At 66.0% G+C, this 66,220-nt stretch overlaps 6 protein-coding genes and 10 non-coding genes across 17 annotated transcripts; 10 read left to right on the forward strand and 6 right to left on the reverse strand.

Annotated features, from left to right (window-relative positions):
* The first annotated feature begins 2,972 nt into the window (after nt 1–2,972).
* On the forward strand, nt 2,973–14,421 carry ASPDH (aspartate dehydrogenase domain containing). The gene is given in 10 exon segments (XM_075725497.1): nt 2,973–3,033; nt 4,783–4,924; nt 7,411–7,432; nt 7,434–7,496; nt 9,045–9,194; nt 12,450–12,626; nt 12,628–12,677; nt 12,798–12,841; nt 12,844–12,948; nt 14,384–14,421. Coding segments are annotated over 10 exon segments (852 nt in total).
* A 458-nt stretch (nt 14,422–14,879) lies between these two features.
* Nucleotides 14,880–17,201, forward strand: JOSD2 (Josephin domain containing 2). The gene is made up of 5 exons (XM_075725469.1): nt 14,880–14,913; nt 16,099–16,283; nt 16,390–16,517; nt 16,646–16,840; nt 16,928–17,201. The coding sequence occupies exons 1-5, from the start codon at nt 14,880–14,882 to the stop codon at nt 17,025–17,027; spliced, it is 642 nt and encodes a 213-aa protein (XP_075581584.1). The 3' UTR covers nt 17,028–17,201.
* Nucleotides 17,202–18,063: 862 nt separating this feature from the next.
* On the forward strand, nt 18,064–18,135 carry TRNAE-CUC (transfer RNA glutamic acid (anticodon CUC)). The gene has a single exon. It is a non-coding gene; the product is annotated as a tRNA-Glu (tRNA).
* Nucleotides 18,136–18,410: 275 nt separating this feature from the next.
* Nucleotides 18,411–18,484, reverse strand: TRNAT-AGU (transfer RNA threonine (anticodon AGU)). The gene has a single exon. It is a non-coding gene; the product is annotated as a tRNA-Thr (tRNA).
* A 96-nt stretch (nt 18,485–18,580) lies between these two features.
* On the forward strand, nt 18,581–18,652 carry TRNAD-GUC (transfer RNA aspartic acid (anticodon GUC)). Its single transcript has one exon. It is a non-coding gene; the product is annotated as a tRNA-Asp (tRNA).
* A 4,399-nt stretch (nt 18,653–23,051) lies between these two features.
* Nucleotides 23,052–23,123, reverse strand: TRNAM-CAU (transfer RNA methionine (anticodon CAU)). The gene has a single exon. It is a non-coding gene; the product is annotated as a tRNA-Met (tRNA).
* Nucleotides 23,124–24,563: 1,440 nt separating this feature from the next.
* Nucleotides 24,564–24,635, reverse strand: TRNAA-CGC (transfer RNA alanine (anticodon CGC)). Its single transcript has one exon. It is a non-coding gene; the product is annotated as a tRNA-Ala (tRNA).
* A 124-nt stretch (nt 24,636–24,759) lies between these two features.
* LOC142596365 (histone H2B 5-like) lies at nt 24,760–26,800 on the forward strand. 2 transcript variants are annotated; one of them, XM_075725494.1, is made up of 3 exons: nt 24,760–24,807; nt 26,178–26,195; nt 26,226–26,800. In XM_075725494.1, the coding sequence occupies exons 1-3, from the start codon at nt 24,760–24,762 to the stop codon at nt 26,520–26,522; spliced, it is 363 nt and encodes a 120-aa protein (XP_075581609.1). In that variant the 3' UTR covers nt 26,523–26,800. The 2 variants fall into 2 exon arrangements, with proteins under 2 accessions (XP_075581609.1, XP_075581608.1); XM_075725493.1 differs by lacking the exon at nt 24,760–24,807 and having other exon boundaries at nt 26,117–26,800.
* TRNAS-GCU (transfer RNA serine (anticodon GCU)) lies at nt 24,791–24,872 on the forward strand. The gene has a single exon. It is a non-coding gene; the product is annotated as a tRNA-Ser (tRNA).
* Nucleotides 25,247–25,320, forward strand: TRNAN-GUU (transfer RNA asparagine (anticodon GUU)). Its single transcript has one exon. It is a non-coding gene; the product is annotated as a tRNA-Asn (tRNA).
* TRNAG-GCC (transfer RNA glycine (anticodon GCC)) lies at nt 25,490–25,560 on the reverse strand. Its single transcript has one exon. It is a non-coding gene; the product is annotated as a tRNA-Gly (tRNA).
* A 1,636-nt stretch (nt 26,801–28,436) lies between the features above and the next one.
* LOC104024393 (histone H2A type 2-C) lies at nt 28,437–28,847 on the reverse strand. The gene has a single exon (XM_009483713.2). The coding sequence runs from the start codon at nt 28,845–28,847 to the stop codon at nt 28,458–28,460; it is 390 nt and encodes a 129-aa protein (XP_009481988.2). The 3' UTR covers nt 28,437–28,457.
* Nucleotides 28,848–29,786: 939 nt separating this feature from the next.
* On the forward strand, nt 29,787–29,859 carry TRNAK-UUU (transfer RNA lysine (anticodon UUU)). The gene has a single exon. It is a non-coding gene; the product is annotated as a tRNA-Lys (tRNA).
* Nucleotides 29,860–29,993: 134 nt separating this feature from the next.
* Nucleotides 29,994–30,065, forward strand: TRNAQ-CUG (transfer RNA glutamine (anticodon CUG)). The gene has a single exon. It is a non-coding gene; the product is annotated as a tRNA-Gln (tRNA).
* Nucleotides 30,066–34,648: 4,583 nt separating this feature from the next.
* Nucleotides 34,649–45,559, forward strand: LOC104027744 (long-chain fatty acid transport protein 2-like). The gene is made up of 10 exons (XM_075725495.1): nt 34,649–35,144; nt 40,235–40,444; nt 40,958–41,116; nt 41,920–42,044; nt 42,143–42,337; nt 43,035–43,125; nt 43,360–43,558; nt 43,653–43,750; nt 44,594–44,724; nt 45,383–45,559. Exons 1-10 carry the CDS (start codon nt 34,649–34,651, stop codon nt 45,557–45,559), a joined length of 1,881 nt encoding a protein of 626 aa, XP_075581610.1.
* Nucleotides 45,560–46,402: 843 nt separating this feature from the next.
* THAP7 (THAP domain containing 7) lies at nt 46,403–48,800 on the reverse strand. Its single transcript, XM_075725470.1, has 4 exons — nt 48,721–48,800; nt 47,972–48,127; nt 47,031–47,171; nt 46,403–46,943 (listed from the first exon to the last, which is right to left on the reverse strand). Exons 1-4 carry the CDS (start codon nt 48,798–48,800, stop codon nt 46,403–46,405), a joined length of 918 nt encoding a protein of 305 aa, XP_075581585.1.
* Between the last annotated feature and the right edge of the window lie 17,420 nt (nt 48,801–66,220).

The following is a 66,220-nucleotide window of genomic DNA, read 5'->3' on the forward strand; positions in this document are numbered from 1 at the left end:
GCATATGCGTGGTGTGTCCTTGGCGTGTGGCGTGGCATGTCCTTGGTGTGTGTGTGGCACGCGTGTGGCACAGGTTTGGTGTGGGCTTGGCGTGTGTGTGATGTGGGCTTGAAGTGGGGCTTGGCGTGTGCATGGCATGTCCTTGGCATGTGCATGGCGGTGTCCTTCACCTGTGCGTGGCCTGTCCTTGGCGTGTCCATGGCCTGTCCTTGGCCTGTGTGTGGCACAGGTTTGGTGTGGGCTTGGCATGTGTGTGACGTGGGGCTTGGCGTGTCCTTGGTGTGTCTGTGGCCTGTCCTTGGCCTGTGCATGGCATGGGTTTGATGTGGGCTTGGCGTGTGTGTGACGTGGGCTTGAAGCAAGGCTTGGCGTGTGCATGGTGTGTCCTTGGCGTGTGCATGGCATGTCCATGGCATGTGCATGGCATGTCCTCGGTGTGTGTGTGACACACATGTGGCACAGATTTGGTGTGGGCTTGGCGTGTGCGTGATGTGGGCTTGAAGTGGGGCTTGGTGTGTGCATGGGTCCTTCCCCTGTGCGTGGCGTGTCCTTGGCATGTGCGTGGCGTGTCTGTGGCCTGTCCTTGGCCTGTGCGTGGCATGGGTTTGGTGTGGGCTTGGCGTGTGTGTGACGTGGGCTTGAAGTGGGGCTTGGCATGTGCGTGGCGTGTCCTTGGCCTGTGTGTGGCGCAGGTTTGGTGTGGGCTTGGCGTGTGTGTGACATGGGCTTGTAGTGGGGCTTGGTGTGTGCGTGGCGTGTCCTTGGCGTGTGCGTGGCATGTCCTTGTTGTGTGTGTGGCGTGTCCTTGTGTGTGTGGCGTGTCCTTGGTGTGTGCGTGGCACGTGTGTGGCACAGGTTTGGTGTGGGCCTGGCGTGTGTGTGGCGTGGGCTTTGGGGGGTGTGTGTAGCGTGCCCTTGGCGTGTTCTTGGTGCGGGTTTGGTGTGTACTTGACGTGCCCTTGTCGTGTGCTTGCTGTGTATTTGGGTTGTGTGGCGTGGGCTTGGTGCGTCCTTGGCGTGTGTTTGGGTTGAGCTCGGCACGTGTTTGCTGTGTTCTTGGTGTGGGTTTGGCGTGTGCGTGGGGGTGTGCTGGGTGCGGGCCTGGCGTGGGCTTAGCATGTGCTGGGCGTGGGTTTTGTGTGGGCCTGGCGTGTGCTTGGCACACGCATGGTGTGTGATCGGTTTGGGCTTGGTGTGGGCTTGGTGTGCACATGGCATGTGCTTGGTGTGTAATCGGCGTGGGCTTGGTGTGTACTTGGCGTGTGTGTGGCATGGACTTGGCGCGTGCGTGGCGTGTACTTGGCGTGCAGCCGGTGTGTATGCAGTCTGCGCTTGGCGTGTCTGTGGCGTGTGTGTGGACGGGGCTGGGGTGGGGGGCGAGCTGTGCACGCTAAGGACACGCCAAGCCCACGCTAAGGACACGCGAAGCCCACGCTAAGGACACGCCAAGCCCAGGCTAAGGACACGCCAAGCCCACGCTAAGGACACGCCAAGCCCAGGCTAAGGACATGCCAAGCCCACGCTAAGGACACGCCAAGCCCACGCTAAGGACACGCCAAGCCCACACTAAGGGACACGCTAAAGACATGCCAAGTCCAGGCTAAGGACACGCCAAGCCCACACTAAGGACACGCTAAAGACATGCCAAGTCCAGGCTAAGGACACGCCAAGCCCACGCTAAGGACATGCCAAGCTCACGCCAAGCCCACGCTAAGGACATGCTAAGGACATGCTAAGGACACGCCACGGTCGGGGGGGGGAGGGGCCCCTCCCGCCGTTGCCATGGCAACGGGGGGCGCTGGGGGAGGGGTCCCCTCGTTGCGGGGGGGAGGTGCTGGTCGCCATGGCAACGGGCCGGTTGCCGCGGCAACACTGCGCGCGGGGGGGGGGGGGGAGGGTCGGTCGCCATGGCAACACTGCACGGGGGGGGGGGGTGGGGGGAGGGGAGCCCTCCCGGGTTGCCGTGGCAACGGTGCTGCGGAGCGGTCGCCATGGCAACGGGGGGTGCGGGGCCGTCGCCATGGCAACGGCGCCCGCTGATGGGACCCGGGCGTCCGGCCCCGCCCCCCACCCCCCAAAAAAAGGGACCCGGCCCCCCCCTTGCCCCTCCCCCCCCCCTCCCCCCCCCAGGGCCCCGGGCGTCCCGGCCCCTCCCCCAGCGCCCGGTTGAGCATTAACCAGCGCGGGGGGGAGGGGCGGGGGGAGGGGCAAAGGCCGGGCCGCGGGGCCGTGGGGCAGGTGGGGGCTGGGGGGGGCGTTGGGGGGAGGGGGAGACGGGGCAGTGGGGGGCGGGGGGGGGGGGCAGTGAGGGGGGTGGGGGGGCGGGGGGGGCAATTAGGGGCTAAGGGGGGCGATTAGGGGTCTGAGGGGGCAATTGGGGGGCACCCGTGGGGCTAAGGGGGCACTGGGGGGGCAGTTGGGGGCTGGGGGGGGCAGTTGGGGGGGCGGGGGGGGTCTCAGGCGTTGTTACAGACCGGGGGGGGCAATTAGGGGCTAAGGGGGGCAGTTGGGGGTCTGAGGGGGCAATTGGGGGGGGCACCCGTGGGGCTAAGGGGGCACTGGGGGGGCAGTTGGGGGCTGGGGGGGGCAGTTGGGGGGGCAGTTGGGGGGTGAGGGGGGGTTTAGGGGTCGGGGGGCAGTTGGGGGTCAGGGGGCAGCTATGGGGCTGGGGGGCAGTTGGGGGTGAGGGGGGGTTTAGGGGTCAGGGGGCAGTTGGGGGTCAGGGGGCAGCTATGGGGCTGGGGGGGGCAGTTGGGGGTGAGGGGGGGTTTAGGGGTCGGGGGGCAGTTGGGGGTCAGGGGGCAGCTATGGGGCTGGGGGGCAGTTGGGGGTGAGGGGGGGTTTAGGGGTCGGGGGGCAGTTGGGGGTCAGGGGGCAGCTATGGGGCTGGGGGGGGGCAGTTGGGGGTCAGAGTGTGGGGCAGCCCTCGGTGCCCCCTGACCCCTGACCCTTGACCCCGGCCCCCCCAGGCCATGGCGCAGGCGGAGGCCCCGCGGTGTCGCCGCGTGGGGATCCTGGGCTACGGCCGGCTGGGTACTGGGGGCACTGGGGGCAACTGGGGGCACTGGGGGGGCAACTGGGGGGTTAGTGAGGGTAATTGGGGGGTGGGGGGGGCTATGGGGCAATTGGGTTAATTGGGGGCAACTGGAGGGGCAATGGGGGCAACTGGGGGGGCAGCTGGGGGCAATTAAGGGGCAGTGAGGGTAATTGGGGGGCGAGGGGGGGCTATGGGGCAATTGGGGGGTTAATTGGGGGCAACTGGGGGGGCACTGGGGGCAATTAAGGGGGCAGTGAGGGTAATTGGGGGGGTGGGGGGGGCTATGGGGCAATTGGGGGGTTAATGGGGGCCAAAGGGGCAATTAGAGGGTAATTGGGGGTAATTGGGGGGCTAAGGGGGGGCTACGAGGGCAATTAAGGGGTAATTAGGGTAATTGGGGGGCGGGGGGGTAATCGGAGCGGTAAAGGGGGGGCTGTGGGCAATTGGGGGGGTAAAAGGGGGCTGGGGGTGAATTGGGGCAATTGGGGGTTAATTGGGGGTTAATTGGGGGGTTAATTGGGCTGCGGGGGCGGTTGGGGGGCGACGGGGCAAATCGGGGGGAGCGGGGGTCACTGGGGGGGAGCGGGAGCTGGGGGTCATTGGGGTCATTGGGGTCATTGGGGGGTCACTGGGGCTAAGGGGGCAACTGGGGGGGGGCTGGGGGGTGATTGGGGCAACTGGGGGGAATTGGGGGTGACGGGGCCGTGCCCCCCAGGGCGGTTTTGGGGGGCTGGGGGGTGATGGGGCAGTTTTGGGGGGTGGGGGGTGACGGGGCCGCGCCCCCAGGGTGGTTTTGGGGGGGTCGGGGGGTGACGGGGCGGTTTTGGGGTGGGGGGTGACAGGGCGGTTTTGGGGTGGGGGGTGACGGGGCTGCGCCCCCCAGGGTGGTTTTGGGGGGGTCGGGGGGTGACGGGGCGGTTTTGGGGTGGGGGGTGACGGGGCCGTGCCCCCAGGGCGGTTTTGGGGGGGGTCGGGGGTGACGGGGCGGTTTTGGGGGGGTCGGGGGGTGACGGGGCGGTTTTGGGGTGGGGGGTGACGGGGCCGTGCCCCCAGGGCGGTTTTGGGGGGGTCGGGGGGTGACGGGGCGGTTTTGGGGTGGGGGTGACGGGGCGGTTTTGGGGTGGGGGGTGACGGGGCCGCGCCCCCAGGGCGGTTTTGGGGGGGTCGGGGGGTGACGGGGCGGTTTTGGGGTGGGGGGTGACGGGGCGGTTTTGGGGTGGGGGGTGATGGGGCCGCGCCCCCAGGGCGGTTTTGGGGGGGTCGGGGGTGACGGGGCGGTTTTGGGGTGGGGGGTGACGGGGCCGCGCCCCCCAGGGTGGTTTTGGGGGGGTCGGGGGTGACGGGGCGGTTTTGGGGGGGTCGGGGGTGACAGGGCGGTTTTGGGGTGGGGGGTGACGGGGCCGTGCCCCCAGGGCGGTTTTGGGGGGGTCGGGGGTGACGGGGCGGTTTTGGGGTGGGGGGTGACGGGGCGGTTTTGGGGTGGGGGGTGACGGGGGCTGCGCCCCCCAGGGTGGTTTTGGGGGGGTCGGGGGGTGACGGGGCGGTTTTGGGGTGGGGGGTGACGGGGCCGCGCCCCCAGGGCGGTTTTGGGGGGGGTCGGGGGTGACGGGGCGGTTTTGGGGTGGGGGGTGACGGGGCCGCGCCCCCAGGGCGGTTTTGGGGGGGTCGGGGGGTGACGGGGCGGTTTTGGGGTGGGGGGTGACGGGGCGGTTTTGGGGTGGGGGGTGACGGGGCCGCGCCCCCAGGGCGGTTCCTGGCGGGGCAGCTGCTGGCGCGGGGCCCCCCCCTGGGCCTGGCCTTGGCCTTCGTGTGGGCGCGGGACGGGGGGCGGCTGGAGGGGCTGCCCCCCCCCCTGCGCCTGCCGGACCTGCGCCTGCTCCCCCAGACGTGAGTGGCCCCCGGGGCACCCCCCGACCCCAAGGGCACCCCCCGGGACCCCAGTGCCACCCCCCGGGACCCCAATGGCACCCTGGGACCCCAATGGCACCCCGGGACCCCCAGGTCACCCCCAGGACCAATGTCACCCTGGGACCCCCAGGTCACCCCTGGGACCCCAGTGCCACCTCCTGGGCACGCCGGGACCCCCAGGTCACCCCCAGGACCCAATGTCACCCTGGGACCCCAATGTCACCCCCCAGGACCCCAGTGCCACCCCCAGGCACCCAGGGACCCCCAGGTCACCCCCCAGGACCCCAGTGTCACCCTGGGACCCCCAGGTCATCCCCGGGACCCCAGTGACACCCCCCAGGTCACCCCGGGACCCCCAGGTCACCCTGGGATCCAGTGCCACCCCCGGGACCCCAGTGCCACCCCCTGGGCACGCCGGGACCCTCAGGTCACCCCCAGGACCCCAGTGCCACCCCCCCAGGGCCCCCATGTCACCCCCGGGATTCCAATGTCACCCCGGGACCCCCTTGTCACCCCCAGGACCCCAGTGTCACTCTGGGACCCCAGTGCCACCCCCAGGACCCCATGTCACCCCCCAGGACCCCAGTGCCACCCCCAGGTCCCCAACGTCACCCTGGGACCCCCATGTCACCCCCCAGGACCCCATTGTCACCCCCCAGGACCCCAGTGCCACCCCCAGGACCCCAGTGCCACCCCCAGGTCCCCAACATCACCCTGGGACCCCCATGTCACCCCCCAGGACCCCCATGTCACCCCCAGGACCCCAGTGTCACCCCCCAGGACCTCAGTGTCACCCTCAGCCTCACCTGCCACCCCAGTGTCGCCATCAGGACCCCCCCTGTCACCCCGGGCCCAATGTCACCCCCAGGGGTCCCCCATGTCACCCCCAGAGCTCCCGTGTCACCTTGGACCCCAATGTCACCCCCAGGGTCCCCCGGGACCCCCATGTCACCCCCAGAGCTCCTGTGTCACCTTGGACCCCAATGTCACCCCCAGGGTCCCCCGGGACCCCCATGTCACCCCCAGAGCTCCTGTGTCACCTTGGACCCCAGTGCCACCCCGTGTCACCCCCAGGACCCCAGTGCCACCCCCCAGGTCCCAAACATCACCCTGGGACCCCCATGTCACCCCCCAGGACCCCCATGTCACCCCCAGGACCCCAGTGTCACCCTCAGCCTCACCTGCCACCCCAGTGTCGCCATCAGGACCCCCCTGTCACCCCGGGCCCAATGTCACCCCCAGGGTCCCCCATGTCACCCCCAGAGCTCCCGTGTCACCTTGGACCCCAATGTCACCCCCAGGGTCCCCCGGGACCCCCATGTCACCCCCAGAGCTCCCGTGTCACCTTGGACCCCAGTGCCACCCCGTGTCACCCCCTCAGGACCCCCGTGTCACCCCTTTGTTGTCCACCGCCCTCACGTCACCCCTCAGGTCCCCAGTGTCACCCCCACATCACCCCCAAGGACTCCCCCATGTCACCCCCCCTCCCCTCCCCCACGCCCCCCCCGTCACCTCCCCAGACCCCAGGGTCCCCTGGTGTCCCCCCCATGTCCTGGTGCCACCCCAGGGTCCCCCCACCCCCCAGTGCCACCCCGTGTCCCCAGTGTCCCCCCATGTCCCGGTGCCACCCCGTGTCCCTGGGGTCCCCATGTGCTGGTGCCACCCCGTGTCCCCAGTGTCCCCCCACGCCCCGGTGCCACCCCGTGTCCCCCCATGTCCCGGTGCCACCCCATGTCCCACGTGCCAGTGCCACCCCGTGTCCCCAGTGTCCCCCCCATGTCCTGGTGCCACCCCGTGTCCCTGGGGTCCCCATGTGCCGGTGCCACCCCGTGTCCCATGTGTCGGTGCCACCCCGTGTCCCCAGTGTCCCCCCATCCTGGTGCCACCCCGTGTCCCATGTGTCGGTGCCACCCCCGTGTCCCCAGTGTCCCCCCACCCCCCAGTGCCACCCAGTGTCCCCCCATGTCCTGGTGCCACCCCGTGTCCCCAGTGTCCCCCCATCCCGGTGCCACCCCGTGTCCCCCATGTCCCCCCATCCCGGTGCCACCCCGTGTCCCTGGGGTCCCCATGTCCCGGTGCCACCCCGTGTCCCCAGTGTCCCCCCACACCCCAGTGCCACCCAGTGTCCCCCCATCCCGGTGCCACCCCGTGTCCCCCATGTCCCCCCATCCCGGTGCCACCCCGTGTCCCTGGGGTCCCCATGTCCCGGTGCCACCCCGTGTCCCCAGTGTCCCCCCACACCCCAGTGCCACCCCGTGTCCCCGGTGTCCCACGTGCTGGTGCCACCCCGTGTCCCCCCCATGTCCCGGTGCCACCCCGTGTCCCCGGTGTCCCCCCACCCCCCAGTGCCACCCAGTGTCCCCCCATGTCCCGGTGCCACCCCGTGTCCCCAGTGTCCCCCCATCCCGGTGCCACCCCGTGTCCCCGGTGCCCCCCCACGTGCCGGTGCCACCCCGTGTCCCCAGGGCGGTGGACCTGGTGGTGGAGGGTGGCCCACCCCTGCGTGGCCCAGGAGCACGGCGAGGCCATCCTGGCCCACGCTGACTTCATGGTGGGGACACGGGGACGGGGGGGGACATGGGGACGGGGGGAGGTTGGGGACGGTGGGGATGGGGTGGTGGGGACGGGGGGACATGGGGACAGTGGGGATGGGGTGGTGGGGATGGGGGCCATGGGGATGTTGGGGACACGGGGGACTTTGGGGACTCTGGGGATGGGGTGGTGGGGACAGGGGGACAATGGGGGGTTGGGGACAGAGGGGGTGGGGTGGTGGGGACAGGGGGAGGTTGGGGACAGTGGGGATGGTGGCAGTGGGGATGGGGGCCATGGGGAGGTTGGGGACACGGGGGACTTTGGGGACTCTGGGGATGGGGTGGTGGGGACAGGGGGAGAGCTGGGAGGCTGGGGACAGAGGGGGTGGCATCCTGGGGACAATGGGGGCACCAGGGAGAGCAGGGAGGTTGGGGACAGCCAGGGACAGGGTGGCGGGGACACTGGGGATGACAAGGGGTTTGGGGACAGCGGGGATGGGGTGGTGGGGACAGGGGGGACAGCGGGGAGGCTGGGGACAGAGGGGATGGTGGCAGTGGGGATGGGGGCCATGGGAGGTTGGGGACACGGGGGACTTTGGGGACAGTGGGGATGGGGTGGTGGGGACATGGGGACGGGGGGAGGTTGGGGACAGTGGGGATGGGGTGGTGGGGACAGGGGGGACATGGGGACAGTGGGGACAGAGGGGACGGTGGCAGTGGGGATGGGGGCCATGGGGAGGTTGGGGACACGGGGGACTTTGGGGACAGTGGGGATGGGGTGGTGGGGACAGGGGGGACAATGGGGGGTTGGGGACAGAGGTGATGGGGTGGTGGGGACGGGGGGGGACAATGGGGGGTTGGGGACAGTGGGGATGGGGTGGTGGGGACAGGGGGAGGCTGGGGACAGAGGGGACGGTGGCAGTGGGGATGGGGGCCATGGGGAGGTTGGGGACACGGGGGACTTTGGGGACAGTGGGGATGGGGTGGTGGGGACATGGGGACGGGGGGAGGTTGGGGACAGTGGGGATGGGGTGGTGGGGACGGGGGGGACATGGGGACAGTGGGGACAGAGGGGACGGTGGCAGTGGGGATGGGGGCCATGGGGAGGTTGGGGACACGGGGGACTTTGGGGACAGTGGGGATGGGGTGGTGGGGACGGGGGGACAATGGGGGGTTGGGGACAGTGGGGATGGGGTGGTGGGGACAGGGGGAGGTTGGGGACAGTGGGGATGGTGGCAGTGGGGATGGGGGCCATGGGGAGGTTGGGGACAGTGGGGGTGGGATGTTGGGGACATGGGGACAAGGGGAGGTTGGGGACAGTGGGGGTGGGATGTTGGGGACACGGGGGAGGTTGGGGACAGCAGGGGTGGGGTGGTGGGGACAGGGGGACAGCGGGGAGGCTGGGGACAGGATGGTGGGGACAGGGCAGTGGGGACACGGGGGACAGCAGGGAGGTCGGGACAGGAGGGTGGGGACATCGGGGCTGCGGGGACATCGGGGCTGGGGCGCGGGGGCCGTGGGGGACAGGGGGCCGTGGGGGCCGTGGTGGCCCGAGCCGCTGTCCCCAGCTGGGGTCCCCCACGGCGCTGGCCGACCCCGAGACGGAGCGGCGGCTGCGGGGGGCGGCGGCGCGGGGGGGCCACACGCTCTACGTCCCCCGCGGCGCCCTGTGGGGCTGCGAGGACATCCGGCGCATGGACGAGGCCGGCACGCTGGCCGTGAGCCACCCGCGGGGACACGGGGGCGGGGGGACACGGGGGGGACACGGCGGGGACGCGGGGGGAGGGGGATGCTGGGGGGTTTGCACACCACGGGGTTGGGACACCACGGGGCTTGGGGACACCACGGGGCTTGGGGACACCATGGGGTTCAGGACACCACAGGGTTGGGGACACCATGGGAGTTGGGGACACCATGGGGTTGGGGACACCATGGGAGTTGGGGACACCATGGGGTTGGGGACACCACGGGGTTGGGGACACCATGGGAGTTGGGGGACACCATGGGGTTGGGGACACCATGGGGTTGGGGACACCATGGAGTTGGGGACACCACGGGGGTTGGGGACACCATGGGAGTTGGGGACACCATGGGGTTGGGGACACCATGGGGTTGGGGACACCATGGAGTTGGGGACACCACGGGGTTGGGGACACCATGGGAGTTGGGGACACCATGGGGTTGGGGACACCACGGGGTTGGGACACATGGGAGTTGGGGACACCATGGGGTTGGGGACACCATGGGGTTGGGGACACCACGGGGTTGGGGACACCACGGGGTTGGGGACACCATGGGGTTGAGGACACCATGGGGTTGGGGACACCATGGGAGTTGGGGACACCATGGGGTTGAGGACACCATGGGGTTGGGGACACCATGGGGTTGAGGACACCACGGGGCTTGGGGACACCATGGGAGTTGGGGACACCACAGGGCTTGGGGTGCCATGGGGTTGGGGTCACCAGGGGCTTGGGGACATCATGGGGCTTCAGATGCCATGGGGCAGGGGACACCATGGGGCTTGGGATGCCATGGGGCTTGGGGACACCATAGGGCTTGGGGTGCCGTGGGGTTGGGGACACCAAGCAGTTGGGGACACCATGGGGCTTGGGGTGCCATGGGGTTGGGGACACCAAGGGTTGGGGACACCATGGGGCTTGGGGTGCCATGGGGTTGGGGACACCAAGGGGTTGGGGACACCAAGGGGTTGGGGACATCACGTGCTTGGGATGCCATGGGGTTGGGGACACCATGGGGATTGGGCTGGGGACACCAAGGAGTTGGGATGATGTGGGGTTGGGGACATCATGGGGCTTGGGATGCCACAGGGTTGGGGTCACCAGGGGGTTTGGGACACCATGAGCTTGGACGCCATGGGGCTGGGGACACTGTGGGGTTGGGGACACCATGGCCTTGGGACACCATGGCCTTGGGATGCCATGGAGCTGGGGACACTGTGGGGTTGGGGACACCATGGCCTTGGGACACCATGGCCTTGGGATGCCATGGAGCTGGGGACACTGTGGGGTTGGGGGACATCATGGGGCTTGGGGACACCATGGGGTTGAGGTCACCAGGGGGTTGGGGACACCATGGGGCTTGGGATGCCACAGGGTTGGGGTCACCATGGGGTTGGGGACACCAGGGATTGGGGACATCATGGGGCTTGGGATGCCATGGGGCTGGGACACTGTGGGTTGGGGACACCATGGGGCTGGGGACACTGTGGGGTTGGGGGACATCATGGGGCTTGGGGACACCATGGGGTTGGGGACACCATGGGGCTTGGGATGCCATGGGGTTGGGGTCACCAGTGGGTTGGGGACACCAAGGGGTGTGACACTGTGGGGTTGGGGACACCATAAGGTGTGCGATGCTGTGGGGTTGGGGGTCACCGGGCGTTGGGGACACCATGGGGCTTGGGGACATCACGTGCTTGGGGTGCCATGGGGTTGGGGACACCAAGGGGTTGGGGACATCATGGGGCTTGGGATGCCATGGGGCTGGGGACACTGTGGGGTTGGGGACACCAAGGGGTGGGACACTCTGGGGTTGGGGACACCATGGGGCTGGGGACACTGTGGGGTTGGGGACACCAAGGGGTGGGACACTCTGGGGTTGGGGACACCATAAGGTGTGGAGTGCTGGGGGCTTGGGGTCACTGGGGGGTTGGGGACATGAAAGGGTGGGACACTGTGGGGTCGGGGACAGTGTCTGGGTTGGGGGCCACATCCGGGGCTGGGGGCCACATCTGAGGTTGGGGACGACAGCGGGGTTTGGGGACAGTGTCCAAGGTTGGTGCCACATTGGGGCTGGGGACAGCAGCCTAGTTTGGGGGCCAGGTTGGGTTTTGGGGACAGTGTCTGGGGTTGGGGACGGTGTCCGAGGCTGGTGACCACGCTGGGGTTTGGAGACAGTGTCCAAAGTTGGGGACCACATCCGGGTTTGGGGACAGTGCCCAAGGTTGGGGACCACAGCTGGGGCTTGGGGACAATGTCCAAGGCTGGTGGCCACAATGGGTTTGGGGACAGTGCCCAAGGTTGGGGACCACGCTGGGGTTGGGGACAGTGTCCAAGGTTGGGGACCGCATTCAGATTTGGGGACAATGTCCAAGGCTGGTGACCACAATGGGGTTTGGGAACAGTGTCCAAGGTTGGGGACCACAGCTGGGTTTGGGGACAATGTCCAAGGCTGGTGACCATGCTGGGGTTTGGGGATGGTGGCTGAGGTTGGGGACCACAGCTGGGTTGGGGACAGCATCCGAGGCTGGTGACCATGCTGGGTTTGGGGACAATGTCCAAGGTTGGGGACCACAGCTGGGGGTTGGGGACAATGTCCAAGGTTGAGGACCACATTTGGGTTTGGGGACAGCGTCCGAGGCTGTGACCACGCTGGGGTTCGGGGACAGTGCTCAAGGTTGGGGACCACGCTGGGGTTCGGGGATGGTGGCTGAGATTGGGGATCACATCCAGATTTGGGGACAATGTCCAAGGTTGAGGAGCACAGCTGGGTTCAGGGACAGTGTCCAAGGTTGGGGACCACAGCTGGGATTGGGGACAATGTCCAAGGTTGGGGACCATGCTGGGGCTGGGGACAGTGCCCAAGGTTGGGATCACATCCAGATTTGGGGACAATGTCCAAGGTTGGGGACCACATTTGGGTTTGGGGACAGCATCCGAGGCTGGGGACCACGCTGGGATTGGGGACAGTGTCCAAGGTTGGGGATCACATCCAGATTTGGGGACAATGTCAAGGTTGGGGACCGCATTTGGGTTTGGGGACAACGTCTGAGGCTGGGGACCACGCTGGGATTGGGGACAGTGCCCAAGGTTGGGGATCACATCCAGATTTGGGGACAATGTCCAAGGTTGGGGACCACATTTGGGTTCGGGGACAGCATCCGAGGCTGGGGACCACGCTGGGGTTTGGGGACAGCGCCGGGGGCGTTGGTGACAGCGTCGCCCCCCCAGGCGCTGACGGTGACGATGACGAAGGCCCCGCAGAGCTTCCGCCTGGAGGGGCGGCTGCGGGAGCGGCTGGCGGCGGCGGCGGGGGGGCGGGTGGTGCTCTACGAGGGTCCCCTGCGTCCCCTCTGTCCCCTCGCCCCCAACAACGTCAACACCATGGCGGCCGCCGCCGTGGCCGCCCCCCCGCCTGGGCTTCGACGGCGTCCGCGCCTGCCTGGTGGCCGACCCCAGGTGGGTGACGGGGCCACCGGCCCCCCCCGCGTCCCCTCCCGCGTCCCCCGCCGGCGCGCGGTGGCGGGGGGCTGCTCCCAACCCCGCGGCGCCCGTCCGTGCCCCCCCGGTCCCCCGCAGCGTCCCCGACTGGCACGTGGTGGAGGTGGAGGTGACGAGCGTGGGGCCGAGGGCCGGGCGCTGCGTGTCACCAGCACCCGCCGCAACCCCGCGGCGCCGGGGGCCGTCACCGGCGATGCCACCCGCGACGCCTTCTGGAGCAGCCTGCTGGGTGGGCGCCCCGCACCCCGGCCCCCCCCGTCCCCCGTGTCCCTCCATGTCCTCCCGGTGTCCCTCCATGTCCTCCCGTGTCCCTCCATGTCCTCCCGTGTCCTCCCATGTCCATGTCCCCCCCGTGTCCCTCCATGTCCTCCCGTGTCACCCCGTGTCCCTCCATGTCCCCCCCGTGTCCCTCCATGTCCTCCCATGTCCCTCCATGTCCTCCCGTGTCCATGTCCTCCCGCGTCCCCTGTGTCCCTCCATGTCCCCCCGTGTCCCTCCATGTCCTCCCATGTCCCGCCGTGTCCCTCCATGTCCTCCTGTGTCCCTCCATGTCCTCCTGTGTCCGTGTCCTCCCGTGTCCCTCCATGTCCTCTCGTGTCACCCCCGTGTCCTCCTGTGTCACCCTGTGTCCTCCCGTGTCACCCCGTGTCCCTCCCGTGTCACCCCGTGTCCATGTCCTCCCGTGTCCCTCCATGTCCTCCCATGTCCCCCCTGTGTCCCTCCATGTCCCCCCGTGTCCCTCCATGTCCTCCCGTGTCCCTCCATGTCCCCCCGTGTCCCTCCATGTCCTCCTGTGTCACCCCGTGTCCCTCCATGTCCCTCCATGTCCCCCCGTCCCTGTGTCATGACCCTCCACGTCCCCCCACACGTGTCCTCTGCCCCCCTGCCCTCTGCCCATGTCCCTTGTCCCATGTCCCCTGTCCCCCTGTCCCCCATACTGGTGCCCCCCCCCCAAGTCCCTTCGTGTCCCCCCATGCCTGTGTCCGTGTCCCCCCATGTCCCCCCCCCACGTCCCTGTGTCCCTCCATACCCTGTGCCCTGTGAGCCCTGTCCCCCCAAGTCCCCAGTGTCCCCCCATGTCCCCAGTGCCCCCCCATGTGCCCCCATGTCCCCCACACCCCGTGTCCCTGCCCCCCACATATCACTTTGTCCCCCCATACCTCGAGCCCCCCACAGCTCTCTCCGTGTCCCGTGTCCCCCCCCATCTCCAGTGTCCCCCCTGTCCCCCCATGTCCCGTGTCCTCCCATTTCCCCCCATGTCCCCAGTGTCCCCCCATGTTCCCTGTCCCATGTCCCCTTCCCCCCATGTCCCCCATGTCCCCAGTGTCCCCCCATGCCCTCCCCATGTCCCCAGTGTCCCCCCATGTTCCCTGTCCCCCCATGCCCCCCATGCCCCCAGTGTCCCCCCATGTCGTCCCCTGTCCCCCCATGCTCCCATGCCCGTGTCCCCCCATGCCCCCAGTGTCCCCCCATGTTCCCTGTCCCCCCATGTCCTCCATGTCCCCAGTGTCCCCCCATGTCGTCCCCTGTCCCCCCATGCCCCCAGTGTCCCCCCAGTGTCCCCCCATGTCCCCAGTGTCCCCCCATGGTCCCTGTCCCCCCATGCCCCCAATGTCCCCCCTCGAGCCCCCCCGTCACCCCCCCTCTGTCCCCCCCCCCCCCAGCCTGCCACGGACACGGCGGATGCGTCCGGCTCTGCTGAGGCCGCGGGGCCGGGGACAGAGCGGACAGAGCGGGACAGAGCGGGGACAGACCGGGACAGTCGGGGGACAAAGGGGGACAGAGCGGGGACATTAAAAGCGGCGACACCGGCACCGCGGCGGCTGCGCCCCGTCATGGCGGCGGGGGGCGCGCGGGCATCATGGGAGGGAGGGCAAGGGCCGGGGGGGCGCGGGGCATCATGGGAGGGAGGGCAGGCCAATGCCGTGCCGGGGCTGGGGCCGCGGGGCATCATGGGAAGGAGGGCAGGCCTATGCCGTGCCGGGGCTGGGTCGCGGGGCATCATGGGAGGGAGGGCAGGCCTATGCCGTGCCGGGGCTGGGTCGCGGGGCATCATGGGAAGGAGGTCGGCGGTGCCGGGCCGCGGGGCACGCCGGGAGCCGCGGGGCACGCCGGGAGTCGTAGTCCCGGCCGGGGGCGGTGGCCGGAGCCGGGGGGGGGATGCGGCCGCCGTCGGCCCCGGAGGAGCCGCGGGGTGCGCTGGGCCGGGGCCGGAGGATCCTGGGGGGGCCCTGGGCAGCCGCAGGGGAGCGGGAGGCGCCGGGGAGGGCCCGGAGGCCCCGCGGGGCCCGGAGGAGCGGCCCGGTCACCCTCAGGAAGGGCCTGGCCGGGCGGCGGAGCGGGCTGGAGGGCGCCGGGGGGGGCCTGCAGGGCGTTTGGGGCCCTGGGGGGTGCTTTTTGGGGGGGCAGGGCCTGTCCCGAGGGGCTGAGGGGGGGCTGGGAGCATCTGAGGGGTGCGCGGGGGCCCGGGGGGGTCTGGGGGTGTCCGAGGGGTGCTGGGGGGTGCAGGGAGGGGCTGGGGGGGGATGAGAAGAGTCTTGGGGTGCTGAGGGGTGTCTGGAGGGCCCCGGGGGACATAGGGGTGTTGTGGGGTGCCCGGGGCGGTTTGGGGGTGCATGGGGGGGAGGGGGGGCCTAGAGGGGCTGCAAAGGCCTGGACGGCTTTGGGGGGGTCTTAAGGGTGCTGGGGGGGGTCCCCTGGGGGGCGTGGAGAGGGGGCTGGAGCTGCGGGGGGGTGTTTTGGGGGAATTTGGGGTGCAGGGGCCTTGGAGGACCCAGGGGGGTCAGGAGGTGTCTTTGGGGGGGGGGCTGGGGGGCTCTAGTGGGCTGTTTGGGGGGCCTGGGGGATCCTGGGGGGCCTCGGGGTTTGGGGGGTGTCTGGAAGGTCTTTGGGGTGGGCTGATGGGCGCAGGGGGGGCCTGGGAGGTCTGTGGGTGCAGTGGGGGGGGTGTCTCTGGAGGGTTTTTTGGGGGGTCCAGGAGGGCGTCTGGAAGAGCTGGGGGGCACGGGGAGGTGCCTGGGGGCATTTTAGGGGGGCGTGGGGGGGCATCAGGAAGGTCTGAGGGCTCCTTGGGGGGGGTCTCGGGGGGTTTGGGGGTGCAGGGTGGGTCTGGGGGGTGCCTGGGGGTGGCAGGGGGATCTTGGGGGACTCTGGGGGAAGCAGGGGGGTGTCAGGAAGGTCTTGGGGGGGGGCTGTGGGGTGCAGGGGGGCGGCTGGAAGGGGTGGGGTGGGGTTGGGGGCTGCGTGAGGGGGTTTTGGGGAGCCTGAGGGCTATCTGAAAGATTTGGGGGTGCCACCGGCCGTTCCTATGGGAATTTCCGGGGCACCCACCGGAGCTGACCCCCCCCACCCCAGGCAGCCGGGCCGCCCCCGACCTGAGGGCCATGTCGGGGTCCCCCCTCCCGGCGGCGGCGGCGGCGGGGGGCCCGGCGGGGGGGGGGCCCGGCGGGGGGGCTGTACCACGAGCGGCAGCGCCTGGAGCTCTGCGCCCTGCACGCGCTCAACAACGTCCTGCAGCGACCCTGCTTCACCCAGGAGGCCGCCGACGAGATCTGCAAGAGGCGCGTGGCACCCCGTACCCAACACCCCCCCCCCAATTTTCCGTTATTTCGGCTATTTTGCTTATTTCTCTATTTTTTTTTAATTTTTTTTTTCCCCCCCCCCGCCCCAGGTTGGCCCCCCGACGCCCCGCCTCAACCCGCACCGCAGCCTCCTGGGCACCGGCAACTACGACGTGAACGTCATCATGGCCGCGCTGCAGAGCCTGGAGCTGGCGGCCGTTTGGTGGGACAAACGCCGGTGCGGCCCCAGCCCGAGCACCCCCCATCGCCCTGTTTTTTTTTTTTTTTAAAAACTTGTTTTGGGGGGGTCCCCTTGCTCCCCGCGCCCCCTCCTCACCCTGTCGTCCCCCCGTCCCCCCCCGGCAGGTCGCTGGAGCGGCTGGCGCTGGGACAAATCCTGGGTTTCATCCTCAACGTCCCCTCCCAGGTCTCGCTGGGGTTCGTGGCCTTGCCGCTGCGCCGCAAGCACTGGCTGGCCGTCCGGCAGCTCCGCGGCACCTACTACAACCTCGACTCCAAACTCCGGGCGCCCGTCCCCATCGGCGGCGAGGCCGAGCTCAGGTAGGCGCCCGCCCGGGGCGGGGGTGACGCCGGTTGGGGACACGGACGCGAGGACGCGGGCGTCACCTCCGCCTCTCCCCGCGGCAGGGCTTTCCTGCGGGATTTCCTCTCCCAAGGGCTCTGCGAGGTTTTCCTCGTCGTGCCGCGCGCCGTGGAGGAGGCCGGCGCCTGGCTGAACCCCGAGTGACTCCACGCACGCCGACGGGCGACGCCGGCACCGCCCAGCCCTCTGCTTCGGGATGAAACCGCGACGTTTTGGGACTTTTTCCAAGCGCTGCTCATCTGGCGCGGGTGGGGGTCGTATGACATGAACCCGGATGGTTTTGGGGACCCCGGAGCGCGCGCCCGCCATCACCGTGCCGCTGCGGCGGCGCTTCCCTGATTTTGCCCCAATTTTGCGCACCGGTTTTGCCGCCGTCAGCGGGATTCCTCTGCGGGTGCGCGACGGGGCGCGGGCGTCGTGGCGGGGTGTCGGTGGGGAGGGCGCCTCGCGTGCCGCGCGCTCGTGACCCCGTGGCCTCGCACCGCCGGCCCCGCCGTCGCGCACCGGTCGCTCCGCTTGTGCACGTCAACCTCCCGCCGGCCGCGCACATCGCCCGCTGCTTGCACGCCTTTCCCGGCTCTGCAGGGTCGCGTTCCCCGTGCCGCGGCCGCATCCGGAGCTGGGTTATTCCCAGCCCTTCCCGGTGCTGGGTTTCAGCCCGCGGTGTCGCGTCCCCCGGATCGACGGCGCCCGAACGGGCTCAGTTACCCACAAAAGAGTGATTAAAACTGCTGGTTTGCAGCTTTGCGTCTCTGCCGCGGTCCTCGGGCTCGTCCGGTCGCCACTCTTTGGGGTGCGCATCGCTCCCCGGGCTCCGTGCGGGAATCTGGGGGTGAATGATCCCCCCCAAAATCCCCGAACCTGGCCCCAAATCACCAGCCCGGCCCTGGCAGCCCAGCTCGGCCGGGCTTCCCCGGCTGCAGGGAGCGATAACGGGGCTGAAGCTTCAGTGGAGGAACCGGGGCTGGGCCCTGGGGTGAAGCGGGGGGGTTGTGGCGGGGGGGGCCGGGGAAGGGCGGCGGGGCCGCAGCGCCCGCCTCTCCCGCTCCGCTGGGGCGGCTCCAAAACGCGCGCGCTGATTGGCCCGCTCCCTCGAGGCGCTCAGCCAATGGCTGCGCACCGTTTGGATCCAGCCCACAGAGCCGGTGGAGGGGGAAGGCGGCGGCGCTGCTGCCTGCGCTCCCTGGTGGTCTAGTGGTTAGGATTCGGCGCTCTCACCGCCGCGGCCCGGGTTCGATTCCCGGTCAGGGAAGAAAAACTTTTTTTTTTTTTTAAATTTCTTTTTTTTCACCCATTTTCGCTTTTATTTTCCACCCACCCGCGATCGTCCGCACCCCGCCACGACCCCGGGGGCTCCGCCACGACCCCGGGGGCTCCGCCACGACCCCGGGGGCTCCGCCACGGCGCCTCCTCCCTTCTTGGGCGTGCGGGGAGCCGCCTGTTTGGAACAACAACAAAAAAAAAAGAGGGTGTGGAATAATCCAAAACGTCACGCGGCACTGTCGCGATAAAGGCGCGGCAGGGCGGAGGCACCGCTGGGATTCGAACCCAGGATCTCCTGTTTACTAGACAGGCGCTTTAACCAACTAAGCCACGGCGCCCCGCGCTGCGCCCGCCGCCCCCGGCCCCCTCGGCGCCCCCCGCCTGGCCCCGGCGCGGCGCGGGCTGAGGGAGCGGCGGCCGCAGCCCCGCCGCGCTCCTCGTTAGTATAGTGGTGAGTATCCCCGCCTGTCACGCGGGAGACCGGGGTTCGATTCCCCGACGGGGAGGCACCTGCGCTGCTTTTTTTTTTTTTTTCCCCTCCCCCTTTTTCAACCCTAAAACATGTTTCCGGCCGCTCTATCCCCGCCCGCTCCGGGACGGCCTTGCCGGGGAGGACGAACCCGTTCGGGCCGCATAGGGAGCGGATTGCGGCGCTGCAAAGCCCCCCCCCCCCCCCCCCCCGCTCAAGGGTCGATGCGAGCCCCGCAGAACCCGCGGGCTACTGGAGACCACCGCTAAGGCAGCGATAAGGGGCGCAATGAGCCCCGAGGGCAGCGCGCAGCGCCACCCCCGCCCGCCCCCGCCCGGTGCAGCCCCGCTCCCCACTCACCCCGCCGCGGACTGAGCGCGGCGGCGCCTCCGCGGGGTTTATATAGGGCGTGGGGGGGTGCGGACCTGAGGGGGAGCTGCGAGCGGCGCGCTGGCGCCCCGCCCACCACCGCTTGCCCCGGCGCCCACCGACCAATCGCGCCGCTCCTCTCAGCCAACCAATCAGAGGGCGGCTCTGGAGTTTAAAACCGAGGGTTTTGGCGGCAAATGGTGAGTCTTGCCCGCTGCGGCCCGGGGGCGCCCGGCCTGGCGCGACGGCGGGTCCCGGGGGCTCATTTTCCCGATTTTCCCGTTTTTCCCTCTGGATGCTGGATCAGCCCGGGTACAGCGTTGCCGTACACAGCGGCTTTCCCCTTCCAGCGCTGAGCTCCGGCTAAGCGCCCACCGAGCGCGGTCCGGCTGGGGAGCACCGTGCAGGGAGGGTTCGTGGTGCATCTCCCCCCACCCCCCCTTTTTTTTTTTCTCTTTTCAACTGCTTTGCAACCTCAGGGATTCCTGCTGGACCGTGGCCTTGTGTAGCGAGCTGGTCGCTTGGCTGACCCTTAATTGTACCAGAAACTCCTACGCGGTCAAAGCGGAGAGCGGCCCTGTCCTCAGAAAGTCTTACACGGCTGAAGCGGGGAGTGAGAGCAATCAGTTACCCCTGACAGCTTTGAAACAGAGCAGTAATTACCGGCCCGGATCGTGGCTCGGATGGAGATTCACAATGACTCAAGTCAATCATGTCACGACCCGGATCGTGGCTCGGATGGAGATTCACAATGACTAAAGTCAATCATCTCACGATCCTATAAACAGCGGTCCGAAGGGAGGCCCTTGGAGCTCTCCGGGACCGCAGCGGCCGCACCAGCGTCTCCTCTGAGCGGGACGCCTCTCACAGCCAGCAAACTCTTAGTTTGCTAAAATCGGAGCTCCATTGCTGACTGACAGCGGAGCCTGGGCTGAAACCCTTCACTCCCTGAGGCTCAACCCTCGCCCGCTGAGAAACGCCGAGACATTAGACCCGACTATTTCACTGAACTCGAGGGGAATCTTTAAACTGGTATATCAATGCTTTTTATATATGTATATATGCATTCATGTCTGTGGGTATGCGTGCGTGAATCAGTTTGAGTAGTCTGTAGATGTGCAGTTTAATTTCAAAGTGAGTCTTATACTGCTGCCTTATCCTTATTCCTATAAACCATTGACCAAGTCTGAGACTGAGAGTGGGCCCAGCCGCAGCTCGGCTGCTCTCTGAGAAGGAGTTCAGAAAGCAAGGGGGTCCATTCTGAACCTCGGGACTCAACGGGAGGGCCCCCCTTATCCCCTACATACGCGATCCCTTTATGAATCATTCCAACTCAGTGTAATTCAATTTTCCTTTATGCGCTTCCACGTAGTAATAGAGTGAACCTTGCCATCTTCGAATCTGTAACTAAGTCACTGTTTTGATCAATTTTGTCTGAGCACTTTGTTAATCACTGATGACTGAGCGCTATTAAAACATTACAATCAAATCCTGCGATTTGCTACAAGTAAATGCTGAACCGCTCCTAAACCAGACTGCGTGTAGCCACTCATTCACAATAAATGGACATAACCAGCAGGCTCCACAAGCCTGCGCTGGTGACGGGGTGGTTCCTCTCCCCGCTCTTGCGGATTCCTCGGGTCGGAGCCCGGAGCGGTCCTGGTTGAGCTGCCTCCGCCGGCTGCGGGCAGGAGCTCGGGCTGGGCTCTTCTGGTTCCCCTTCCAGCCTGGGCGACCTTGCGAGGATGAGGAGGCAGCCACAGCGCCGCGGGAGCCTTGGGTGCTTGTGCAAAAAAATTCATGATACGCGGGAGGGGGAGGCGTTCAGTAAATTGGCGGGGGGGTGTTGAGAGCAAATACAGAAGAGGTGTGGTGGGCCGAGCCCGGCTGGATGCCGAGTGCCCACCAGAGCCGCGCTGTCGCTCCTCAGCCGGACGGGGGAGAGAAAATGGAACGAAAATAGAACAAAAATAGAACGAAAAGCTGGTGGGTCGAGATAAGGACAGGGAGATCACGCAGCAATTACCGTCACAGGCAACGCAGACTCGACTCGGGGGAAATCAGGGTAATTAATTAATTAATTAAATTAATTACCAGTCAAATCAGCGTAGGAAAATGAGAAATAAAAACTAAATTTTAAAGCACCTTCCCCCCGCCCCTCCCTTCTTCCCCGGCTCAGCGTCACTCGATTTTCTCTCCCTCCTCCCCCCGAGCACGCAGGGGGACGGGGAATGGGGGCTGGGGTCTCTGCCGCTCCTTCCTCCCCAGGGGAGGGCTCCTCACCCTCCTCCCTGCCCCAGCGTGGGGCCCTCCGTCACCAGTGCGGGTTTGTGAATCCCGCTGATTATGTCAGTTCACTATGAATGAGTGACTTTACAGTGTGATTTAGTAACAGTCAGAATTTACTTGTAGCAAATCGCAGAATTTGATTGTAATGTTTTTAATAGCACTCAGTCATCAATGATTAATAAATATAGGGGCTAAGGGGGGGCCCTCCCGTTGAGTCCCGAGGTTCAGAACGGACCCCCTTGCTTTCTGAACTCCTGCTCAGAGAGGAGCCCAGCTGCGGCTGGGCCCACTCTCAGTCTCAGACTTGGTCAGTGGTTTATAAGAGTAATGCTATAAGAATAATGCAGCAGTATAAGACTCCTTTTAAAATTAAATCATACATCTACAAACTACTTAAATTGGTTCATGCATGCACACTCACAACTACAAATGCATGTATGAAAATAGTATACCTGTTAAAAATTCCCCTCGAGTTTAGTGAAATACTCACGTCTAATGCCTTGGCATTTCTCAGCGGGCGAGAGCAGAGTCTCGAGGAGTGAAGGATATCAGCAGCCCAGGCTCCGTTGTCGATCTCTGGCAATGGAGTTCTGGTGGCAGCAGACTTTTGGAATCTGCTGGTTTTTGCTGACTCTGAGAGACATCTTGATCAGAGGGAGATGCTGGTGCAGCCGCGGCAGTCCAGGAGAGCTCAAAGGGCCTCCCTTAGGACTGCTGTTCATAGGATTGTGAGATGATTGACTTTAATCACCAGTAAATTTCCATCCGAGCCACAGTTCGGGTTGACTTGTTGTTAGAATTCCAGCAGCGATGATACCACCCTGTTTCAAGGCTGTCTGGGGTAGCTGTTTGTTCTCATTCTCCTCGTTAGCCATAATATGAATGTTGATAAGAACAGAGCCGCTCTCTGCTCCAGCCATGTAGGAGTTTCTGGCACAATTAAGGGGCGCTTAACTGACCAACTCGCTACACAAAAGCTGCGGCCTGGAATTCCTGAGATTGTAAAGCGGCTGAAGAGGAAAAAAAAAATGGAAAAAGAGAGAGGGGGGGATGCACCACCACACCCTCCCACCGGCAGACAGCCCTCCACGGACTGCTCCAGCGTGGGTCCCTTCCATGGGTGCAGCCCCCCAGGAGCCCCCTGCTCCAGCGTGGGTCCCCCGTGGGGTCCCAATTCCTGCCACCAACCCTGCCTCCAGCCTGGGCTCCTCTCCCCCACGGGGCCACAGCTCCCACCAGGAGCCTGCTCCAGCGCGGGCTTCCCATGGGATTACAGCCTCCTCCGGGCACATCCCCTGCTCTGGTTGGGCTCCTCCCTGGGTGCAGGGGGATCCCTGCTCCCCGGGGGCCCCCATGGGTGCAGGGGCACGGCCTGGGTGCCATGGGCTGCACCCGGGGTGCGGGGGAATCTGCTCCGTGCCTGGAGCCCCTCCTGCCCTGCCCTGCCCTGGGGGCTGCAGTCCTTCCTCTCACAAGTTCTCACTCCTCTCCCCGGCTGCACTTCTGTGTTCCTTCATTTTTTTTCTTTCCCCTTCTTTACGTTATCCCAGAGGCGCTACCGCCGTCGCCGCCGGGCTCGGCCTTGGCCAGCGGTGGGTCCGTCCTGCAGCTGGCTGGTGTTGGCGCCATCGGGCACGGGGGAAGCTTCCAGCAGCTGCTCACAGCAGCCCCCCCCTGCAGACCCCCCGCTGACCAAAACGGTGCCACGCACAAACCGAATGCACGGGGGGGGGAAAAAAAAAGAGATAAAATACGGAGTGGGGGTGAAAAATGGGAACTAGCAGAGGATGGTTTCGATCCATCGACCTCTGGGTTATGGGCCCAGCACGCTTCCGCTGCGCCACTCTGCTGCTTGGGGCAAGGCTGCTCCGCGCACATAAAAGGTGATGGCGCCAGCGCCCCGAGCAGGGGCCGGGGGGGCCCCAAAACCGGGGTGCGGCCCCCCCCCCTCCCCCCCCCCCCCCCGCGGGGCGTTCAGGCGTGGTCACAGAATCCTCAAATCCTCGAATTGTTCCGGCTGGAAAAGCCCTTTGGGATCGGCCAGTGCAACCATTCACCTCATACAGAATCATGGAATCGTTTGGGTGGGAAAAGACCCTTAAGATCACCCGTCCAACCATTAACCTGCACTGCCAAGGCCACACTAAACCAGTCAAGGGTAGACTGGACTAAACCATGTCCCCCAGTGCCACCTCTGCCCGGTTTTTGAACACTTCCAGGGATGGGGACTCCACCACCTCTCTGGGCAGCCTGGTCCAATTCTTGACCACCCTTTCCGTGAAGAAATTTTTCCTAATTTCCAACCTAAACCTCCCCTGGCGCAGCTTGAGCCCATTCCCTCTCGTCCTATCGCTAACTAATTGGGAGCAGAGCCCAGCACCCCCTCCCCTGCCCCCTCCTGCCAGGAGCTGCAGAGCGATGAGGTCTCCCCTCAGCCTCCTCTTCTCCAGGCTGAACACCCCCAGCTCCCTCAGCCGCTCCCCACCAGCCCTGTGCTCCAGACCCTGCCCCAGCTCCGTTGCCCTTCTCTGGACACGCCCCAGCACCCCAATGTCCTTGTGCTGGGGGGCCCAAAACTGGGCACAGCATTCCAGGTGCAGCCATTACCAAGCCCACCACTAAACCCGTTAAGGGCAGAGCAGCAATTTCATGTTTCCTGGCTTGGTGGCTGGATCATTTATAATGAAAGTGAAAACTGGGAATCATTAAGGTTGGAAAGGAGCTCTAAGATCATCAGCCCAACCGTCACCCCAACACCCCCATGCCCACTAAACCATGGCCCCCAGTGCCACCTCCGCCCGTTTTTGCACCCCTCCAGGGCTGGGGACTCCCCCACCTCTCCAGGCAGCCTGTTCCAGTGCCTGGCCACCCTTTCCATGAAGGAATTTCTCCCAGTACCCAACCTAGCCCTGCCCTGGCGCATTTGTCCCGAGGCGGCCGGCGGATGTTCACGATCGCATTTCGGTCCTTCCCGCGCCGGTGCTGTATCCGCCCCGGCCTCGCTTGCTGCGGGACTCGCCGCGCGTGCTCCCCACGGGGGGCGGGGGGGCCCCCCAAGGTCTTTGGGGCCTAAACTGGGGTGCTGGCCTCGACCCCCCGCCCCCGCTTTCGCCTTTCCGTGGTCCGGCAATCGCGTGGTTTTCTGGCGCCTTTCTGAGGCGGGATGTTGGCTTTTACCGGTGTCTCGGTCCTTCAGGGTTACAGCGGGAGGAAAAATAGGGGGTGAAGGGGCCTCCCCCACGCTCTCGGCACCCCAAAAAGAAGGCGGGGGGCGGGTGCCGCGCCCGCGCTGGAGATGCCGGGGATTGAACCCGGGGCCTCATACATGCGAAGCATGCGCTCTACCGCTGAGCTACATCCCCTGCGCGCGCCCCGCGCCCGCCGCCGCCCTTGGCGCCGCCTTCCCGCGGCGGAGCCCCGCCCCCCGGCGCTAAGCCCCGCCCCAACCACGCCCCGACCACGCCCCGCCGCGGCCTAGCGCGCCCCATGGCGGCGCGGCGGCGCAGCGAGCGCGGCGGACGAGGTGGCCGAGTGGTTAAGGCGATGGACTGCTAATCCATTGTGCTCTGCACGCGTGGGTTCGAATCCCATCCTCGTCGGCGCGTGAAGCTTTTGCCCCCCTCCCCCCTCATTTTTGGGCTTCGCACCCCCCCGCCTTCCGCCAATTGTTGGGGGCTCCCCCTTTGCGCCTTCCCTTTTGTTCCCGGGGGTTCTGCGGGCGGGCACACCCCCCCGCCGTGCGCGCTGCCGGCGGTTTCTACCTGCGCCCCCCCCCCCCCTTGCAGGCGCGCGCGTGGTCCCCGCCATTTCCACAGCGGCCTCCCCCGTGCAATCTTCCAAGCACCCCCCCGCCCCAATTTTTGCAGGAATTTGGGGGGCGCGCAGCTGGCCGGGGTCCCCCCTCTGTCGCAGCCCCCCCCCCGGTCCCCCCCCCGTTTCGCACCGGGCGGCGCAGGCCGGGCCCGGCAGCGCGGTCTCTGTGGCGCAATCGGTTAGCGCGTTCGGCTGTTAACCGAAAGGCTGGTGGTTCGAGCCCACCCAGGGACGTGCGGTTGAAGCCTTTTTTTCCACGCCAGTTGAAATTCCTTTTTTTTTTTTAAATTTTCGGGTGGGAGCGGCAAGTTGTGGCGCGGTCACTTAGTGCGCGGCAGGTGGAAAAGGGGGCTGGAAAAGGGGAGGGGAAAAAAGTGAGGTGGGGAAAAGGAAAACATTGCGTTGCATTGGCCGGGAATCGAACCCGGGCCTCCCGCGTGGCAGGCGAGAATTCTACCACTGAACCACCAATGCGGCTGCAAGAAAAGTCTCCTCAAGAGCCCGAAAAGTGAGGGGATTCACCCCAAAACCGCCCCATGACGCATGAAGCGTGGCGGTGGGCGCGGCCGCGAGGGGAGCCCCGGGCCCGAGGGGGGAGCGGGCCCAGGCGGCTCCGGCACCGCCTCCTCCCCCGGGGGGCCCGGCCGGCGGCCGCCCCAGAGCCCGGGCCCGGCCAGCGGGGCCCGCAGCGCCGCGTTTGCTCCGCTCCGGGGCGGCACCGGGCGGGCGCAGGGACCCGCGCGGCTCCCCCCGCCCCGCCCCGCGCTGGTGCCGGCTGCGCTCCCTCGGATCCGAACGGCGTGATGTGATTGGCTGACGCCCTTCCGCCGCGCCGACGCTTCGCGTCCAATCAGAGCCCGTCTTCTGGAGCCGGCACATTTGCATGCGCGGGGGTCCCTGCGCAGGGGGCGCAGCGCGCTGCCTCAGCCAATGGGCGTGCGCAGCGTTTGAAGCCCTCATTTGCATAACGCCGCTATAAAGGCGCCGCCGCCCGCTCGGCGGCCGCACTGCGTTGCTGTGTTTGCGGCGGCTGCGGGGAGCGGAGCGGGAGCGCGATGCCTGAACCGGCCAAGTCGGCGCCTGCCCCCAAGAAGGGCTCCAAGAAGGCGGTGACCAAGACCCAGAAGAAGGGTGACAAGAAGCGGCGCCGCAGCCGCAAGGAGAGCTACTCCATCTACGTGTACAAGGTGCTGAAGCAGGTGCACCCCGACACCGGCATCTCCTCCAAGGCCATGGGCATCATGAACTCCTTCGTCAACGACATCTTCGAGCGCATCGCGGGCGAAGCTTCGCGCCTGGCGCACTACAACAAGCGCTCCACCATCACCTCGCGGGAGATCCAGACGGCCGTGCGGCTGCTGCTGCCCGGCGAGCTGGCCAAGCACGCCGTGTCCGAGGGCACCAAGGCCGTCACCAAGTACACCAGCTCCAAGTAACGCGGCCGGGCCCGGCCCACCTCCACCCAACGGCTCTTTTCAGAGCCCCCCACTTCCCAAAGAGCTGATGTTGCTGCTGAAATGCCCCTTCTTTGGGTCTGGCTGAGGGCCGCACCGGTTTGTAGATGGGGTGGGGGTTTGGGGTAGCTACCGGGCGTTTTAAAAGCTCTTTTTAAAATTATTCTTCTCCTGTATTTAGCAAAGCGCGGTTGCCGGGCTGCAGTGAAGGTTTTTCCCTCCCTCGGGCGCCCGCAGCCGTCCCTGCGGTGCCGCTTTCCCCTTCAAACCCTCGCTCCGCTCTGATTGGTGCGGGCGGGCGCGACCGGCGCGGCGGGGCGGGGCTCGCAGGGAGGTGCAGCGCGGGTTTCCCTCTGGTCCGCTCGTGGGCTATATAAGGGCTGTGGGCGGGGCCGCAGCGCGCTCCGCGGGTGCGGGGGAGGGCGGGCGGGCGGGCGGCGGGGGCGCGTCCGGGCCCCCCAAGGCGCGGAGCGGCTCCTGGGGGCGGGTGCTGCATTTCACACACGCACCGGTGCGGGGGTTGCGCTCTGCTTTGGGGTTTTACCGCTCAACAGCCGGTTTCGGCAACTGCCTGCCGCTGCTGGTCTCTCTCCTTTTTTTTTTGCCTGGGGGTAGAAGTGCGGCCTTTCTGGACTGTTAAAACGCAGTAGCGCTGTAAAAAAAAAAAAAAAGTTGAATTTGATGACTGTGAAAAAGCTTCGTTAGTGGGTACTTAACACCACTGGGGGGGTGGGTGGGGAATCGCACCCCCACCCCATTTTCTACCCTTCCCTCAATGTCTGCCTAGAGCAGAGGTGAGCTGGGACCCGTCCTTCCCGGCTGTGGATGGTGTGAATAGCGTTCCGTTATATCCACTCCTATTTCCAGCGGCTCCGGGCGAGCTTTGCCCGCGGTGCCCGGCGCGGTCCCCGCCGCGGCTGCCGGCAGCGCCGCGCTCTGCACCGCGCGGAAGGGAGGGGGGGAATCCAAACGGCGCGCAGTCATTGGCTGAGTGAATTCAGTAGCGGACCAGTCAGCGTGCGGGTTTTGGAGCTGCTTTAGTGGCGTGTCGGTGGCGCTCCGCAGGGGGCTGCCCTGCGCCGTCTCAGCCAATGGGCTGGCGCGGATTGGAGGCTTCATTTGCATGAGTGCAAGCGGAGCCGGCGCCGCTCCCCCCCGGCCCCGGGGTGCCCGCGCCGGCCGGGTCAGCGCCTGCCCCGAGCAGGGTCCGGGGGCGGTGACAAAGCCCCCGAAGGGCGACAAGAAGCGGCGGCGCAGCCGCGAGGAGCGTTACTCATCCGCGTGTGCCAGGGGCCGAGCAGCTGCACCCCGAGCTCCTCCCTCACCCGCTTCCCCTGGGAAGAACTGCATGGCTTTGAAATAGCTTTAAGCGCTACCAAGAAAAAAAAAATAAAAAGCCTGTCCTGGAAATATTTTTCCCCTAGAATCTACCATAATCGCCGTCTGTCCTCCAAAGGTCGATTTTGAGAGATTTATAACCAAGCTACCCGCTCTTGAATCATTCAGAACTACGGAAGGTGACTTTATTGGTAGAAATTTGCGTTGGTTTGTTCATTTTGCAAGCTGCGCTCGCTCGGGGTGTTACCAGAGCCCCGATACCCATCTCCCTTTTCCCGATTGTCACAATGCTTTTGGTTTCATTCAGCGGGTGCTCCCCCAGCTGCTTTTGGGGCTGTTTAATGAGTTTTGGGGTGACAGTGCTTTACCCGGGGGGGGTTACCCCCTCTTTGAGGGCAGACGCTCCCACCGTGGAAGGATCGAGGCCTGGGTAACAATTTATTAACGCTTGTTAGCGCCAGGCCCCCCTCACCACGCTCCTCCAGCCCTTTTCCTGACGCAGTGGGTGGCTCTGAAAAGAGCCTTTGGGTTGAAAATAGGGAAACAAAAGCACCTCAGGCCGACGGCAGCCCTGCGGCCTCACTTGCCCTTGGCCTTATGGCTCTCGCTCTTCTTGGGCAGCAGCACAGCCTGGATGTTGGGCAGCACCCCACCCTGCGCGATGGTCACGCCGCCCAGCAGCTTGTTGAGCTCCTCGTCGTTTCGCACGGCCAGCTGCAGGTGCCGGGGGATGATCCGCGTCTTCTTGTTGTCGCGGGCGGCGTTCCCCGCCAGCTCCAGGATCTCAGCCGTCAGGTACTCCATGACGGCAGCCAGGTAGACGGGAGCGCCGGCGCCCACCCGCTCGGCGTAGTTCCCCTTGCGAAGGAGCCGGTGGACGCGGCCCACGGGGAACTGGAGGCCGGCGCGGGACGAGCGCGACTTGGCCTTGGCGCGGGCCTTGCCGCCCTGCTTCCCGCGGCCCGACATGGCCGCCCGCTCCGCCACAGGGATGCGAGCGCCGCGCCGCCGCCCTGCCTTTTATACCCTGCCGGGGATCGGAACGACGCCTTCTGATTGGTCACAATAGCGCTCGGCGGAGGACCAATAGCACAGCACCGACTGCTGGCCAATAGCAGGCCGAGCTCTGGAGCCGGCTCATTTCCCTGCGGAGCGTGGCCAATCAGCGAGCGGGAGTGCGGCCCCGCCGAGGCTATAAGGGGAGGCTGGCGCCGCCGCGGCGGGGCCGGGGCCGGGGCCGGGGCCAGCGGTGGTCGCGGGTGGCTGGGGGCCGGGGCAGCGGTGGTCGCGGGGAGCAGCCAAAGCCGCCGCTCGCCCCTTTCAAGCCCTAGGTGAGTATTTAGGGTCTGGCAGGCGAGCTGGTGTATCTATTAAAGCTCTTTTTTGCCTATCGCTAGCTCAGTGCGAGTGTGCTGTGGGGCTGCGGGCAGGCCGCTGGCTGCCCTCTCCCGCGCGCAGTTTTCAGGCTTTGGGAGCGTATGCGGCGATGCGGGGCGCAGAGCCCCGGTTTAGGCCTCCCGGCGCGGCGGGGGCGCGGTGCCGCCGCTCGCACACCGAAGGGCGGCCCCGCCGCTGGGCGCTGATTGGCCGCGCAGCGAGCCGCCGGCTTTCCCATTGGCCCGCAGGGGAGCGGGGGGGGGCGGGTCTCACTCAGGTCCGCCCTGCCCCTTCATAAGGGAGCCCCGGCGCGGCGGCCGCAGCGCGGGTTCCCGCAGCGCCCGTGCTGCCGCTCGGCGCCTTTTGCAGCCGAAGAGTCCCGCGCGCTCCCGCTCTTGCCCCCGAAGCCCTCCGGGAACCCGGCGGCGCCCCCGCCCCGGGTGCCCGAGCCCCCCGGCCGCTCCCGGCGCCCCGCGGGCCCCGCCCGGCAGCAGCGGCCCAAGGGGCGGCGCCGGGGCGCTGCGCGCAGGAGCCCGGATAGCTCAGTCGGCAGAGCATCAGACTTTTAATCTGAGGGTCCAGGGTTCAAGTCCCTGTTCGGGCGAACGCCGCTTCCCTTTTCCCTTCCCCCCATTTCCCGGCCCGCCGCCTTTATTTTATTTTTTTTTCCTTTTTTTTTTTTGTTTTCCGGGGAGGCGGCGCAGCGTGTGGCGCGCGGCGGGGCGGGCCGCGCGGGCCGGTCCCATGGTGTAATGGTTAGCACTCTGGACTCTGAATCCAGCGATCCGAGTTCAAATCTCGGTGGGACCTTCCCCGCCTTTTTGCGACCATTCAGCCCCCCCCGCTCACCCCTGTGTCCCCCCCCGCCATTTGGGGACACTTGGGGACCGCGAGCCCCAAACCTGTGACCCCGCCCGGGTGCGGGGTTGCGCCAGACACCCCGCGTGTGACACCGCGCCGGCGACCTTGTGAAATCGCCCTCCTCCCCGCCCTGGGGCACCGCGGGTGGCATCTGCGTGACGCCCCATGGGGACCCCGGGTGACATCCCGTGTTTGACACCCCATGGGGGACCCCGTGTGACATCCCGTGTTTGAGATCCCATGGGGACCCCGGGTGACATCCCGTGTTTGACACTGCGTTGGGGACCCCGTGTGACATCCCGTGTTTGACCCCCCCATGGGGATCCCGTGTGACATCCTGTGTTTGACACTGAGTTGGGGACCCCGTGTGACATCCCGTGTTTGAGATCCCATGGGGACCCCGTGTGACATCCCGTGTTTGACACCCCATGGGGATCCCGTGTGACATCCCATGTTTGACATCCCATGTTTGACACCCCATGGGGGATCCCGTGTGACATCCCATGTTTGACACTGCGTTGGGGACCCCGTGTGACATCCCGTGTTTGACATCCCATGTTTGACACCCCATGGGGACCCCGTGTGACATCCCCCCCTCTTTGGGGACTGCGTGTGACAGCCCACGTGTGCCACCCCCGGGGCCACGTGTGCCACCCCATCGTGGCCGCTGTCGCCCCGTGCGTGCCGCCCCGTGCGATGCCCCGTGCGTGCCACCCCGTCACAGAGCACCGATGAAGCCCCCTGTGCCTGCCACCCCCCTTGGGGACCACAAGTGACCTCCTGTCATCCCGTCCCCGAGGGGAACGCAAACCTGCGCCACCGCCGCTTCTCCTCCTCTCGCACCTCCAGCCGTGAGGCCAGGAAACCGTCCCGCCGGAGCCCGGGCTCTCCCAGTGCCTCCCAGTGCTCCGAGTGCCCCCCAGAGCTCCCAGTGCCTCCCAGTGCTCCCAGTGCCCCCCAGAGCTCCCAGTCCCTCCCAGTGCTCCCAGTGCCCCCCAGTGCTCCCAGTGCCCCCCAGAGCTCCCAGTGCCTCCCAGTCCCTCCCAGTGCCTCCCAGCCCCGCAGCCCCCACGGCAGGACCTGGCTTCTCCTGCCCCATGTCCCCAGCGCTGGTGACCGTCGTCCCCAGTGACCGACCGGGGGTGACGGGGACGGGGTGCCCAGGGGCTTGGTGGCCCCGGGCGGGGGGCCAGGACCCCCAGCAGCACCCCCCAGCCGGCCCCGTTGTCCCTTGCGGGCCGGTGGCGGGGAGCGGGGCACGGGGATGTGACGATGGGGACAGGGCGGGGGGCACGCGCCGTTTCGGGGCGTCTCACGCGCCCCAGCCGAGCCTCGACCTGCCTTCCCGTGTGCTCGTGGCTCTTTCGGCCGCCTTCTCCCCGCTCAGGCTCGGCCCTCGCCGTCCCCGAGGCAGCGCCGTCGACGCCACGCAGCCGGGGGGATTTATTGGCGCCGTCGACGCCCCGGCACCGCGGGCTGGGCGCCTCCGGAGGGGGACCCGGGCCAAAGAAACCCGCGGGGCAATTACACCCTCGCCATTTAACTCCCGCTCCCCACGCGCCGGTTCTGTGCACGAGCGGTATTTGGGGCTGGGGGCTCCTTGCTCTTCGTCGGATCCTTTCTCTCCGGGCGGGACGTTCCCGCTCTGACGCGAGCGGGTGCAGCCGGTGCCGGCGCTCGTGGCCGCCGGCGCTCTCTGGCTTGCCGCGGTCGCGGGGCGGTTTCGGCGAGGGCAGGCGGGAGCTCGGCGCGCAGCCAGCGTACGGCGGTGAAAGGGCAGTCTGCCGCCAACGCCGCAGGCTCTGGGCTAGGTAGCGCCCTCCCCAACGCCGCCTTCGCCCCCCGCCCCAAAATCATCTCCTTGAGGACCCCCCCGAGGCAGGACCTCGCCGGGCACGGCTCCGCCCCGGCACCCGCCGCCTCACCCCGGGCCAATGTCCCCTCGCCGCGGTGGCACTTTGACTCCGGTGACACCAACCCCAATAAACCGATGACCCGAAAATTGCAAAACCTTCTTGAGCAAAGGGCGACGCCCGGTGTGTTTCACCCTCAGTTTTGCAGCAGCTGCCAAAAAAACCCCATTTAATCCTTGTGATAATTTTATAGCCCGTGAACACGCAGGGCTGCAAATGGGAGGCAAAGGTGAGCGGCAGGGCGGTGAGGCCCCACTGAACCCGTGGTTTTTTTTTTTTTTTTTTTAATTAGCAGAAAGGTTAATTACCGCCTCACGCAGCGGCTTGCCAGGTGCTCACACCCAGGCTGGGGATTTAAACGGCAAGCTTTGTTTTTTCTGCTGGCGAGCAGGGAAAAACCTATTTGTGTGACCGTTTGCATGGGCGTGGGACGGGCAAAACGCTTCAGCATTAGGTGGGCCCTGCTTGGAAGGGGCTGCGGATGCGGCCGGTTCCCGAGAAAACGGAGGGGAAAGGAGCAAGTTTTGTTGGGGTGGGCTTTCCACATGGGAGCACCAATACTGTAAACGCCAGATAGGCTGAATCCCCCGGTTTTACAATGAAAAGAGAAATGCTGGAGATGTTTGGGGTCAGTTGGAGACGTTTGGGGTCAGCTGGAGATGTTTGGGGTCAGCTGGAGATGTTGGAGATGTTTGGGGTCAGTTGGAGATGTTTGGGGTTAGCTGGAGATGTTGCAGATATTTGGGGTCAGCTGGAGATGTTTGGGGTCAGCTGGAGATGTTCGAGATGTTTGGGGTCAGCTGGAGATGTTGGAGATGTTTGGGGTCAGCTGGAGATGTTTGGGGTCAGCTGGAGATGTTGGAGATATTTGGGGTCAGTTGGAGATGTTTGGGGTCAGCTGGAGATATCTGGGGTCGGTTGGAGATGTTGGAGATGTTTGGGGTCAGTTGGAGATGTTTGGGGTCAGCTGGAGATGTTGGAGATATTTGGGGTCAGCTGGAGATGTTTGGGGTCAGCTGGAGATGTTGGAGATGTTTGGGGTCAGCTGGAGATATCTGGGGTCGGTCGGAGATGTTTGGGCGGCTGGATAGAGATGTCGGGGTTTGGAGTTTGGATGGAGACAGTGGATGGATGATGTTGGGGCTGGATGGAGACAGGGTTGGATGGAGATATTGGGGTTGGATGGAGACATAAGTTGGATGGAGACATGGAGATGTTGGGGCTGGATGGAGATGTTGGGGTTGGATGGAGACACAGGTTAGATGGAGACAAGGAGATGTTGGGGTTGGATGGAGACACAGGTTGGATGGAGACACAGTTTGGATGGAGACAGGGAGATGTTGGGGTTGGATGGAGATGTTGGGGTTGGATGGAGACACAGTTTGGATGGAGACAGGGAGATGTTGGGGTTGGATGGAGACACAGGTCTGATGGAGATGTGGAGATGTTGGGGTTGGATGGAGATGTTGGGGTTGGATGGAGACACAGGTCTGATGGAGATGTGGAGAGGTTGGGTTGCATGGAGGGGTTGGGGTTGGATGGAGACACGGGTCAGATGGAGACATGGAGATGTTGGGGTTGGATGGAGATGTTGTGGTTGGATGGAGACACGGGTTGGATGGAGACATGGAGATGTTGGGGTTGGATGGAGAGGTTGGCCTTGGGTGGAGACATGGAGATGTTGGGGTTGGATGGAGACACGGGTCTGATAGGGACATGGAGATGTTGGGGCTGGATGGAGGGGTTGGGGTTGGATGGAGACATTAAGGGTTGCACACGGGGGGCTGCACAGGGACCCCCACCCCTCCCCCGGGGTCCCAGGCGTGCCCGCGCTCTCCCCGCGGCGCTGTCGGCGCTGTCGGCGCTGTCGGCGCTGTCAAGCACCCGATGAGGGGGGACTGCTCACAGAGGTGCCTCCGCGTAGACCCCAGCCCTTAACCCAGCGCCACGGGCGGGCGGATGGCAGGCTGGGGACGGACAGACGGACGGATGGCAGGCCGGGGACGGACGGACAGATGGATGAATGGATGGATGGACGGCTGGCCAGGTCGCTGGAGGGGTGGCTGCTTGGCTAGGCGGGTGGGCGGATGAACAGCTCTGGGAGATGGCTGGGTGGGTGGGACGGCAGACGGACAGACGGACAGGCTAGCCGCGCTGGCGGACAGCGTTTCCGCGCCGGTCGGCTCGGCGGCTGCGGGCCCGCGAGCGGGTGCCGGCGAAGCCCGGCTGGGTGGCCACCGGCCAGTGCCGGCGAAGCCCGGCTGGGTGGCCACTGGCCAGTGCCGGCGAGCGGCCAGGGGGATCTGAAGGGCAGCGGGATGGACGGACAGACGGCGGCCGGAGCGGCCGAGGCGGGGGGCCGGGCAGGCAGCGGCCGGGCGGGCGCGGTGCGAGCCGCCCCCGCAGCGCGGCTCCATGCCCCGAAGCGGGGCTCCTACCGCGGGGAAAAGGAAAGGGAGGGGGAAAATAAAAAAAAATAAAAGCCGAAAAGAAAACAAAGCGCCGTCATCCCGGCAAGACCGGCAAGCGCGGCGAAGCCCCGCCGGGCGCCGGCGGCGAGGGCAAGGTGCACCGGGGTGGACCTTGGTCAGCGGCAGCCAGCGCGCGCCAGCCGTGGCCATGGCGGTGCCGGCGGCCGTCACGGCGGCGGTGGCCGGGCTGGTCGTGCTGCTGCTGCTGGTGCCGGCGGCGGCCTCGCGCCTGGCGCCCTTCCTCTGGGCTGACCTGGTGGCCTTCGCTGCCTTGGCGCGCTCCTCGCTGCGGTGCCGGCGGCGCCTGGACCGCCGCCCCGCCGTCACCCTCCTCGACGTCTTCCAGGAGCACGCTCGCCGCCGGCCCCGCCAGCCGCTGCTCCGCTTCCAGGATGAGATTTACACCTACGAGGACGTGGAGCGCCGGAGCAACCGGGCTGCCCGGGCGTTCTCCCGGCGCCTGGCGCTGCAGCCGGGCCAGGCCGTCGCCGTCTTCCTCCCCAACGAGCCCACCTACGTGTGGACGTGGCTAGCGTTGGCCAAGCTGGGCTGCCTCATGGCCTGCCTCAACTGCAACGCGCGGGGCCAGGCGCTGCGGCACGCGCTCGCCGCCGCCCAGGCCACCCTGCTCCTGGCCAGCCCCGGTGAGTGGCCCCCGCCCGCGCCGCGGGACTCGGGGCACCCAGGGGACCCCGGGCGCGGCCCCTCCGGCCCCTCCGGCCCCGCCGCCCCTTCCCCTTGCGGGCGCGCGGCGGGCGCGCGGGCGTGGGACTGGGGGCGCGTGGGGGGCGAGGGAGGGCAGCGTGGGCACGTGGCGGGGCTGGGGCGCGTGTTCGCACGGGGGCCAGCGGCGGCACGCGTGGCGGCACGCGTGTCAGTGCCTGTGCGTGCATCTGCACTCATGTCAGCAGCAGCACGTGTGTCTGCACGCATGTCAGTGCCTGTGCGTGCATCTGCGTTCATGCCAGTGTCTGTGCATGTCTGCATGCGTGTCAGTGCCTGTGCACGCATCCGCGTTCATGCCAGTGTCTGTGTGTCTGCACGTGTGTCAGTGCCTGTGCGTGCATCTGCGTTCATGCCAGTGTCTGTGCGTGTCTGCATGCGTGTCAGTGCCTGTGCGTGCATCTGCGTTCATGCCAGTGTCTGTGTGTCTGCACGTGTGTCAGTGCCTGTGCGTGCATCTGCATTCGTGTCAGTGTCTGTGCGTGTGTCTGCACGCATGTCAGTGCCTGTGTGTGCATCTGCGTTCGTGTCAGTGTCTGTGCGCGTGCCTGCATGTGTGTCAGTGCCCGTGCACGCGTGTCAGTGCCTGTGCGTGCATCTGCGTCTGTGCGTGTCTGCACGCGTGTCAGTGCCTGTGCACGCGTGTCAGTGCCTGTGCGTGCATCTGCGTCCGTGTGCGTGTCTGCACGCGTGTCAGTGCCTGTGCACGCGTGTCAGTGCCTGTGCGTGCATCTGCGTCTGTGTGCGTGTCTGCACGCGTGTCAGTGCCTGTGCATGCATCTGCACTCATGTCAGCGGCAGCACGTGTGTCTGCACGCGTGTCAGTGCCTGTGCGTGCATCCGCGTTCATGCCAGTGTCTGTGCGTGTCTGCATGCGTGTCAGTGCCTGTGCGTGCATCCGCGTTCATGCCAGTGTCTGTGTGTCTGCACGTGTGTCAGTGCCTGTGCGTGCATCCGCATTCGTGTCAGTGTCTGTGCATGTGTCTGCACGTGTGTCAGTGCCTGTGCGTGCATCTGCATTCGTGTCAGTGTCTGTGCGTGTGTCTGCACGCATGTCAGTGCCTGTGTGTGCATCTGCGTTCGTGTCAGCGTCTGTGCGCATGCCTGCATGTGTGTCAGTGCCCGTGCACGCGTGTCAGTGCCTGTGCGTGCATCTGCGTCTGTGCGCGTCTGCACGCGTGTCAGTGCCTGTGCGTGCATCTGTGTCTGTGTGCGTGTCTGCACGCGTGTCAGTGCCTGTGCACGCGTGTCAGTGCCTGTGCGTGCATCTGCGTCTGTGTGCGTGTCTGCACGCGTGTCAGTGCCTGCGCATGCATCTGCATTCATGTCAGTGGCAGCACGTGTGTCTGCACGTGTGTCAGTGCCTGTGCGTGCATCTGCATTCATGCCAGTGTCTGTGCGTGTCTGCACGCGTGTCAGTGCCTGTGCGTGCATCTGCGTTCATGCCAGTGTCTGTGTGCGTGTCTGCACGTGTGTCAGTGCCTGTGCGTGCATCCACGTTCGTGTCAGCGTCTGTGCGTGTGTCTGCACGTGTGTCAGTGCCTGTGCATGCATCTGCGTCTGTGCGCGTGTCTGCACACATGTCAGTGCCTGTGTGTGCATCTGTGTTCGTGTCAGTGTCTGTGCGCGTGTCTGCACGCGTGTCAGTGCCTGTGCACGCGTGTCAGTGCCTGTGCGTGCATCTGCGTCTGTGTGCATGTCTGCACGCGTGTCAGTGCCTGTGCGTGCATCTGCGTCTGTGTGCGTGTCTGCACGCGTGTCAGTGCCTGCGCGTGCATCTGCATTCATGTCAGTGGCAGCACGTGTGTCTGCACGCGTGTCAGTGCCTGTGCGTGCATCTGCATTCATGCCAGTGTCTGTGTGTGTCTGCATGCGTGTCAGTGCCTGTGCGTGCATCTGCGTTCATGCCAGTGTCTGTGTGCGTGTCTGCACGTGTGTCAGTGCCTGTACGTGCATCCGCGTTCGTGTCAGCATCTGTGCGTGTGTCTGCACGCGTGTCAGTGCCTGTGCATGCATCTGCGTCTGTGCGCGTGTCTGCACACATGTCAGTGCCTGTGTGTGCATCTGTGTTCGTGTCAGTGTCTGTGCGTGTGTCTGCACGCGTGTCAGTGCCTGTGCATGCGTGTCAGTGCCTGTGCGTGCATCTGCACTCATGTCAGCGTCTGTGCATGTGTCTGCACGCGTGTCAGTGTCTGTGCGCGTGTCTGCACGCGTGTCAGTGCCTGTGCATGCATCTGTGTTCATGTTAGCGTCTGTGCATGTGTCTGCATGCGTGTCAGTGCCTGTGCATGCATGTCAGTGCCTGTGCATGCATCTGCGTTCATGTCAGCAGCAGCACGTGTGTCTGCATGTGTGTCAGTGCCTGTGCGTGCATCTGCACTCATGTCAGCGGCAGCACGTGTCTGCATGTGTCTGTGTGCATGTCAATGCCTGTCTATGTGTCTGCATGTGTGTCTGTGCATGGATTTTCATACGTGTTAGTGCCCGTGCATGGATTTGCGTGGGTGTCAGCATCTGTACATGTGTCTGCACGTGTGTCAGTGCCTGTGCGTGCATCTGTGTTCATGTCAGCGTCTGTGCATGTGTCTGCACGCGTGTCAGTGCCTGTGCGTGCATCTGCGCTCATGTCAGTGTCTGTACGTGTGTCTGCACATGTGTCAGTGCCTGTGCGTGTGTCTGCACGTGTGTCAGTGCCTGTGCGTGCATTTGCGTTCATGTCAGTGTCTGTGTGTGTGTGTCTGCACGCGTGTCAGTGCCTGTGCATGCATGTGTCTTCGTGTCAGCGTCTGTGTGCGTCTGCATGCATGTCAGTGCCTGTGTGTGCATCTGCGTTCATGTCAGTGGCAGCACTCATGTCTACATGCGTGTCAGTGCCTGTGCACGCATCTGCGTTCATGTCAGCGTCTGTGCGTGTCTGCACGCGTGTCAGTGCCTGTGCGTGTGTCTGCACGCGTGTCAGTGCCTGTGCATGCATCTGCGTTCATGCCAGTGTGTGTGCGTGTCTGCACGTGTGTCAGTGCCTGTGTGTGCATCTGTGTTCGTGTCAGCGTCTGTGCGCGTGTCTGCACGTGTGTCAGTGCCTGTGCATGCGTGTCAGTGCCTGTGTGTGCATCTGCATTCATGTCAGTGTCTATGCGTGTCTGCACGCGTGTCAGTGCCTGTGCATGCGTGTCAGTGCCTGTACATGCATCTGTGTTCATGTCAGTGTCTGCGCGTGTGTCTGCATGTGTGTCAGTGCCTGTGCGTGCATCTGCGTTCATGTCAGCGTCTGTGCGTGTGTCTGCACGCGTGTCAGTGCCTGTGCATGTGTCTGTGTGCATGTCAATGCCTGTCTATGTGTCTGCATGTGTGTCTGTGCATGGATTTTCATATGCATTAGTGCCCGTGCATGGATTTGCGTAGGTGTCAGCATCTGTACATGTGTCTGCACATGTGTCAGTGCCTCTGCATGTGTCTGCACGCGTGTCGGTGCCTGTGCATGTGTCTGCATGCATGTCAGTGCCTGGGTTTGCACATGTGTCAGTGCCTGCACGTGTCTGCACGCGTGTTGGTTGCCTGTGCATGGATGTGCACGGGTGTCAGTGCCTGGGCATATGTCTGCATGCCTGTCAGGGTTCATGGGTCTGCAGGCATGTCAGTGTTTGTACATGGATTCGCATGCGTGTCAGTGTCTGTGCATGTGTTTCCATGCGTGTCACTGTGTGTGCATGCACTTGCACACATCGGTGTCCATGCATGTATCTGCACGCATGTTGCTGTCTGTCCATGTGTGCCAGCGTCCGTGCATGTGCTGGCACATGTATCAGTGTCTATACATGCAGCGGCATGTATGTCAGTGTCAATGCATGCATTTGCACGTGTGTCAGTGCCTGCGCACGTCTCTGGACATGTGTCGGTGTGCATACGTGCGTTCCCATGTGTGTCAGTTTCTATGGGTGCATTTGCACACATGTCAGTGTACGTCCATGCATTTGCATGTATGTCAGTGTGCATGAATTTGCATGCGTGTCAGTGTGCATGTATTTGCACGCGTGTCAGCGCCCATACATGCTCTTGCACATGTGGCACGCGTGTGGGCGTGAGGCACAGCGGGGCCGTTTGCCCTGAGCGTGCGAGAGGTTGGTCACGTTGGGGCTGTATTTGCACCACCCCCACCCCACCCCGACGCGGTCACGGCTGCTCATGCAGCCCTTCGCACACGCGTGTGCAACACCCCGCAGCCTCCGTGAGCATGTCGGGGTGCGCTGGCCGTGCCGAGGCCACGGGTTAATCATCACCATCTCCTTCCCGGGGTAAAGGTCCTTTTTTTGTGTGTCACGTTTTGGGGGGAAAGAGAGAGAGAAAAAAAACCCAAATCAGGGCAGGAGGAGGCTGCACCCACTGGGACCCTGGGGTGCCCGTCTGGGGGGGCTCAGGGGCCCCTCGGGGTGCTGGGGGCACCCACCGGATCGGGGCACCCTTCGGGGGTGCTGCAGGCGCCCCGCTGGGGTGATGGGGGGGCCTTCTGGGGCGCTTCCAGTGCCCAGCTGGGATCCTGGGGGTGCCTTCGGGATGCCCAGGGGGGTCTGTCTGGTCAGGGCACCCCTTTGGGGTGCTCAGGGTGCCCCTCGGGGATCTATGGGGGGCCCGGGTGGTCAGGGAGCACTTTTGGGGTGCTTCGAGCACCCAGCGGGATCCTCGGGGCTCCCGCATGGGACCCTCCAGGTGCCAGCCCTGTCTGGGAGCCGTGGAGCACCCACCCACGCAGGGTGCCCACCCGCTCGAGGTCCTTATTTGGGGTGCGCCTGGTGCCCACCCGGGGTCCTTTGGGTGCCCATCTGGGATGGACGGGGTCCCTACCCGATCGAGGGGTGCGTTGGGTGCCCGTCTGGGACCTCCGGAGCACCCATCCACGAGGCCTGGGGCGCCCAGCTGAGCGGGGTGCCCATTGGGGTACGCCAGGTGCCCACCCCTGACCCTTTGGGTTCCCCTCTCGGATGCTCGTCCGTCTGGGGACCCCCCCTCCCCGCAGAGCTCCAGGCCGCCGTGGAGGAGGTGCTGCCGGCCCTGCAGCGTGACGGCATCCGCGTCTTCTATCTGAGCTCCACGTCGCCCACGCCGGGCGTCGAGGCCCTGCTGCCCTTCATCGAGGCGGCCTCCGATGAGCCCCTGCCCGCCCACCACCGCGCCGGCATCACCTCCAACTCCAAGGCCATCTACATCTACACCTCCGGCACCACCGGTGAGGCTGTGGGGGCAGAAACCCCAAAGGCAGGAGGGTCTGCTCCTTGGAGAACAGCGACTGGGAGGGCTTGGGTGCGGTGGGTGAGGAGCCCAAGGAGGTTGTCCCCCGTGGGTTGTGTGGGCAAGGCGGTGCAGGTGGTGTTGGATGGGGTCTCATGGAGGCCCTTCTCCAGCCCTGACCATCGTGGGTCCCCCCGGGCCAGGTTCCTCCTGGCTGTGTCCACGCGAGGGTTGGGCATCGCCAAGGATGGAGACTCACCATGCACCTGGGTCTGTCCTCATTGGGACGGGGCGGGGAATCGGACCTCCCACATCCAACCTTGACCCCAAACCAGGTCCCACCCCAACCAACACAGGCACAGCTGGATGAGGTTCCTCACGGCTCCTCCCAGCGAGGTCTGAAGAGCTCTAGGGATGGAGACCCACCACCCTGAGGGAAGGGTTTTGACCTCCCACCCCACACCACCACCTCCGAGGAGGACATTTCTCACCACTCTGCTCCACCCCCCAGGGCTGCCCAAGGCAGCAGTGATCACAGAGCTGAAGCTGATGATGGTGGCCAACCTGAGTCGGCTCTGTGGCCTGCGGCCTGATGATGTCATCTACACAACGCTCCCGCTCTACCACTCAGCCGGGCTGCTCATCGGGGTGGGCGGGTGCTTCGAGGTCGGTACGTACCCCCATGCCCAACGTGGTCCGGCCAGCACAGGGAGGGGGTGCCGGCAAGGACAGGCAGAGAGAGGTGTTGGGGATGGGTGGAGAGCGAAGAGGAAGAAGGGAGAGAGGCAGCTGTGTCCCTACATGGGTGAGGGATGGATCGACGGATGGGTGGACATTCTAGATGGATGGACAGATGGATGGGTGGACATTCTAGATGGATGGACATTCTAGATGGATGGACGGACGGACGGATGGGTGGACATTTTAGATGGACGGACGGATGGATGGGTGGACATTCTAGATGGATGGACAGACGGATGGGTGGACATTCTAGATGGATGGACGGATGGATGGGTGGACATTCTAGATGGATGGACATTCTAGATGGATGGACAACTGTTTTATGGAGATGGACACATGGATTTTTATGGAGATGGACAGATGGATTGGCTAGAGTGTTTTTTTTAATATAGGGATGGACAGACTTTTTCTGGAGATGGACTGAAGGCTGATGGAAAAACGTGAGGATGGAGGGAAGAAAAGGAAAGGAGAGAGAAAAGGCGAAAGCTCTCTATAGCGATAAATGGATTAGTAGGGGATGGAAGGCTAGATGGACGGACAGATGACAAAAAGCATAGGGACAGAAAAGGAGAGTGGGATGAAAAGAAGCCAGAAAAGGAGAAGCGTGTCTGTAGATAATGGGTGACTGGGGCTGAATGGACAGGGCAGATGCTCATGAAGATGGCTGGATGGAGAAAAGGGAAAAAAGAGGCAACGGGGAGGGGTAACCATCACCCTGCCTTGTCCCCACAGGAGCCACCTGCGTCCTGCGGGCCAAGTTCTCTGCCTCCCAGTTCTGGGACGACTGCCGCCGCTACAACATCACCGTCATCCAGTATGTGGGCGAGCTCCTGCGCTACCTCTGCAACATGCCCAAGGTACGGTCCCCACCAGCCCGAAATCCACCCCGGGGCAGGGTGGGGGGCAATGCCGTGGGGTGCATGCCGAGACGGTTCCTCCCTTTGTCACCCCACAGCGCGCCAACGATCGGGAGCACAGCGTGCGCTTGGCCCTGGGCAACGGCCTGCGGGCAGATGTGTGGAAGGACTTCCTCCAGCGCTTCGGGCCCATCTCCATCTGGGAGTTTTATGGGGCCACCGAGGGCAACGCTGGCTTTATCAACTACACCGGCAAGATCGGGGCCGTGGGCAGAGCCAACATGTTCCTCAAGGTGAGCCACCAGTGACGACGGCGGCGGGGGGAGCAACACTGCACCCCAAATTGGGCTGATGCCAAAGTGGGGTTCTCCAGGATACCCTCTCCATGGTGGCACAAACGGTGACCTCCTTGGGGAAGCCAACGCTGTCCGTCAGGTTGGGCTGATACAAAAGCAGGATCTCCAGGACCCCCGTTTCACATCTAAAAGGAGTCCCCTCCACCTGCTTGGCCAACGTTGACTCAACAGCGTTGACTCAAAGTCTGGTTTTGGAGTGTCCGTGGTGACCTGGACATCTCTATCAGCCCCGAGAAAGGCCACTTTGGTGTCGCTTCCCAGTCTCCAACCACCCACGTGTTGAGCAAAAGCTGCCAAAATAAGTTTTTTTTCTCCACCCTTTCCCCACAGTTGCCAGCGCTCAGCATTCGCCCACGGCTCTTTGATTTGAACAATCTCATGAGTTTGGTCAATGGTTGAATCTATTAGATTAAATCTTATTTAAATATAAAGGGCGTTAGCTTGGATGGAAAACAAGTGGCTACCCAGGATGTTGGGATTTGGGGCGGCGGGGGCCCAGGGTGTGTTTCTGTGAGTTGTAATGAGTAACAGAGGATTGGACCTGGCACTGGAAGGAAATTCTTCTCACTCTTTTTAGTCTCGCATTTCTCTTCCACCCACCAGTTTCTCTCTTTGTCTCTCTTCCGCCCTCCAGTGTTTTGCTCCCTTTGAGCTGATCAAGTACAACGTGGAGGACGACGAACCCATACGTGACGAGCGAGGTCTCTGCATCCGAGCCCACCCCGGTAAGAAGCAATGAGCCTTACGAGGGCCTTTTTGGGAGGAAAGAGGAGGTAGACAGAGAGTTGAGACGCATCAAAGCCACCTCTTGGTGCCTATCACCGTCATCTTGGTGGCTGGAAGCCACCAGAAACCCCTCAAAGAAAGAGGAAGGTCACCCCCGAGCAGCCGGTGGGGCATGGAGGTGACGTTCCCCGGCACCAAGGCAGTGCTGACTGGCCTCCTTTCCGTCCCCAAAGGTGAAACAGGGCTGCTGGTCATTAAAATCACCAAAGCCACCCCTTTCCACGGCTACGCGGGCGATTCCCAGAAGACAGAGAGGAAGATATTGAGGGACGTCTTGGTCAAAGGCGACCTCTTCTTCAACAGCGGTGACCTCCTCATGATTGACCATGAAAGATTCGTCTACTTCCACGACCGCGTGGGAGACACTTTCCGGTACCTCTGATGCTCTCACACCCCCATCTGTGTGGGCAATGCCACCTGCCAGCCCAAATCCCCCCCTCACAGTTTCATCCCTTCTCTTCCCTAGTTGGAAAGGTGAGAATGTGGCCACGACGGAGGTGGAGGCCACGCTTGCCATGGTGAACTTCATCCAGGAGGTCAACGTGTACGGAGTGTCCGTGCCAGGTGAGTACTGGGCGGTGCAGGGGTGGTGCGAGTCGGACCAAATTAAGAATCTGGTGATGTGACTTGTCCCCAAATGGTCTGAGCGGCCACCGAGAAGCCTAAAGTAGAATAGAATGGAAGGGACCTACAATGATCACCTAGTCCAACTGCCTGAGCACTTCAGGACTCATTGACCCAAAATAAAGAGTCCGGTATTGTTTTGGGCGCACGATTACTGCCACAACGGTCCAAACAGCCACCAAGAAGAGTAAAACAGGACTGGGTTGCCCAAAAGAAACATCTAGTGTTTTTGGGGCAAGTAACACACCCACATAAAGGTCCAACTGACCACCAAGGTGACTAAAGTAGGACTTACTGACCCAAAATAAGTCTCTGGCATGGCTTTGGTACACAGTGAGCTCCTGTAAAGGTCTGAGTGGCCACCAGGAAGGTTAAAGGGGTACTTGGCTGCCCAAACCAAGTGTCCAGCATTGTTCTGGGCATGCAACGTGCCCCTGCAATGGTCCAAGTAGCCACCAAGTAAAATGGGACTCGGTTGCCCAAAAGAAGCATCTGGTGGTGTTTTGGGAAACTGACATAACTCCATGATGGTCCATGTGGCTACCAGGAAGAGTAAAAGGGGACTCAATTGCCCAAAGTGTCTGTTGTTGTTTTGGGCACATGATGTGCCCCCATCATGGTCCCAGCAGCCTCTGAGAAGGCTAAAGTGGGACACTTCCACCCAAAATAAGTGTCCAACATTGCTCTGGGCATGCAACAGGTCCCCATAATGGTCCAAGCGGCCACCAAGAAGAATAAAATGAGACTCGGTTGCCTAAAATAACCCGCCGGCATCGTTTGCAGGGTGTGAGGGCAGGTGCGGTATGGCAGCCATCCGCCTGAAGGCCGGGGCGAGCTTCGAGGGTGAGAACTTCTACGCCTTCACCAAGGACACGCTGCCCAGCTATGCTGCCCCCCGCTTCGTGCGGATCCAGGTCAGTGGTCCCAGCTTCACCCAGGCATCGGGGTGGCTTCTGGGGGACAGGTGGTTTTTAGTCCTCTGCCAAGTTAGTCCTTTGGACGAAGGGTGATTCGGCAGCACGGGCGCCAGCGCCCATTTCCAAGGGCTGTGTCTGTGTCCCCCCGGTTTCTGATGACGGTGCCGGGCACCCTGTGCCAGTAACGGTGCTGGGGTCCCCCGTTAGCGGTGACAGCGCCAGGGTCACCCTGTTGTTGATGGCACTGTCCATCCATTTCTGGAGACGGTGACGGTCACCCAACGTCAATGACAACATCAGGGTCACCCTGCGCTCATGACTGTGTTGGCCCGCCTTTCCGACGACGGCGGCGTCAAGGTCCCTCCTTGCCCATGGCAGCGGTGGTCACTCTGTGCCAACGGGTGGTCACCTTGTGCCAATGACACCATACAGGTCCCCCCAATTCCGATGACACCATCTGTGCCCATGCGCCCACGACACGGGGGTCGCCATTTCCAGTGACGGCACCCGGGTCCTCCCGCGCCGATGACGGCGTTGGTCCCCCACATTGCCGACGACAGCACTGGGGTGCCCCATTTCTGATGATGGTGCCGGTCACACCACGCCAGTTAACGCCGTCCATCCCCGTTTCTGATGACACCGTCCATCTCCACAGGATGCCCTGGAGATCACGGGGACCTTCAAGCAGTGCAAAGGCAACCTGGTCAAAGAAGGCTTTGACCCCAATGTCATCAAAGACCCCCTCTTCTTCCGCGATGACAAGAAGAAAACCTACGTGCCCCTGAACCCCGACATCTACGCCGCCATCCTGGACATGAAGCTCAACCTGTAGAAGAAGGAGCCATGCCATGCCAGGGTCTCCGCGATGGCTTGTGGCGATAATTGCCTCGGGGCAACTGGCAAGGCCAATTTGGGGCTAATCAGGCAGTTCTCACTTCCTTCGGGGAGTTCTGAATGGTGTCGGAGCACAACGAGGGCGATGGGCTGGTTTCAGTGCTCGCTATCCTGCCCCAGTGCCTCCGTGTCATGATGGCTGTGGAAATTAAAGGCTTAATTCCAATTAGCTGGGTCCAGGCAGGTGCTGGGTCAGTGAGGGCCATTTTCTGGGGACTGACCCACTCGCTTTCCCTTCTGGATGGAGCAGATGGTGCCCAAAATCCTCCCCGCTGCCAGGAAGGGAACATTTGCTCAGCGCTGGCCTCTTGCTTGCCCGTGGGACCGGCCCTGGAGATGTATCGGCCCCAAAACGTCTTGTCTTCCCACCCAGGGCTCACTGAGCTGCAACAAAACTGATTTATTTCTCCCTGACCAATTTTCTGCCCCATCAATGACCTAAACCCGCTCGGGAAGGCAGCCCGGGCTCCCCCGTAGATCTCAGACCCGCACGACGCACACCAAGCCCCCCACGACAGCATCGGCTTCTTCCTGTCCTTCCCCAACACCCGGAACCCGGTTTAACCGACACAAAAGGAGCTTATTTCTCCCTGCAGCCGCTTTCTGCTGGATCAGTGAGCAAAACTGGCTTGGGGATGCTGTCCCGGCTCCCTCTTCTCCCAGGCGTGAGCCAACCCCCTCAATTTTTCATAGAAAAGGCGCAATCTTTATTTACAAACCTTCCCAGCGGCACCGGGGCGGGGAAGCGGAGGAGAAAAGCCGGGCATCCGTCGGGAAGCCCTCACTCGCCGCCATCACCGAGCAGCTGCAGCTCCACCATCCGTGGCGGGGGCTCCTTGGGGGGCCGGCGAGCCTCGAGGGGGATCCGGCGTTCCCGTTGCAGCTCGCCCACGCGGAGCCGCAGCCGCTGCTCCCGACGTTTGCAGGCTTGGAGCTGCCGCTGGGCTTTGTCGAGGGCGTCCAGGGCGGCCTCGGCGCGACGTTTCCAGAGCAGGGCGCTGCCCACCTGGTAGCTGTGCTCGCTCTGGATGTACGCCCCGGCCGGCGGCGGCAGCCGCAGCATGTAGAGGGAGGGGGAGACGGGGCGGGGGGCTGCTGGGGGGTCGCCCTCGGGGAGAGCGGGGGTGGCCGTGGCTTCCTCGTCCCCTGTGGCCACCAAAAGGCTGTCCGGGAGGGGACCCCGGGCACCCGAGGGGCCGGGAAGGGCCGGGACGCCCCCGTGGTCACCGGCCGGGGGGGCAGCGGGGTCTTCGCCTTCCCGAGGGAAGCAGGAGACGTCGGCGGTGAAGGGGGGGTCCGGCGGGGACGGGGTGGGGTCCTGCCTGCACAGGGAAAGAGGAGATTAAATTGGGGGGACCCAGCGGCGTTCTACGTCACCCCCCACCCACCGCCCACCCCCTGGGACTCACCTCCACCTCCTGGTGGCCCGAGGGGGCTTTGGGGCGTCACTCTCGGGCGTGGGGGGCTTCGGCTTGGTGGCCCGGGGGGGTTTGGGGGAGGCCGACTCGAAGACGGTGGGCACGGCCCCTTCCTTGAGACGGTGGTAGCCACTGCGGGGGCCCAGGGTGGGGAAAAAGGGGGGGGTCAGTGGGTGGCATGGGGCACCTGGGGGGGCCCAAAGGCCTGGGGGGGCTCCCCAGGGTGCCCCACGGCTGTCAGCGTCCTCGGGGTGTCCCCAAGCCCAGAGAGGCCCCAAAGGCTGCAGGGTCCTCGGGGTGCTCCGCAGCCCTAGGGGGGCCCTAAAAGCCCTGGGGTGCCCCCAAGCTCTGGGGAAAACTTTGGGGAACCTCAAAAGGCTTGGGAGGGGTCCCCAAAATGCCTTGGGGGAGGCTCCTTAGGGGGATCCACAGCCTGCAAGGTGTCTCAGGTGCCCTAAAGCCCTGAGGAGAAATAGGGAGGGGGCACCCAAAAGCCCTGGGGGTACCCCAGGGTGCTCCATAACCCCCACGACCCTGGGGTGCCTCCAAGACCTGGGGGGGGTCCCTGGGGTGCCCCAAAGCTCTGGGGGAAGGTTTGTGGGCCTCAAAAAAGCACTTGGGGCAGAGGTGTCCCCCCAAAAGCCTTGGTGAGGGGTACCTGAGGGTGATCTGTGACCCCCCCCAAGGTCCCGGGGACCCCCCAGAGGCAGTGGGGGGTTGGGGGGAGGGACCCCCAGCTGGGAAGCGAGGCGGGGGGGGGGGGCGTTCAGAGCAAACCATTTCCACTGCCGGTGGGGGGGGGCCAGACCACCTTAATGGTGGCCCGAGGGGGCCCTTTGGAAGCAAAGGTGGCGGGGGGGTGCTGTTAATTGGGCCGCCCCATTCTCTGCAGGGGAAGGGGGGGGCACCTCGTTAAGCGCCTCGTTAGCTACCTGAAGCCGACTATCTCGAAGCAGCTTTTCTCGAAGTGCTGGGAGCAGAAGTAGATGTACTTGGAGGCCGGGTCCCAGCGGCCCTCGCCGCTCGCGTCCCGCCGCCGGCTGTTCTCCAGCCACAGCGCCCGCCGCGGGTTGTCCTTCTTGGGCAGCCTGGGGGGACACGGGGCGGGGGGCCACCAGTCAGCGGCGAGGCGGCAGCCCCAAATCCTCCCCCCCCATGCACCTGCAAATGGAACGGTCCGGGGAGGCCCAGTTAAAGGGGATGGGGTGAAACCATTCCTACGGTGGGGAGCTGGGGGGGGCACACCTGGGCCAAACCATTGCTCAGGGCAGGGGCCCACACCTGGGGCAGCCCATTGCAAAGGGGGGGGGGCACGGCTGGGCCAAACCATTGCTCAGGGCAGGGGCCCACACCTGGGGCAGCCCATTGCAAAGGGGGGGGGCACGGCTGGGCCAAACCATTGCTCAGGGCAGGGGCCCACACCTGGGGCAGCCCATTGCAAAGTGGGGGGGCATGGCTGGGCCAAACCATTGCTAAGAGGGGGTACAGCTGGGACAGCCCATTGCTAAAGGGGGGCAGGGGGGCAGATGAAGCATGAAAGAGGCAAAAACCCACCCAAATAAAACCACCACAAGGCAGAAACAGGGAGAGCCCCCTTGGCCAGCCCACTCGGGGGGGCTGGGGGGCAATGAGGGGGCCCATGTGGGGCCCAGCTCCCCCGAGGGGGTGCGGGGGCACCCACCGGTGGAAGGAGATGCCTCGGTTGCGGGTCTCCCGAGTGTCACGGGTGCAACAGCCGGCGGCAGAGCAGTGTCGGGGCATCTGCGGGGGGCGGAAAGAGGGGGTGAGAAGATTCTCCCACAGGAACCCCCCCAAAACTGCCCGCGGTCCCTGCTGCCCCGGGTACCCCCCAGGCAGCCAGGTGCTGAGAGCCCCAATTTCCCCCCAACCAGCCCAGACCCCCCCAGATGCCCCCCACGCCCCCCCAGCTCCAGAAGCCCCCCACGCCCCACCCCAGGCCCCCCAAACCCCCACGCTCCCCCCAAGCCAGCCCTGGCCCCCGGAGATGCCCCAGACCCACAGGGCCCCCCCCCAGAGCTCCCCGCACCCACTGGGACCCCCAGGGCCCCCCCCACCCCCGCTGCCCCCCCCCGTCATGAAGTCACCGGGGGGACCCCAGCCCCAGGGATGCCCCGGGGTGGGGGTGGGGCAGGTGACGTCACGGGGAGGCGGGGCACCGCGGGGGGGCGTTGCTAAGGGCCTTTCGCGGGGGCTGCGGTTGCTAAGGGGGGCCCGGAAGGGGCAGGGCCGGCGCCCCCCGGGGTCGGGCGCCCCCCTCCCCGCCCCCCGCCCCAGGGGCTGCTCCGGGGCCGGTCCCCGGGGCCGGTTCCTGGGGCCGGGGCCGCCCCCCCCGGCCCGGGCGCGGCCTCACCTCGGCGCTCCCATCCCGCCGCCCCCTGCGCCGCCGCGGCTCTCGCGAGAGCGGCCCCGCCCCGCCCCCTCCCCCTCATTGGCTGCGCCGCGGCGGAGTGGGCGTGGCGCCCCCCCCCCGCCCCCGCCCCTTCCCCCTCATTGGCTGCGCCGCGGCGGTGGGCGGAGCGCCTTCCCCCGCCCCTTCAGCCCGTGCCTGCATTTGCATGCTGCGCTGTCATTGGTCGGGCTCGCCCCGCCCCGCCCCTCCGCCGCGGGCGTGTCAAGGCCCCCCCAGCAGGTTCTGGGGTGTTTCAAGGCCCCCCCACTGTAAAAGGGGCTGGGGGGTAGAGACCCCCCCAAATTGGGGTACAGGGGGTTTCGAGGCCCCCCCCAGCAGGTTTTGGGGTGTTTCAAGGGCCCCCCACTGTAGAATGGGCTGGCGAGGGGTTGAGACACCCCCCCCCCCCCCCCCCAAATTGGGGTACAGGGGGTTTCGAGGCCCCCCAGCAGGTTCTGGGGTGTTTCAAGGCCCCCCCAAACCCGGGGCTCGGGAGGATTTGCAGACCCCAGCCCCAAGTGTGGCGCGGAGGGCGGGGTCCCCCCAGGAGAGCTCAGGGAGGCGCTCCAGCCCCCCCCAGTGGTGTTTTGGGGAGGGTTTCAAGGCTCCCCCCAACACGGGCTCTGGGGGTGTTTCGAGCCCCCCCCCCATTTTTGCAGCCCCCCCCGGGGCCCTCAGGGCGGCTCAGGGGCGGATCCGTCTTAAAGGCGCTTTAATGAGGATGGGCCCCGCCCCGACAGGCCCCGCCCCAACAAGCCCCGCCCCAAGCCCCGCCCGACAGGCCCCGCCCCGACAGGCCCCGCCCCGACAGGCCCCGCCCCAACTGACCCTGCCTCAACAGGCCCCGCCCCAAGCCCCGCCCCAACAGGCCCCGCCCCAACAGGCCCCGCGCTCAGGCCCGGTCCCCAGGGGCGGTTTCTGGGGTCCCCCCCCGGCTGGGGGCGGTTTCCAGGCCACCCCCAGGACCCGCAGCCTTTTGGGGGGGCTCCCTGGGGGCCGTGTCCAGGCCCCCCCTGGGGCCGGGGGCGCTTTCACGGCGCTGCCCGAGGGCCCAGGGTGGGGACCCCCCGTGCCCCCCGTGCCCCCCGCGCCCCCCGTCCTCGCTGTCCTCGCTGTCCTCGCTGTCCTCCCGCAGCAGGCGGCGCACGGCGCGGGGCAGCGCCAGGGGGGTCGCACCTGGGGGGGGTGGAGGGGTTGGGGTGGCCCCACAGCCCCCCACTGACCCACAGCACCCCGGCCCCATACACCCCCCACAGCCCCCCACTGACCCATAACCCCCAGCCCCATACACCCCCCACAGCCCCCCACTGACCCATAACCCCCGGCCCCATACACCCCCCACAGCCCCCCACTGACCCACAGCACCCCGGCCCCATACATACACAGACCCATAGGGGACTACAGGGGCTATAGGGTACTACTGGGGGGCATGGTGGCCTATAGGGAGCTATGGGGGCTATAGGGTGCTGCAGGGGGCATGGTGGCCTATAGGGAGCTATGGGGGCTATAGGGTGCTGCAGGGGGCATGGTGGTCTATAGGGAGCTATGGGGGCTATAGGGTGCTGCAGGGGACTACGGGGGCTATAGGGTACTACTAGGGGACATGGTGGCCTATAGGGAGCTATGGGGGGCTATAGGGTGCTGCAGGGGGCATGGTGGTCTATAGGGAGCTATGGGGGCTATAGGGTGCTGCAGGGGACTACAGGGGCTATAGGGTACTACTAGGGGCCATGGTGGTCTATAGGGAGCTATGGGGGCTATAGGGTACTACTGGGGGCATGGGTGGTCTATAGGGAGCTATGGGGGCTATAGGGTGCTGCAGGCGCCTATACGGACTATAGGGTACTGTAAGGATGCTATAACAAGGCTGTAGTGCTGCAGTGAGGAGCTATAGGGTGGCATGGCAGGCTATAGGGGCACAGCAGGAGCTCTAGGGTGCTATGGGGGGGCTATAAGTACCTGTGGGAGGCTATAGGGTACTACAGGTGGCAATAGCAGCCCCCAGGGCGTTACAGAGGGACCTATAGCGGTGCTGGGGGGGATACAGGGGGACTATAAGGTGCTATAGGAGGGCTACCGGGGCCCTTGGCGGGGCTACAGGAGAGCTGTAAGTCAACTACAGGAAGCTGTGGGGTGCTATAGGGACACACGGGGAGCTATAGGCGCCCACAGGGGAGGTATAGGGGGGCTATAGGGTGCTATAGGGATCTATAGGGTGCTCTAGGGGCCCATAGGGCACCGCAGAGAGCCACAGAGGCCCGTGGGGGGCTATAGGGAGGCCATAGGGGCCATAGGGAGGCCATAGGGAGGCCATAGGGACTATAGGGAGGCCATAGGGGCTATAGGGGCTATAGGGAGGCCATAGGGGCCATAGGGAGGCCATAGGGGCTATAGGGGCTATAGGGAGGCCATAGGGGCCATAGGGAGGCCATAGGGGCTATAGGGAGGCCATAGGGGCTATAGGGGCTATAGGGAGGCCATAGGGGCCATAGGGAGGCCATAGGGGCTATAGGGAGGCCATAGGTGCGGGAGGCCATAGGGGCTATAGGGAGGCCATAGGGGCCATAGGGAGGCCATAGGGGCTATAGGGGCTATAGGGAGGCCATAGGTGCCATAGGGAGGCCATAGGGGCTATAGGGGCTATAGGGAGGCCATAGGGGCCATAGGGAGGCCATAGGGGCTATAGGGAGGCCATAGGTGCCATAGGGAGGCCATAGGGGCTATAGGGGCTATAGGGAGGCCATAGGGGCCATAGGGAGGCCATAGGGGCTATAGGGAGGCCATAGGGGCCATAGGGAGGCCATAGGGGCTATAGGGGCTATAGGGAGGCCATAGGTGCCATAGGGAGGCCATAGGGGCTATAGGGTCCTGCGGGGGCTGTGGGTGCCGGTCCCCACCTGAGGCGAGCCCGCAGGGCGGCCACGTGGCATGCGGTGGCCGCGGCCCCATCCCAGACGGCCTCCAGCGCCTGGCGCAGGCGGTGGCCCCGGGCTTGGGCACGGGCCGTCCCCGCGGCCACCGCGGCCACCTGCTCCCCCAGCGCCCGCCCCGCCGCCTCGCTGGCCAGCGCCTGCGGGGACAGGGGACACGGGGCGTGGGGACAGGGGGACAGGGGACACAGGGACAGGGGACACGGGGACAGGGGACACAGGGCGTGGGGACAGGGGGACAGGGGACAGGGGGACAGGGGACAGGGGACAGGGGACATGAGGCATGGGGACACGGGGCGTGGGGACATGGGGACACGGGGACACGGGGACAGGGGACATGGGGACAGGGGACACGCGTGGGGACACAGGGCGTGGGGACACGGGGCGTGGGGACATGGGGACAGGGGGACAGGGGACAGGGGACATGAGGCATGGGGGCATGGGGACATGGGGACACGGGGCGTGGGGCATGGGGACACAGGGACAGGGGACACGGGGACAGGGGACACGCGTGGGGACACAGGGCGTGGGGACACGGGGCGTGGGGACGTGGGGACATGGGGACACAAGGACATGGGAATATGGGGACAGGGAGACACAGTGACATGGGGACATGGGGATAAGGGGGACATGGGGACATGTGGACACAGGGACACGGGACATGGGGACATGGAGCATGGGGACACAGGGACATGGGACATGGGGACATGGGGATATGGGGACACAAGGACACGGGACATGGGGACACAGGGACACAAGGACATGGGGACATGGAGCATGGGGACACAGGCACATGGGGACATGGGGACACAAGGACATGGAGACACAAGGACACAAGGACACAGGACATGGGGACACAGGGACACAAGGACACGGGGCATGGGGACATGGGGACACAAGCACATGGGGACATGGGGACACAGGGACACAAGGACACGGGGCATGGGGACATGGGGACACGAGGTGCAGGGGCATGGGGCATGGGGACATGGAGTGTGGGGACATGGGACATGGGGACACAGGGACATGGGGTGTGGGGACGTGGGGACACAGGAACACGGGCATTGGGACATGGGGACATGGGGGCAGGTGACTTGGGGGGGACACAGGGACGTGGGGCAGGGGGACGTGAAGACATGGGGGGACATGGGACACGAGGGGACACGGGGACATGGGTGGATGTGGAGGCTTGGGGTCGCGAGGTGACACGGGGTGACACGGAGTGACACGGAGTGACATGGGGGTGACATGGGGTGACACGGGGGTGACATGGAGTGACACGGGGTGCCATGGGGTGCCATGGGGTGACATGGGGTGACACGGGGTGACATGGAGTGCCATGGGGTGCCATGGGGTGACACAGAGTGCCATGGGGTGACACGGGGTGACACGCCTCTGCACCACCCTCCCCCCCACCTGGCCAGGGAGCCCATGGGAGCCACACATGTGACGTCACCCCCCCCATGATGTCACCCCCCTGTGACGTCACCCGTGGGTGACGTCACCCCACCTGCAGGCGGTAGCGCTCCCCCCGCAGCCGCTGCTCCTCCGCCTCCGCCAGCAGCACCCGCAGGCGCCGGCCTGCTGCCCGCGCCGCCCGGCCCAGCGCCGCCCGCCGCCCTGCACCCACGGGTGCCCCACGTCACCCACGGCACCCACGGGTGCCCCACGTCACCCACGGCACCCATGGGGTGACCCACGGCACCCGCTGCCTGGCCCAGCACCGCCCACGCCCTGCACCCATGGGTGCCCCACGGCACCCACGGCACCCACGGGGCAACCCACGGCACCCCACAGAACCCACGGGGTGACCCACGGCACCCATGGCACCCACGGGGCGACCCACGGCATCCAGCAGCACCCATGGAAAGCCATGGGGGATACCCTGGGGACGCTGGGGGAATAGTGGGACAAACCTGGGGCCACCTTGGGCCATCCTGGGGCCACCCTGGGCCACCCTGAGCCACCCTTGGGCCACCCTGGGACATCCCGGGGCCACCTTGGACCACTCTGGGCCAGCCTGGGCCACCCTGGGGCCACCCAAGACCACCCAGGGTCACCCTGGAGCCACCTTGGGCCACCCTGGGGTCACCATGGGCCACCCTGGGACCTTCTTGGACTACCCCGGGGTCACCCAAGACCACCCTGGGTCACCCTGGGACCACCCTGGACCACCCTGGGACCACCCTGGGACTACCTAGGGACCATCTTGGACTACCCTGGGGCCACCCAAGACCACCCCGGGTCACCCTGGAGCCATCTTGGGCCACCCTGAGCCACCCTGGATCACCCTGGGACCACCCTGGGAGCATCTTGGACCACCCTGGGGCCACCCTGGGACCACCCTGGGACCATCTTGGATCACCCCAGGCCACCCTGGGACCACCCCGGGACCACCCCGGGGCTGCCCAAGAGCACCCTGGGTCACCCTGGGGTCACCATGGACCACCCTGGGACCATCTTGGACCACCCCGGGGCCACCCAGGACCACCCTGGGTCATCCTGGGACCACCCTGGGACCATCTTGGACCACCCTGGGGCCACTCAGGACCACCCTGGGTCACCCTGGGACCACCCTGGGACCATCTTGGACCACCCCGGGGCCACCCAGGACCACCCTGGGTCACCCTGGGACCACCCTGGGACCATCTTGGACTACCCCGGGGCCACCCAGGACCACCCTGGGTCACCCTGGGACCACCCTGGGACCTTCTTGGACCACCCCGGGGCCACCCAGGACCACCCTGGGCCACCCTGGACCACCCTGGGACCATTTTGGACCACCCCGGGGCCACCCTGGACCACCCTGGGTCACCCTGGGACCATCTTGGACCACCCTGAGCCACTCAGGGTCACCCTGGGACCACCCTGGGACCATCTTGGACTACCCTGGGCCACCCAGGACCACCCCGGGTCACCCTGGAGCCATCTTGGGTCACCCTGGGACCACCCTGGGACCATTTTGGACCACCCCGGGGCCACCCTGAACCACCCTGGACCACCCTGGGACCATCTTGGACCACCCTGAGCCACTCAGGGTCACCCTGGGACCACCCTGGGACCATCTTGGACTACCCTGGGCCACCCAGGACCACCCCTGGTCACCCTGGAGCCATCTTGGGTCACCCTGGGACCACCCTGGGACCACCCAAGACCACCCTGGGGCCACCCAAGACCACTCTGGGACCATCTTGGACCACCCCGGGGCCACCCAGGACCACCCTGGGTCACCCTGGGACCACCCTGGGACCTTCTTGGACCACCCTGGGGCCACCCAGGACCACCCTGGGTCATCCTGGGACCACCCTGGGACCATCTTGGACCACCCCGGGGCCACCCTGGACCACCCTGGGTCACCCTGGGACCATCTTGGACCACCCTGAGCCACTCAGGGTCACCCTGGGACCACCCTGGGACCATCTTGGACTACCCTGGGCCACCCAGGACCACCCCGGGTCACCCTGGAGCCATCTTGGGTCACCCTGGGACCACCCTGGGACCATCTTGGACCACCCTGGGGCCACCCAAGACCACCCTGGGACCATCTTGGATCACCCCGGGGCCACCCAAGACCACCCTGGACCACCCTGGGACCACCCTGGGACCATCTTGGACCACCCCGGGGCCACCCAAGACCACCCTGGACCACCCTGGACCACCCTGGGACCATCTCGGACCACCCAGGAGCCCCCGGGCCCCCGGCTCACCCGGCCTCGCGGTGCAGGAGCTCCTGGAGGTGCAGGCAGCGGGCGCGCAGGGCGGCCTCGACGGGGCCCGGGGGCACCCTGGGGTGCTGCAGCTGCCCCCGCAGCACCCGCTGCTCCTGCTCCAGCCGGGCCCGCGCCCCCGCCGCCTCCCGCGCCTGCGCCCCCCGCCGCCGCCAGCGCCCGCCGCAGCTCCTCCACCTGCACCCAAGGGTGGCACCCGCGGGGGGTCAGCACCCAGCCCGGCGGCACCCGCAGCACCCACACAGCACCCACAGCACCCATAAGTGCACCCACAGCACCCACAGCTGCACCCACAGCTGCACCCACAGCACCCACGCAGCACCCACAGCACCCATAAGTGCACCCACAGCACACAGCTGCACCCACACCTGCACCCACACCTGCACCCACAGCACCCACACCTGCATACACAGCACCCACAGCACCCATAAGTGCACCCACAGCAAACAAACCTGCACCCACAGGTGCACCCACACAGCACCCACAGCACCCATAAGTGCACCCACAGCACCCACGCAGCACCCACAGCACCCACACAGCACACACATCTGCATACACAGCACCCACAGCTGCACCCACAGCACCCAAAAGTGCACCCAGAGCACACACGCAGCACCCACAGCACCCATAAGTGCACCCACAGCACCCATGCAGCACTCACAGGACCCACAGCACCCATAAGTGCACCCACAGCACCCACAGCTGCACCCACAGCTGCACCCACAGCACCCACAGCACCCACAAGTGCACCCACACCTGCACCCACAGCACCCAAACCTGCACCCACAGCACCCACACAGCACCCACAGCACCCATAAGTGCACCCACAGCACCCACAGCTGCACCCACAGCTGCACCCACAGCACCCACAAGTGCACCCACAGCACCCACAGCTGCACCCACAGCTGCACCCACAGCACCCACAAGTGCACCCACAGCACCCACAGCTGCACCCACAGCTGCACCCACAGCACCCACAAGTGCACCCACAGCACCCACAGCTGCACCCACAGCACCCACAGCACCACAAGTGCACCCACAGCACCCAGCTGAACCCACACCTGCACCCACAGCACCCAAAAGTGCACCCACAGCTGCACCCATGCCTGCACACACAGTGCCCACAGCACCCGCAGCACCCACGGCACCCATGGCACCCGCGGCACCCATGGCACCCACAGCACCTGCAGCACCCGCGGCACTCGCGGCACCCACACCGCACCCAGAGCAGCACCCATAGGTGCACCCCATGTCCTCATGAGTGCCCCACGTCCCCCACCCACCCCGCTGCGCGTCCCCCGTAGGTGCCCCACGCCCTCCCCACACGTGCACCCCCACACACGCACCCCCTTGTCCCCCATAGGTGCCCCCACAGGCACCCCCCCCCCAGGGTGGCCCCCCCCGTGCCCATAGGTGCCCCCCACCCCCCCAGGTGTCCCCCCGTGCCCATAGGTGCCCCCCACACTCCCAGGTGCCCCCCCGCACCCATAGGTGCCCCCCACCCCCCCAGGTGCCCCCCTGTGCCCATAGGTGCCCCCCTGTGCCCATAGGTGCCCCCCCGTCCCCCCAGGTGCCCCCCCGTGCCCATAGGTGCCCCCCCATCCCCCCAGGTGCCCCCCTGTGCCCATAGGTGCCCCCCACCCCCCCAGGTGCCCCCCCGTGCCCATAGGTGCCCCCCCCCACCCCCCCAGGTGCCCCCCTGTGCCCATAGGTGCCCCCCACCCCCCTAGGTGCCCCCCCTGTGCCCATAGGTGCCCCCCACCCCCCCAGGTGCCCCCCCGTGCCCATAGGTGCCCCCCACCCCCCAGGTGCCCCCCTGTGCCCATAGGTGCCCCCCCCACCCCCCAGGTGCCCCCCCGTGCCCATAGGTGCCCGCCTCCACCCCCCCCAGGTGCCCCCCCGTGCCCATAGGTGCCCCCCACCCCCCCAGTGCCCCCCCGTGCCCATAGGTGCCCCCCCACCCCCCCCAGGTGCCCCCCCCGTGCCCATAGGTGCCCCCCACACCCCCAGGTGCCCCCCCGTGCCCATAGGTGCCCCCCACCCCCCCAGGTCCCCCCCCGGTGCTGATAGGTGCCCCCCCATCCCCCCAGGTGCCCCCCTGTGCCCATAGGTGCCCCCCACCCCCCCAGGTGCCCCCCCGCACCCATAGGTGCCCCCCACCCCCCCAGGTGCCCCCCTGTGCCCATAGGTGCCCCCCACACCCCCAGGTGCCCCCCTGTGCCCATAGGTGCCCCCCACCCCCCCAGGTGCCCCCCCGTGCCCATAGGTGCCCCCCCGTCCCCCCAGGTGCCCCCCTGTGCCCATAGGTGCCCCCCACCCCCCCAGGTGCCCCCCCGCACCCATAGGTGCCCCCATAGGTTCCCCCTGACATCTCCCATAGGTGCCCTCAGATCCCTCCCCCCCCGCATCTCCCCATGCGTCCCCTCCCTGGTGCCCCCAGGTGCCCCCCCATAGGTGCCCCCACGCCCCCCATAGGTGCCCCCATAGGTTCTTCCCCCATCCCCCATACGTCCCCCCTATACATCCTGCCATCCGCGAGCAGCCCCCCGTGCCCCCTCACCCCCCTCAGCCTTCCTCCGGGTGCCCCCCGCCCCCCCGGTGCCCCCATAGGTGCCCCCTATGCCCCCCCGGTGCCCCCATAGGTGCCCCCCACCCCCCGGTGCCCCCATAGGTGCCCCCTATGCCCTCTGGTGCCCCCATAGGTGCCCCCCACCCCCCGGTGCCCCCATAGGTGCCCCCTATGTCCCCCCGATGCCCCCATAGGTGCCCCCCCTATGTCCCCCCGGGTGCCCCCATAGGTGCCCCCCCTATTTCCCCCCCCGGGTGCCCCCATAGGTGCCCCCCCTATGTCCCCCCGGTGCCCCCATAGGTGCCCCCTATGTCCCCCCCCGGGTGCCCCCATAGGTGCCCCCCCTATGTCCCCCCGGTGCCCCCATAGGTGCCCCCCTATGTCCCCCCGATGCCCCCATAGGTGCCCCCCCTATGCCCCCCCGGGTGCCCCCATAGGTGCCCCCCGCCCCCCCCGGTGCCCCCATAGGTGCCCCCTATGTCCCCCCGGTGCCCCCATAGGTGCCCCCCGCCCCCCCGGTGCCCCCATAGGTGCCCCCTATGCCCCCCCGGTGCCCCCATAGGTGCCCCCCGCCCCCCCGGTGCCCCCATAGGTGCCCCCTATGTCCCCCCGGGTGCCCCCATAGGTGCCCCCTATGCCCCCCCGGTGCCCCCCATAGGTGCCCCCTATGCCCCCCCGGGTGCCCCCATAGGTGCCCCCTATGCCCCCCCGGTGCCCCCATAGGTGCCCCCCGCCCCCCCGGTGCCCCCATAGGTGCCCCCTATGCCCCCCCGGTGCCCCCATAGGTGCCCCCTATGCCCCCCATAGGTGCCTGACCTGGGCCTGCCGCTGCTGCAGCCGCTGCTCCAGTGCCCGGTTGTGCCCCCGCAGCCCCGCCAGCGCCGCCCGCAGCCCCCCGGGGGCCCGGCCCCCCCTGCACCCACAGCCGCTATAGGGGCTGCGGGGGGCTGGGGACCGCGGGGGGTATGGGGGACATCGGGGGTACAGGGGACACGGGGGGGGCTATAGGGGACATGGGGGGTACAGGGGACACGGGGGGGGCTATAGGGGACATGGGGGGGTACAGGGGACATGGGGGGGCTATAGGGGACATGGGGGGTACAGGGGACATGGGGGGGCTATAGGGGACATGGGGGGTACAGGGGACACGGGGGGGCTATAGGGGACATGGGGGGGTACAGGGGACATGGGGGGGGCTATAGGGGACATGGGGGGTACAGGGGACATGGGGGGGGGCTATAGGGGACATGGGGGGTACAGGGGACACGGGGGGGGCTATAGGGGACATGGGGGGGTACAGGGGACACGGGGGGGGCTATAGGGGACATGGGGGGGGCTATAGGGGACCCTGGGGGGTACAGGGGACAGGCCATGGGGGCTATAGGGGACCCTGGGGGGGGGCTATAGGGGACCCGGGGCGGTACAGGGGACAGGCCATGGGGGCTATAGGGGACATAGGGGGGGGGGCTATAGGGGACACGGGGGGGTACAGGGGACAGGCCATGGGGGCTATAGGGGACAGCATAGGAGCTATAGGGGACACACCCTGGGGGATATAGGGGACACATTGTGGTATTGTGGGGGCTATAGGGGACGCACTGTGTGGGCTACAGGGGATGTGCCGCGGGGGCTATAGGGGACACCCATAGGGGCTATAGGGGTCTCAGCATGCAGGCTGTAGGGGACACCCCATAGGGGCTATAGGGGACACCCCATAGGGGCTATGGGGGATGTGCCATGGGGGCTATAGGGGACACCCCATAGGGGCTATAGGGGTCTCAGCATGCAGGCTGTAGGGGACACCCATAGGGGCTATAGGGGTCTCAGCATGCAGGCTGTAGGGGACACCCATAGGGGCTATAGGGGACACCCATAGGGGCTATAGGGGTCTCAGCATGCAGGCTGTAGGGAACACCCATAGGGGCTATAGGGGACACCCATAGGGGCTATAGGGGTCTCAGCATGCAGGCTGTAGGGGACACCCATAGGGGCTATAGGGGACACCCATAGGGGCTATAGGGGTCTCAGCATGCAGGCTGTAGGGGACACCATAGGGGCTTGTAGGGGACACCCATAGGGGCTATAGGGGTCTCAGCATGCAGGCTGTAGGGGACACCCATAGGGGCTGTAGGGGACACCCATAGGGGCTATAGGGGTCTCAGCATGCAGGCTGTAGGGGACACCCATAGCCCACAGCTACAGGTCTGTGGGCGTGGCCAGGGAGTGGGCGTGGCCAGGGAGGGGCGGGGCACTCACGCGGGGCTGGGTGGGCGGGGCACGCGGGCGGCCACGTCATCGCGCTCTGCTCCGCGCGCCGCTGGGCGCGCCGGGCCGACGTCACCGCCTGGGGGTGGGGCCGGGATGGACACGCCCCCCCGGGAAGCCCCGCCCAGCACCCCCCAGACCCACGGCCATAGCCCCGCCCCCACGCGCCTGTAGCCCCGCCCCATTGTTCCTGAGCCCCGCCCCGTGCCTGTTATCCCCGCCCCTCTGAACTTAGCCCCGCCCACGTGCCCGAGAGCCCCGCCCCGGTCTTGCATAGCCCCGCCCCCGGCTCCCTTAGCCCCGCCCCCGAGGTAGCGTAGCCCCGCCCCCGGATCACTTAGCCCCGCCCTCGCCCCGCCCACCCGCGTGGCCCCGCCCACCCGCGTGGCCCCGCCCACCTGCCGCAGCTGCTCCAGCTCCGCCTCCCTGCCGCGCCGCCGTGACTCCGCCTCCTGCGCCCGGAGCTCCGCCCCCGCCGGGCCGCGCGTGCGGCCTCCAGCTCCTCCCACAGCAGGTGCCCCGCCTCCTGGGGGCGGGGCTGTGTGAGGGCGACGCCCCTGGAGGTGGAAAGGCCACACCCACCCCCGGCCCCGCCCCCAGCCCAGGCACCAACCCCTCTCTCCGATCCGAAGCTCCGCCCACCCTCTGGATGCCCCACCCACTCCCCTAAGCCCCGCCTTCTTCCCAGGCCACACCCCCTCTAGCCACGCCCCCTTTTAGCCCCACCCCCCTCCTGTTTCACCTCGGCCACGCCCCTGCCCTGACACCGACCCTGCCACAGGCTCCGCCCCTTCTCAGGCCCCGCCCCCGCCCTGGCCCCGCCCACCTGCTGCTGGCGCAGGCGCTCACAGGCCCGGTCTCGTGCCCGGCAGGCTCCGCCCACCCGGGCCTGGGCTCCGCCCACCGCTGTCTCCAGCGCCCGCAGGGCCCGCCCGCTGCCAGGCTCCGCCCCCGCTCCTCCGCCAGGCTCCGCCCCAGCGCCGCCACCTGCCGGGGGCGGGGACCAGCTGTGAGTGACAGCCCCGTGCCCCGCCTCCGGGCCCCGCCCCAAGGGTGACGGATGACTGACAGCCCCACGCTCCACCCCCGTGGGGATGGACAGCCCCATGCCCCACCCACCAGCATCATTGACACCCCCGTGCCCCGCCCAGCAGCACCATTGACACCCCCACGCCCCGCCCACCAGGGTGATGGACACCCCCACGCCCCGCCCACCAGGCTGATGGACACCCCATGCCCCACCCACCGGGATGATGGACACCCCATGCCCCGCCCACCAGGGTGATAGATACCCCCGTGCCCCGCCCACCAGCATCACTGACACCCCCATGCCCCGCCCGCCATGGCGATGGACACCCCACGCCCCGCCCACCAGGGTGATGGACAGCCCCATGCCCCGCCCACCATGGCGATGGACACCCCCACGCCCCGCCCATCAGGGTGATGGACAGCCCCATGCCCCGCCCACCAGCGTCATTGACACCCCCGTGCCCCACCCACCAGCACCATTGACACCTCCATGCCCCGCCCAGCAGGATGATGGACAGCCCCATGCTCCACCCATTGGGATGATGGACACCCCCATGCCCGCCCACCAGCATCATTTGCACCCCATGCCTCGCCCACCAGGATGATGGGCAGCCCCACGCCCCGCCCACCAGGGTGATGGACACCCCCACGCCCCGCCCCCCCCCCCGGCCTGCCCCAGAGCCCGGGGGGGGTAGGCTGTGACTGACAGGTGCTGGCCACGCCCCTCGCACCAGGCCCCGCCCACCTGGCTGCTGAGGTCACGCAGCTCCTCCTCCAGGTCCTGCCGGTGCTGGGGGGGGGCAGACACCGGGCTTGGGCAGCGGGGGGGGCGCGGGGGACCCAGCGTGCGGGGGCACCGGGGCTGTGCCATGGGGGGGCACCCGCGTCCCCTCGGGGGGAGCAGCTGGGGGGGAGGGGACGCCCGGGGGGAGGGGCCGAGGGCTCCCGCAGGCCCGGGCTCCCTTTCCCCGCCCCCTGCCCTCACCCCAGCCCCGGGTCTGGCCCGGGACCCCCGCCACGGGTGGGGGGCAGGGAGCCCGCACGCCTGGGGCCCCTGGGTGGGGGCTCCCCCGAATGCCTGGATCCCCCCCGCCCCCCAGACCCCTGGGTCCCCCCCCCATTGGGGTTGAGTCTTCCCCGCACGCCTGGGTGCCCCCCGCACACCTGGGTACCCCCCGAATTAGGGTTGAGGCTTCCCCGGACACCTGGGTGCCCCCCGGACGCCTGGGTACCCCCCGAATTAGGGTTGAGGCTTCCCCGCACGCCTGGGTGCCCCCTGCATGCCTGGGTGCCCCCACATACCTGGGTGCCCCCCACGCGCTCTGGGTACCCCCCGAATTAGGGTTGAGGCTTCCCCGCACGCCTGGGTGCCCCCCGGACGCCTGGGTGCCCCCCGAATTAGGGTTGAGGCTTCCCCGCACGCCTGGGTGCCCCCCGCACACCGGGGTGCCCCCCGAATTAGGGTTGAGGCTTCCCCGCACGCCTGGGTGCCCCCCGAATTAGGGTTGAGGCTTCCCCGCACGCCTGGGTGCCCCCCGGACGCCTGGGTGCCCCCCGAATTAGGGTTGAGGCTTCCCCACACGCCTGGGTGCCCCCCGCACACCGGGGTGCCCTCCGAATTAGGGTTGAGCTTCCCCGCACTCCCCCGCACGCCTGGGTGCCCCCCGCGCGCCTGGGTCCCACTCACCTGCGCCAGCCTCGTGGGTCCCCCGTCACCCTCATCCACCATGGCTCAAACCGGGGGGGCCCTGGAGCAGCAGGCAGCGTGGGGAGACCCTACAATAACACCCCCCCAAACAGCAGCAGCCCGGGCGCCTGGGTCCCCCCGACAGCTCCGGATGGACTCGGGTGATGGGGTCCCTTTGGGGGGTGTCAGATGGGGTGGGGGTGCCCGGACGCCTGGGTCCCCTCACCTGCTGCGGGGTCCGTCCCTGTGATGCCGAGCCCAGGACCGTGGGACCCAGGCGCCCGGGGGCCAGGAACTCCCTGGGCCACCCACGCCGCGGGCACGGGAGGACCCAGGCGCCCGGGCACCTCCTCCCCCAGGCTCTACCCACGGGGCCCGGAGCCCGCCCACCCCCCGGGCACCCAGATGTCCGGGGGAGATCAGTTCAGCTCCACCAGCTCCCACCTTGGGCGTCACCACCCGCCCTCGCCGGAGGGGCCCAGGCGTCCGGGCACCTCCCTCGGGAACCCAGCCAGCCGGGCATCTCCCCCTGGGCACCCAGGAATTCCCCCGAAGGGACGTAGGTGTTGGGATATTCCCTGGATGGTGGGAATCGCAGTGATGTCATACCACCATCTGTGATGTCACAGTGCCGGCTGTGATGCCATAGAGGGAAAGCCCAGGCAGGGAGGGGCCAGGGGGATGGGTGAGGCTGTGGGAGCAGCAGTGATGTCATGGTGGTGGGTGTGGCATCACCGGGAGCGGAGGGCGCAGCAGTGATGTCACTGCTGGGTTTCTATGACTGACCAGCACCCCCATGGGAGGGGGAGGCCCAGGGGGGTCGGGGGGACCTTCGTGGTGGGTACACAGGGGATCATCGGGTCCTACAAATGGCCGTCCCTGAGGTAATCTGTACAGAGTGGTGTCAGCATGGTCAAAATGGGGAAACACGGAGTGACATGGGTCAGCACAGGTCAACATGGCTCAACACAGGTCAACATGGCTCAACAGGGATCAACATGGGTCAACACAGGTTAGTGCAAATCAACACGGGCCAACACAGACTGACATGGGTCAGCGCAGGTCTACATGGGTCAAAATGGAGCAACAGACAGTGACGTGGGTCATCGTAGAGCAACATGGATCAACATGGGCCAACAACATGGACCGGCAGAGATCAGCACGGGTCAAGATACAGAGCAACGTGGGTCAAGTCAGCTCACCAGGGATCAACAGCCACACGGGTCAGCAGGGATTGGTGCAGGTCAACATGGTCAACATGGATCAGTGTGGGTCAATGTGGGTCAACACATGGTCAACATGGGTCAACAAACATGGGTCAACACGAGTCAATGCAGACTGATGTGGGTCAACATGGCAGTGACATGGGCCAACATGGGCCAACACAGGCCAACACAGGCCAACACAGGCCAACACAGGTCAAAAACCATGGATCAACACAGATCAACACTGGATCAACATGGGTCAACACAGATTGACATGGGTCAACATGGATCAACACAGGTCTGCATGGGTCATAATGGAGCAACACAGAGTGACGTAGGTCAGCATAGATCAACATGGATCAATGTGGGTCAACACATGGGTCAACACATGGGTCAACCAGACTGACACAGGCCAACATGGAGTGACACAGGTCAACATGGGCCAACACGGGTCATCATTAGCCAACATGACCCCACCACATGGGACAGCCACAAATACTGGGTTGTGGAGGGTGGAGCTCTGACACAGCCATGATGTCATCACAGGGCAATGAACGATGTCAGAGACAGAAGGGAGTCAACATGAGAATTCATGCCACGCCAGGTGGTGGAGTCCCCATCCCTGGAGGGGTTCAAAAAACAGGCAGATGTGGCACTCTGGGACATGGTTTTATTGGGCATGGGGGTGTTGGGTTGATGGTTGGACTGATGATCTTAGAGATCCTTTCCAATCTTAATGATTCCTGGTTTTTACTTTCATTATAAATGATCCAGCCACCAAACCAGGAGGCGTGGGGTTGCTACTCTTCCCTTGATTGGTTTAGTGTGGCCTTGGCGTAGGTGAATGGTTGGACTGGATGATCTTAGAGGGCTTTTCCAACCTAAACCATCCCATGATTCGATGACCCTTCCCAAGGCGGCAAAACCCGCGGAGGCAAAAGCGCAGGGCGAGGGCGGGCAGCCCAGCCCCCCCGAGCAGGGAAGGGCGAGCTGCTGACATGGGGCAGCTCCGACACAGTGCGGCGGGGGCAGGCGTGACGGCGGCCGAAGCCCCTCACGCACAGAAGCATGATGACGGAGCGCGAGCGACCGGGAGCGCGGTGACCAGGGCGGGCACGCCGGGCGTGGCGCGGCAGGAGGGCGGGCGGGCGGGGGAAGGCGAAGTCGTCGTCTTGAGAGAAGTCCCAGGTTCGGTTGGAGTGGGGGTTCACTGTTGGAGCCGGGCCAGAGGAGGCCACCAAAATGATGCGAGGGCTGGAGAACCTCGAGGCCAGGCTGGGGGAGCTGGGGGTGCTCAGCCTGGAGAGGAGGGGGCTGCGGGGAGACCTTGGTGCGGCCTTTCGGTACTTCAAGGGGGC

The sequence above is a fragment of the Pelecanus crispus genome, chromosome 31 (genome assembly GCF_030463565.1).
Source record: "Pelecanus crispus isolate bPelCri1 chromosome 31, bPelCri1.pri, whole genome shotgun sequence".
Taxonomy (NCBI): domain Eukaryota; kingdom Metazoa; phylum Chordata; class Aves; order Pelecaniformes; family Pelecanidae; genus Pelecanus; species Pelecanus crispus.

Coding starts and splice junctions, on each gene's coding strand:
- THAP7 (XM_075725470.1), bottom strand. CDS start 48,800: ATGCCCCGACACTGCTCTGCCGCCGGCTGTTGCACCCGTGACACTCGG. Junction 48,128..48,720: donor CGAGGCATCTCCTTCCACCG/GTGGGTGCCCCC, acceptor GTGTCCCCCCAG/GCTGCCCAAGAAGGACAACC. Junction 46,944..47,030: donor CGGGCCACCAGGAGGTGGAG/GTGAGTCCCAGG, acceptor TTCCCTGTGCAG/GCAGGACCCCACCCCGTCCC.
- JOSD2 (XM_075725469.1), top strand. CDS start 14,880: ATGCGGCCGCCGTCGGCCCCGGAGGAGCCGCGGG. Junction 14,914..16,098: donor GGCCCCGGAGGAGCCGCGGG/GTGCGCTGGGCC, acceptor CCCCGACCTGAG/GGCCATGTCGGGGTCCCCCC. Junction 16,284..16,389: donor ACGAGATCTGCAAGAGGCGC/GTGGCACCCCGT, acceptor CCCCCGCCCCAG/GTTGGCCCCCCGACGCCCCG.
- LOC104027744 (XM_075725495.1), top strand. CDS start 34,649: ATGGCGGTGCCGGCGGCCGTCACGGCGGCGGTGGCCGGGCTGGTCGTG. Junction 43,126..43,359: donor CTGCATCCGAGCCCACCCCG/GTAAGAAGCAAT, acceptor CCGTCCCCAAAG/GTGAAACAGGGCTGCTGGTC. Junction 44,725..45,382: donor CCCGCTTCGTGCGGATCCAG/GTCAGTGGTCCC, acceptor CCATCTCCACAG/GATGCCCTGGAGATCACGGG.
- LOC104024393 (XM_009483713.2), bottom strand. CDS start 28,847: ATGTCGGGCCGCGGGAAGCAGGGCGGCAAGGCCCGCGCCAAGGCCAAG.
- LOC142596365 (XM_075725493.1), top strand. CDS start 26,142: ATGCCTGAACCGGCCAAGTCGGCGCCTGCCCCCAAGAAGGGCTCCAAG.